The 67,786-nt window shown below is 53.2% G+C and overlaps 4 protein-coding genes across 7 annotated transcripts; 1 reads left to right on the top strand and 3 right to left on the bottom strand.

Annotated features, from left to right (window-relative positions):
• Nucleotides 1-3,604: 3,604 nt before the first annotated feature.
• Nucleotides 3,605-9,023, bottom strand: LOC128854000 (tektin-3-like). Its single transcript, XM_054083478.1, has 7 exons — nt 8,445-9,023; nt 7,807-7,890; nt 7,321-7,391; nt 6,937-7,080; nt 5,954-6,176; nt 4,695-4,849; nt 3,605-3,915 (listed from the first exon to the last, which is right to left on the bottom strand). Exons 1-7 carry the CDS (start codon nt 9,021-9,023, stop codon nt 3,699-3,701), a joined length of 1,473 nt encoding a protein of 490 aa, XP_053939453.1. The 3' UTR covers nt 3,605-3,698.
• Nucleotides 9,024-16,433: 7,410 nt separating this feature from the next.
• LOC128853998 (tektin-3-like) lies at nt 16,434-21,833 on the bottom strand. The gene is made up of 7 exons (XM_054083477.1): nt 21,255-21,833; nt 20,619-20,702; nt 20,131-20,201; nt 19,741-19,884; nt 18,736-18,958; nt 17,488-17,642; nt 16,434-16,708 (listed from the first exon to the last, which is right to left on the bottom strand). Exons 1-7 carry the CDS (start codon nt 21,831-21,833, stop codon nt 16,492-16,494), a joined length of 1,473 nt encoding a protein of 490 aa, XP_053939452.1. The 3' UTR covers nt 16,434-16,491.
• A 3,990-nt stretch (nt 21,834-25,823) lies between these two features.
• On the top strand, nt 25,824-48,792 carry LOC104064745 (bMERB domain-containing protein 1). Of its 4 annotated transcripts, none has more exons than XM_054083695.1 (7): nt 25,824-25,956; nt 32,821-32,941; nt 38,590-38,663; nt 44,689-44,803; nt 44,937-45,010; nt 45,649-45,804; nt 46,416-48,792. In XM_054083695.1, the coding sequence occupies exons 1-6, from the start codon at nt 25,887-25,889 to the stop codon at nt 45,765-45,767; spliced, it is 573 nt and encodes a 190-aa protein (XP_053939670.1). In that variant the 5' UTR covers nt 25,824-25,886; the 3' UTR covers nt 45,768-45,804; nt 46,416-48,792. The 4 variants fall into 4 exon arrangements, with proteins under 4 accessions (XP_053939670.1, XP_053939671.1, XP_053939669.1 ...); XM_054083696.1 differs by having other exon boundaries at nt 45,649-45,809; nt 46,416-46,535; XM_054083694.1 differs by lacking the exon at nt 45,649-45,804.
• Nucleotides 48,793-49,060: 268 nt separating this feature from the next.
• Nucleotides 49,061-55,779, bottom strand: LOC128854038 (coiled-coil domain-containing protein 42-like). The gene is made up of 3 exons (XM_054083698.1): nt 55,452-55,779; nt 51,686-51,844; nt 49,061-51,202 (listed from the first exon to the last, which is right to left on the bottom strand). Exons 1-3 carry the CDS (start codon nt 55,533-55,535, stop codon nt 51,053-51,055), a joined length of 393 nt encoding a protein of 130 aa, XP_053939673.1. The 5' UTR covers nt 55,536-55,779; the 3' UTR covers nt 49,061-51,052.
• Between the last annotated feature and the right edge of the window lie 12,007 nt (nt 55,780-67,786).

Genomic DNA, 67,786 nt, shown 5'->3' with positions numbered 1-67,786 from the left:
ATAGGAATGAAGGCCGATAGCTGCCACAGCCCCTCTGCAGCCGCCTGGTGTCCCCTGGGTGGGGAGGAGGGACGGCCGCGGGCACAGCCAACTCCCTGCGCCATGGGGGAGGAGCGGATCCAGCAGGGCTGGGGGCAGCTGAGAGGGGAGGGAGATCCAGGGAAGGAGGAGCGAGGGGAGTGGGATCGAGCTCTGTATTGATACACCGGAGGGCCTCACCTGTAGACCATCTTTCAGACACTGGAGTTCCACTTCCAGGCTCACTCCTGACTAGCCTGGTGGTGTCCCTCTCCCCCCTCACACCCAGTTTAAAGCTTTATTTAGGAGCCCTGCTGGATTTCTGATGAGGATTTTTGTACCCCTACGAGACATCCGTGCCCCATCCTGGGTTAGGAAGCCTGGAGATGCACGGGCCAGTCCACCATCAAAAAGCCCAAAGTTTTGCTCCTCACAGCAGGTTTGGAGCCAGGCATTAATCAACTGATTCTTCTTGATCTCTCCCTCTTTGTTCCTTATTGTTGGAATGGAGGTAAACACTCCTTGTGCCCCAGAGCCCTTCACCATTTACCCAGAGCCCTGAAGTCCCTCTAAATTGCCCTCAGCTTCCTCCTCTCTATGTCACTGTGGCCTCTTTGAAACACTGGCAGAGGGTAATAACCTGTGGGTTTCCCCAGGGAAGGCAGTTTTCTAGGGCTGTCTTTCCCCGAGGCCCCCGGCAGGCAGCAGCCCTCCCTGGGCAGCGGGTGCGCTCTGCAGACAGGGCCCTCTGCTCCCTCAGGAAGGGATCCCCCAAGACAATCCCTCTCCCCTTCTTTTTCTCAGAGGTTGTTTTGATGTTCTTCTGAGGATGGTGCAGCGTAGGGAATGCTTCTAGGCCGTGGGAGCCATCCTCTTGGTCTGCGGGGATTGGTTCCGCTTGCAGTGCTTCGTATTTATTCTGCGAGGGAACCTGGGGGTTTGCTGTGTGAATGGGGCCAACAGGCTTTCTGCTGCGGGCAGGAACTTGCTGCCATTCCCCATCTCTTTTCTCCTCAGGGTTGCAGTTGCTGGATGGGCAGGTCACAGCTGTGCTTGCTCTGGCAGCTGCTCAGCCTGTGAGAGCGCTGCTCCACTGCTCTCTTTCCCTCTCACGCTCCCTGACAGGCCTCAGTGCGGTTCCTTCCTCCCTCAGCTCTGCCACCAAGCAGAGGAGTTCCCCCACACCAGCACAGCTCCCACAAGTGAAGTCGGTGCCGGTGGTGGGATTCCGTGTGGGAGGGGGCGCTCCCTGCAGCCCAGTGTCTGGGTGGCTGCATGTGCCACCAAGGCTCCATCCATCCTGGCTGGTGCGGCACCTGGAGCAGCTTTAATTGTATGCCAGGTGGCCACCATGGTCCTCAGTCCCTTCCGGACGGCCTCCAGCCACTCTCTTCGCCCTCCCTGCTCAAAGTGCCGCTCAAACTGCCCCGTTTTTCCAACACGCTCTGCACCTGTTCATCCTGCCTGGGTTTTCCTGGGCTTTCCCTGCCTCTGGGAAGAGCCCCACGGCTACAAGTTGTCACCCCGCCGCAGTGCTCACCATCCTGCTGCTGGATGTCATCGAAAGAGCGACATTATAATAAATATATTAATATACTGTTCACACGGGTCTTGGCAGGCTTTGATTTCACCCAAATTCGTATCAGACACCTCCAGGACGTTCTGTTGGAACAAGTCCAGAGGAGGCCATGGTGATGATCTGGGGGCTGGAGATATGGGTGAGGGTGGGGAGGCCCTGGCCCAGGCTGCCCAGAGCAGTGGTGGCTGCCCCATCCCTGGAGGGGTTCAAGTCAGGTTCGATGGGGCTTAGAGCAACCTGATCCAGTGGGAGGTGTTCCTGCCCGCAGCAGTGGGTGGAACTGGATGGGCTTTAAGGTCCCTTCCAACAAGAACCATTCCATCATTGAACAGATTTTTCTTTTCTTAGGCAACAAAACTGCCCAAGCTCCTTTCTGAAGAGCTTCTTGATAGACTGGCCCTGTCTGTTGGACTGGATCCTGGGCTGATCGAAAGCTGGGCTTGCATCAAGTAACACTGCCGTGGGTTTATGAATTTATTGTCCTTCCTCCAGCCAGTAAACAATTAGTTTTCAAACCCGGCTCTGCAGGGTTTATCGGAATGATGCAGGAGAGTGGAAAGATGGCTGAGGGTTGCAAAGGAATGTCCACAAGGTAACTGTCTCAGCAGATTGGCTGAGACGGCCAGCACTAAACCAGCAATAGAAGCAGGCACGGTCATTCTCCAGAGTGATGGCATTTAAAGAAACTAAACAACCCGTCAGCACAGAAAGGCGGCTGAGGCAGAGGGGGATGAGAAGAGTGAGCAATGACAGCAAAGCATTTGATGATGGGAAAGAAAAGGCATCTCTCACACAGAAGCAGGAAAGCAGGACGATTGTTTAGTACACCTGGCATACATCAAAGCCAGAGGATGCTCAGGAACTGCTCTGGAACAACCGTGCAGTGACTGAATGGAGCAGCTTGACTCCCCAGCAGCTCAGTCATGGGAGGCACATCCATCACGGTGCAGCAGACCCTGCCAGAAGCCACGCGTCTATTGGAATGTCATGCAAAATCCTCTCCCTAGAGACCCGTTTAAACCTGAGTGTTGTGGCTGGGCCGGCTCACATCGTGAGTGCCCACAGGAAATACTGGAAGAAGGGAGTTAAGAAAGGCTCAAAGCGGAGCACACGTGGGATTAGACAATCCAAGGGCTTGGGAGGGATTTTAGAGTACCAGCTACCAGAAGTAGTAACATCACTATTGCCAACACATGGAAAGCTGGTGTGGAGAGAACAAACACCCCAGGGGACCTGGGCATTCACTGATGTCTGGGAAATCTGCTGGAGGAAAGCGGAAAGTACTTGTGAACGAAATGATAGAAACTACAACTGAAATGGAGTGAAGCATTATCCCTCCGAAAATTCAAATGCTCCTTAAGATGGTTCTGATTTACAGTAAGAGAGCAGGCACCGTGGCAGTCAGGGTGGCTGATTCATTCCTTTGTCTTCAAAGGGCTTTGGTGCTCCCACCAACAGATGACACCCAAGAGGTAAAATTAGGAAGCAACCCATACTCATCAAAACTAAAACCACAGCATTTTCTTCAATTAGGTGGTCTGAAGCGCTTCCTCATTTGGAGACCCCAGCACTGACAGTTTAGGTGACATTTCCAGTCTTTCAAAAGCAAGAAAAAGATCATCAGAAATGAGCTTGAATTGCAAGTTTTTCTACTTAGGGCCAGAACACACTGGAATGTTTTACAGAGTAGTTGGTGTTGCTCCTGCTGCACCACTAAGAATACATTATGAATGTCAACAGTTAATTACTCTGACACCTAACTTTACTTCCCCTTGTGCTTTTTCCACATCAGACAGACTCCAAAGGAGGAAAACGCAGCAGTTTTTCTCCCAAAATCACAGACCAAAAGGGTAGGAATGAATCCACGTGGATGGATTTACTCCTAGTTCCATATGGGATATTTTCAGCTACTTTCTGGCACACAGTGCAAGGGAAGAACCAAAGGCAAATGAAAATCTCAGTAGGCCATGTAACACACAAAGTAGTTGATTAGTTTTTATTGCAGGTTTTAATAAGAGAGTCTAACAGTAGAATTTGAAGAATCTTAGCGAAACTAGGAACGCCTCCCACAACAGATACTGGGAGCTCAGCTAAGCCCAGTCTAAACGTAACCAATCTTGCGGACAGTTTGGGGAAAGGTTTTGCGCATCCCCATGCACTTCTCCTGGTCAATGAAGAGTGTGTTGGCTTTGGCAGCCAAGTCGTGCTCCAGGGTCGACTTGAGATGAGCCAGCTTCTGCAGCGTGTCCTCAGCATCTCTCAGCCGATGCTGAAGGGTATGGACCGTCTCATCGATTTCATAGACTTCCTTGACAAGGCTGGAAAACAACAAGGAACCTTCGTTAATGATGCCAGCACAGAGGTGGTTTCTAGCTTGGCCCCTCAGGCACAGGATTCCCTTTCAGCAACCTCAGACTATCTCAAACCCTTCATTTTTAGCAGAAGAATGGGAAAGCTGGGGGCACAGCTCCTCTGGACCTCAGCACGCTGGCATGGCTAAGCCTGCTCTAAGTTTTTGGCAAGGCTCAGCCACATCTCCCAGAGCAGCTTGTGCCACCAAGAAGAGGGATGGGCAGCTGTGGTTTCCTGTTCCCATGTGTTTTTGTGGATTCGTCGGTTCCCCCTCCTGGATTTCCCTGTGTAGGGGTCTGCCCCACAGCCACGGATGCCCACACAGCAAGGCAGGACAGCTGGGAGAGGCTGGAAGGGAATGTGAAACAAGTGGAGAAAGGGAATGACCAATGACATGTGAGATGCTCAACTGACTCAGGGCTGCGTTTAAATTGCTTTTAAAAGGCTCCGCAGGGAGTCAAAGCCAGAGGGTCCCCAGGAGGAATTGTGAGGCTCAAGGTGCTGCCGGGCACTCAGGGCAGCCTGCTCCTGCAGAACCCCTTGGGGTGCAATCCCAACCATCTCACTGTGTCCCTGCAAGGATTTCCAGTGTCCCAGGGGAGGAGAGGACAGCTCTTCTTGCTCCTCCCTATGGTGCACCCTATCTTGCAGTTACCCAGCAGAATGGAGCTAAGCTCTCTCAGTGTGAGCCTGATGGAGAGCAAAGGGCTTATCCTCTGCTGCTGACCCCGCACTCCTTCCTTACCGCAGCTGGGCGTTGTCCCGGCACAGCTCTACGTTTGGTCTCCACGTGCGCTCATCCAGACGGGTCTGAGCCACTTTAAAGGGAGCCATTTTGTCTCTAATACATTTTCGAATGGCTTCGATGTACATCTTCATCTGAAATATTTCCTGCAGTGTCTGGCGTGAAAAGAAACACATGCATAAATTAAAAAATATGTTCTCAAATGACTACATCGTTTCCCTTTTCTCCCGACCGTCTGCAGAATAAAACAGGTTCATGAAGCAGACCCTGGGCTCACAGCACCGTCACCCTGCCACAGATCAGTGCAGTAGAGATTTCTCTTCTGGGAAAAGCCTCTCTTTGCTGTTGCTGTCACATCAGAGGAGGTTTGGGAGCAGTGATGGTTTTATCGAATTACCACTTCCAAAAATTACTGCTTGCAGGAACTGATCACCCGTCAACAGCAACTAGCAGAGGGAAGATTTTTAGTGGATCCTCATCCAAGCACATGGCAGCAGCCCCCGGTGCTGCCAGCCCAGCCTCCTCTGTGCTAATCAATACGATGTTTCCCAATGCCATGCCCGGTTCAGGAAGCTTTCCCTGAGACCCACCAGTCCAGGCCAGGTGCCCATCCCTCATCTCCACTTCCTCTGCTTGGCAGAGCAGTGCAGAAACACACAGTAACCCAAACACAGGGTGCTGAGACTGAAAGCGCATCTTTGGAGGAGCAGCGAGCCTGCAAACCACTCAGCAGGGACCCCAGCAGGGGCCCAGCCAAGACTTCCAGCAGGGAAGCCAGCACTTCTGCAGTACCAGGAGACACAAGCAGCATTGGCATTTTCTGCTACAAATCCTTGTGCTGCTCTTCTCCCAGAGGCTGGTGGAGCACTGGGACAGCTCCCGGGGAAGCAATCACGCCGCCAGGACTGACAATATCCCAGCAGCATTTGGCCAATGCCCTCAGCCCCACAGTGTGAACGTTCAGGTGTCCTGTGCGGGGACAGGACTTGGACTCGATGACATTGGTGGGTCCCTTCCAACCCAGGACATTCTATGAGTCCACGTTTCTATGAAAATACAGTATCCCTTGAGATGAAATTACAGTGCCAACTCATCCAGCTCTAAGAGAGTCCCTACTGAGGACTTTGAATTTCTAACAGAAAAGGATGCTATAACCAGCTTCTTGCGGCGACTGTTCCTCTGCCTGGGCCAAGTCCACGTGGAGGATGGTGTCGCCAGGAAATGACAGTGTCACACCGAAAGGGAGGAGTCCAAGCTACCTTGGTCAGATGGGTCTGAATCCTGTCCTTGGCATCGGCTGTCTCAGCGATGCGGTTGCTGAAGGCGACGTTCACCTCATTGAACTGGCACATCATCTCGTTGGCCGTCACCGCCAGTAGACCTCTGATGTTATCCCGCATCTTGGCAGAGGCTGCCCGTTCCTTCTGGGAGCGGAGGATGTTGCCATCCGTGAACTTGGCCCATGACTCTGGCAAGGAGATCCTGTGGGTGGAAGGAGAGGCTCCTGGTTAGCCCGTGCTGCTATTGCTGGCCATGGACCCAACCAGGGAGCAGCGTGGATTAAGTGTTGATTAATCTATGCTCCTAATTGGACCACCTGTGAGTGAAATATCTGAACATCATTGGTTCAATAACGCTTATCAAACGATGCCATGTTGATGAAGACAACTGTGATACTTATGAAAGCTAAAATGAAAGACTCCCACAGAAAAATAGAGGTTTGAATCCAACTCGCATTTAGATGCTGAAGGCGTTTAAGTGCCCAGAGATTCAGACCTGCCACAAAGTGCCTGCGCCTGTGTGAGCAGCAGCTTTCTCCTCACAGCCCTTTGCCACTCAAGGCGTATCTCTGCAAGTGCTGATTTGGGTCACCATTCATTTACCACAAAGCCAAAGCTCAATTCCTGACACCCAAAAGCAGCTGAACTCTATCAGCTGAACAGGACCATGTTCTCTTGTTCTTTATCTTCTATGTCGCTTTGGCTCCCTGCCAGGCCCTCTCTGTGAGGGTGGGGAGGCCCTGGCCCAGGTTGCCCAGGGAAGTGGTGGCTGCCCTATCCCTAGAGGTATTGAAGGCCAGGATGGATGGGCTTGGAGCAACCTGATGCTGCGGGAGGTGTCCCTGCCCATGGCAGGGTGTGCAACTGCACAGACTAGAATGTCCCCTCCAACCCAACCTATTCCAGGACTGTATCACCCTGGGGACAGCCTGCTTCTCGCAAACTGCTTGGTGTGCACTTACGTGGCATCAATTCGCTCCACCCCTCGGTAGAAGTTGATGCCTTCAGAGGTGTTCCTCAGCTGATGGCACCTTTCATCGATGCGGTGGGCCACCTGCTTGTCAGCCAGGTCCTTCTCCAGCTCATGCTGGGCCATCCTGTTAGACCTTCAACATGGAAACAACGGCCGTCAGTGAGGATGGAGGGGTGGAACAGCTCCCTCCCCATTCCACTCCCCCACAGCTCCTGCAGCAATATCCTCCCATGAGCATCATCACCACCTTCCCGGGGAGTCTGCATGGGTTTTACACCTGCACAATGTGGGTAGAGGTCAGGCCCTGCTGGGGGGTCACACCACAACTGCAAATGCTTATCGGCCCTATGGCATGAGGTAAGGAGCTCCTTACCTGAGCTGGTCATTTGCCATATCCAGGCACTGCCGCATCCTCTCTTGGCATGACCTGATGACATGGACTTCCTGGGCAAAGGAAACATGACCCTGTCAGTGTCCATACACTATCATCCTGGTCACACCCATCCCCTCAGACCTCTCCAACCTTGCACGTAGCAAGAACTTGCCCGGTTGTCTTTCTGCCCAAAGCAAACAGGCAAGGAGTGGGGAAAGTACCTCCCAAAACTCAGCCTACGCAGCTGAGTTGTGTGCGGTGACTGGGAGGGACAGAAGGGCGCTGTGGCCACTGCCGTGACCTTTGCATTCACTTTCAGGGTAGGGTGATAAATATGGTTTCATCTTGACATCCGTGTCAAGTAGTGATTAGTTCTATTGCACTAAGGGGGACTGAGGAGCCAGTTGGAGAAAAAGGCTGCAAACCCCTTTGAAGGCGGTTTAGGCAAAAATAGCTTTGAAACGTGATCTGAGTTGCCAATCTTACCGTGAGAAGCTGTTTCTCCACGTCATCATGGACTAGGTCGATGCCCAGCCTCTTGTCACGGTGAAGCAAGCACTGCTCCGCAACCTGTTGGGGACAAGCCGTCAGTGCTGGCTGTAGGGGCAGGGTTCCCCACAGGGACAATCCCCACCTCAAGTGATGGAAGCAAAGAAATGATAGGAGGACACAGAGGTGACAGCAGGGGAAAGAACTGCCCCTGGCAGCTGCTTTAGCTGGCAACAAGCAGCCAAGCTGCAGCGTCGGCATTGGATCAACATGAGGGAGTGCACGTGTCCCCCATGCAACCACAGCTGAATGCAGGGACCTGTGTCAGCCTCGATGCCGACCTTGCCAGAGCCTCGTAGCAAGACATGGGCTTTTGTCTCCCAAATCAGGACTTTGGATATACCGCTCATAAACATATTTTATCCAACAAATACTGTTCTGATGTGCTCGGTGTGTGCAGGGGGGAGATGCAGCAGATGACAAGGGGTTTCTTTATGGCTAACTTAACTAATGGTCTCTTAATAAAAGCTTTCTAGAAGTTACAAAGCTGCAAGGAAACTTCGTTTAACCTTTGAACGGCTGCAGCTATTTCAGCAGTAGGGTACAGCCTGCAGCTCACCGCACAGGGTGCTTACCTGTAAAGGGGCCTCTGTCTTGGCCAAGGCTCTCTCCAGTTCTCTTATCTCACCCGTGAGAGCATTGGTCTCCTTGACCATCTCATCCAGCTCACGGTAGAGCTCTGTTTTCCAAAATTTCATGTCATTGATGCGCACTTGAAGGGTTTTGGAGCTTTCTTCCTGTGTTTTCTTTGTCTGCCAGTTTTTATCCTGAATGAGGCGGGAGGTATCAAGCCTCAGAAGCTCGGCTGACTGCCGGCAAGCCTTTGACTCTTTGTAGTTGGTCTGATTGGACTTGTGCCAGTCGTCAGTGGTGTAGCGGGGGAAGAGGGTTGTTCTGCTGGAAATCAATGGAACCCCCTTGCTGCTGGTTGACTCCTGGGGAGTCTTGGAATAGGGAGCCAAAGTGGGCTCGATAGTGGCTGGTTTGTAGTAGGCACTGGGTACCCGAGGGAGCTTGCAGCTCTGAGACAATGGGTACGAAGGCAAATGGTTCTTATTGCCTGAACCCACGGTGCTGATGGCAGGAAGAAAGCCATTAGATGTTGATCTTGCATGGGTGCGTGTTGCGCCTAAGGGAGAGCCGATAAATTCCATTCTTGAACTCTGCTATGCAGATCTGTGTCCTGCACAGGGGAGAAGATGGAAAAAGACAACCACACTCAGTAAGCTCCTGCGCTTGCGTTCCTTCTTACAGCAACTCATGCAACTCCTGCCTAGAGGTTCAATTGCTCCTCCTGGACTACCCTGATCTCTTTGCACGTGTAGGCAAGTTGAGAGGTCGGCTTCTTCTAAAAATCATAGAACCGGGGCAGACCTTCTAGCAGCTTGCAGCACTGAGAGGGGCTCCAGGAACGCTGGGGACGGACTTTTTCCAAGGATATGGAGCCATGGGACAAGGGGGAATGGCTTTAAATTGGAAGGGGGCAGATTTAGATTAGATATCAGGAAGAAATTCTTCATGGTGAGGACGGGGAGGCCCTGGCCCAGGTTGCCCAAAGAAGCTGTGTCCGCCCCATCCCTCGAGGTGTTTGAGGCCAGGTTGGATGGGGCTTTGAGCAAAATCATTCAGTGAGAGGTGTCCCTGCCCTTGGGAGAGGGGTGGAAACTGGATGGGCTTTGAGGCCCCTTCCAACCCAAACTATTCCATGATTCTACAATTCTATGAAAAAGGAGGAAAACCCTTGGCTATGGACCAGAGTAACATTTCCCTGCCTTCCAGCTGAAATAAATGCCCCTGCGTGCCCCTCAGGATAAGTCACTCCAGGGTAACAGCTTCTGCCACTTGGACCACCAACATATAACAGGAGCCCCTGCCCACCTTTTAGGGTACGCCTGGCTGAAATAAGAGATGACGGGGAGATTGGCAGAAATCCCTGCTTTTTGGGTCCCTCCCCCTCAGCTAAAGCTCATGCTCACCGTTAGCTGCCTGGGTGTGGGCTACACTCCGGCGGTTTGAGGGTGCCCGGGTGCTGCTGCTCACTGCTGCGCTACCGGACTGAGTGGCAGCACCGCTCGGCACTGTAATATCCCCTCTGCCCTTTGTGACACGCGCGACCAGGGGAGCGGTGCCCTCTGTGACACGCAACCAGGGCAGGGTTGCCATGGGCGCAGGGCACTGGGTTCTGGCGGGGGGACTCCCTGCAGCTCCCATGGCAACCTGATGCAGCCACTGGGCAACCCAGTGCTCTGGAAGGTCAACCCGGTGACACCTCTGGGCAAGAAAAGACCCTCACGTGTCTTCCTAGTTCCTGTCCTGGACAACCTCCTGCCCTTGCTGGACAACTTGGTGTCCTTGGTGGGCAACCCAGGACCACCTCTGGGCAACTCAGGGGCAATTTAGTGCTATGATTCATGGTTTGACACGCATTTTATGGAGGAGACAAGGCTCCGTGGAGACCTTAGAGCAGCTTCCAGTGCTGAAAGGGGCTGCAGAAAAGCTGGGGAGGGACTTTTTCCAAGGGTTGGAGTGATGGGATGAGGGGGAATGGCTTTAAATTGGAAGGGAGAAGACCTGGATCAGCCATCAGGAAGAAATTCTTCATGGTGAGGACGGGGAGACCCTGGCCCATGTTGCCCAGAGCGGTGGTGGCTGCCCCATCCCTGGAGTTGTTCCAGGCCAGGTTCGATGGGGCTTTGAGCCCCGTGATGCTGGAGAGATGCCGCTGCCCGTGGCAGGGGATTGGAACTGGGTGGGCTTGGAAGTCTCTTCCAACCCAAACCGTTCCATGATTCTATGAAAACATCCTTAAGCCACCGTGTTGCCCAAGCTATTGGGTTTTCCATGTTTGGCTTCAGCAGTCCCAGCCGTGACCCCTTTTTCAGTCTCCTCCAGAGTTCCAAGAGTGGCCGCTGATGCTCTTAGCGTGATGCTGCTCCATCCCCTGCAGCTCCCTGCTGAGGGACACAGCAGATGCTGCAAGTCTGCACGGACTCGAAGAACAACTGGAACAAGATCATGTGAAAGAAATATCACAGGGTGTTTGCCTCGGTCTGGGGATTTTATCTAAGCATTTCCTGCTGGCTCTCCCAGAGGCTGAATCTGGGGCTCGCTGGGCTTTGGTTGGAGCCAGGGCACCTATTCCTCTGCTCCTACCCTGACCAAATCTTCCTTAGTATTTTGCCAAAGTTTTTTCCCTCCCTTTTTGTTTTCCTCCTAGTAGCAACAAGTTTGCATTTTTTTTTTCCGTGCATCCTGATGCTGTTTTGGGAATTCTCTCTCCCTGGGGCATAATGAGCTGCATTAGCAATGCATTCTACTAAATACTTCCAGGCTCACTCCTCACTAGCCTGGTGGTGTCCCTCTCCCCCCCCTTACACCCAGTTTAAAGCTTTATTTAGGAGCCCTGCTGGATTTTTGATGAGGATTTTTGTACCCCTACGAGACACGCGTGCCCCATCCTGGGTTAGGAAGCCTGGAGATGCACGGGCCAGTCCACCATCAAAAAGCCCAAAGTTTTGCTCCTCACAGCAGGTTTGGAGCCAGGCATTAATCAACTGATTCTTCTTGATCTCTCCCTCTTTGTTCCTTATTGTTGGAATGGAGGTAAACACTCCTTGTGCCCCAGAGCCCTTCACCATTTACCCAGAGCCCTGAAGTCCCTCTAAATTGCCCTCAGCTTCCTCCTCTCTATGTCACTGTGGCCTCTTTGAAACACTGGCAGAGGGTAATAACCTGTGGGTTTCCCCAGGGAAGGCAGTTTTCTAGGGCTGTCTTTCCCCGAGGCCCCCGGCAGGCAGCAGCCCTCCCTGGGCAGCGGGTGCGCTCTGCAGACAGGGCCCTCAGTTCCCTCAGGAAGGGATCCCCCAAGACAATCCCTCTCCCCTTCTTTTTCTCAGAGATTGTTTTGATGTTCTTCTGAGGATGGCGCAGCATAGGGAATGCTTCTAGGCCGTGGGAGCCATGCTCTTGGTCTGCGGGGATTGGTTCCGCTTGCAGTGCTTCGTATTTATTCTGCGAGGGAACCTGGGGGTTTGTTGTGTGAATGGGGACAACAGGCTTTCTGCTCCGGGCAGGAACTTGCCTCCTGCAGAACCCCTTGGGATGCAATCTCAACCATCTCACTGTGTCCCTGCAAGGATTTCCAGTGTCCCAGGGGAGGAGAGGACAGCTCTTCTTGCTCCTCCCTATGGTGCACCCTTTCTTGCAGTTACCCAGCAGAATGGAGCTAAGCTCTCTCAATGTGGGACTGTTGGAGAGCAAAGGGCTTATCCTCTGCTGCTGACCCCGCACTCCTTCCTTACCACAGCTGGGCATTGTCCCGGCACAGCTCTACATTTGGCCTCCACGTGCGCTCATCCAGACGAGTCTGAGCCACTTTAAAGGGAGCCATTTTGTCCCTAATCGCTGATTTGTTTCTGAATTCAGCGATTTACGAGCCTATTTTTCGTTGCATCCTGCCCAGCAGAGATGTTGCCACAGCTGCTGGAGACCACCAGCCCCTGGAAAACTGTTCCCTGACAGAGCTGTGTAGTGCAAGAGCTCAGCAGCCAGCCCTTCCCGAGTTTCGCAGGGCTGAGAGCTGAGGAGCAGAGCAGAGGTGTTTCCTCCGAGGGGAGTAGAGAGCTGGGGGGGCAGGGGACATGGCTGCAGCCCTGGGGCAGCTGCCCTAAAGCAGCTTAAACTGTCAGGGGGTGACAATGGCTGCCGAACCCTCTAGAAAAGCTGAAAGCCAGGAGTGCCAGGGAGGGTCAGCCGTGCTTGCCCCGGCTCTGAGGGGTTTTACAGCCCTGCCACGCTGCCATATTCAGCCCAGGTCTCTGTCTGAGAGGCGCTGAAGCTGTGTGCGGTGAGCTGTGCCTGCTCTCTGCCCGACCTTGGGCTGAGAGGGGGCGTCAGGGGCCTCCTGTGGAACTCCATTCCGGCTATAGGAATGAAGGCCGATAGCTGCCACAGCCCCTCTGCAGCCGCCTGGTGTCCCCTGGGTGGGGAGGAGGGACGGCCGCGGGCACAGCCAACTCCCTGCGCCATGGGGGAGGAGCGGATCCAGCAGGGCTGGGGGCAGCTGAGAGGGGAGGGAGATCCAGGGAAGGAGGAGCGAGGGGAGTGGGATCGAGCTCTGTATTGATACACCGGAGGGCCTCACCTGTAGACCATCTTTCAGACACTGGAGTTCCACTTCCAGGCTCACTCCTGACTAGCCTGGTGGTGTCCCTCTCCCCCCTCACACCCAGTTTAAAGCTTTATTTAGGAGCCCTGCTGGATTTCTGATGAGGATTTTTGTACCCCTACGAGACACGCGTGCCCCATCCTGGGTTAGGAAGCCTGGAGATGCACGGGCCAGTCCACCATCAAAAAGCCCAAAGTTTTGCTCCTCACAGCAGGTTTGGAGCCAGGCATTAATCAACTGATTCTTCTTGATCTCTCCCTCTTTGTTCCTTATTGTTGGAATGGAGGTAAACACTCCTTGTGCCCCAGAGCCCTTCACCATTTACCCAGAGCCCTGAAGTCCCTCTAAATTGCCCTCAGCTTCCTCCTCTCTATGTCACTGTGGCCTCTTTGAAACACTGGCAGAGGGTAATAACCTGTGGGTTTCCCCAGGGAAGGCAGTTTTCTAGGGCTGTCTTTCCCCGAGGCCCCCGGCAGGCAGCAGCCCTCCCTGGGCAGCGGGTGCGCTCTGCAGACAGGGCCCTCTGCTCCCTCAGGAAGGGATCCCCCAAGACAATCCCTCTCCCCTTCTTTTTCTCAGAGGTTGTTTTGATGTTCTTCTGAGGATGGTGCAGCGTAGGGAATGCTTCTAGGCCGTGGGAGCCATCCTCTTGGTCTGCGGGGATTGGTTCCGCTTGCAGTGCTTCGTATTTATTCTGCGAGGGAACCTGGGGGTTTGCTGTGTGAATGGGGCCAACAGGCTTTCTGCTGCGGGCAGGAACTTGCTGCCATTCCCCATCTCTTTTCTCCTCAGGGTTGCAGTTGCTGGATGGGCAGGTCACAGCTGTGCTTGCTCTGGCAGCTGCTCAGCCTGTGAGAGCGCTGCTCCACTGCTCTCTTTCCCTCTCACGCTCCCTGACAGGCCTCAGTGCGGTTCCTTCCTCCCTCAGCTCTGCCACCAAGCAGAGGAGTTCCCCCACACCAGCACAGCTCCCACAAGTGAAGTCGGTGCCGGTGGTGGGATTCCGTGTGGGAGGGGGCGCTCCCTGCAGCCCAGTGTCTAGGTGGCTGCATGTGCCACCGAGGCTCCATCCATCCTGGCTGGTGCGGCACCTGGAGCAGCTTTAATTGTATGCCAGGTGGCCACCATGGTCCTCAGTCCCTTCCGGACGGCCTCCAGCCACTCTCTTCGCCCTCCCTGCTCAAAGTGCCGCTCAAACTGCCCCGTTTTTCCAACACGCTCTGCACCTGTTCATCCTGCCTGGGTTTTCCTGGGCTTTCCCTGCCTCTGGGAAGAGCCCCACGGCTACAAGTTGTCACCCCGCCGCAGTGCTCACTGTCCTGCTGCTGGATGTCATCGAAACAGCGACATTATAATAAATATATTAATATACTGTTAACACGGGTCTTGGCAGGCTTTGATTTCACCCAAATTCGTATCAGACACCTCCAGGACGTTCTGTTGGAACAAGTCCAGAGGAGGCCATGGTGATGATCTGGGGGCTGGAGATATGGGTGAGGGTGGGGAGGCCCTGGCCCAGGCTGCCCAGAGCAGTGGTGGCTGCCCCATCCCTGGAGGGGTTCAAGTCAGGTTCGATGGGGCTTAGAGCAACCTGATCCGGTGGGAGGTGTTCCTGCCCGCAGCAGTGGGTGGAACTGGATGGGCTTTAAGGTCCCTTCCAACAAGAACCATTCCATCATTCAACTAATTTTTCTTTTCTTAGGCAACAAAACTGCCCAAGCTCCTTTCTGAAGAGCTTCTTGATAGACTGGCCCTGTCTGTTTGACTGGATCCTGGGCTGATCGAAAGCTGGGCTTGCATCAAGTAACACTGCCGTGGGTTTATGAATTTATTGTCCTTCCTCCAGCCAGTAAACAATTAGTTTTCAAACCCGGCTCTGCAGGGTTTATCGGAATGATGCAGGAGAGTGGAAAGATGGCTGAGGGTTGCAAAGGAATGTCCACAAGGTAACTGTCTCAGCAGATTGGCTGAGACGGCCAGCACTAAACCAGCAATAGAAGCAGGCACGGTCATTCTCCAGAGTGATGGCATTTAAAGAAACTAAACAACCCGTCAGCACAGAAAGGCGGCTGAGGCAGAGGGGGATGAGAAGAGTGAGCAATGACAGCAAAGCATTTGATGATGGGAAAGAAAAGGCATCTCTCACACAGAAGCAGGAAAGCAGGACGATTGTTTAGTACACCTGGCATACATCAAAGCCAGAGGATGCTCAGGAACTGCTCTGGAACAACCGTGCAGTGACTGAATGGAGCAGCTTGACTCCCCAGCAGCTCAGTCATGGGAGGCACATCCATCACGGTGCAGCAGACCCTGCCAGAAGCCACGCGTCTATTGGAATGTCATGCAAAATCCTCTCCCTAGAGACCCGTTTAAACCTGAGTGTTGTGGCTGGGCCGGCTCACATCGTGAGTGCCCACAGGAAATACTGGAAGAAGGGAGTTAAGAAAGGCTCAAAGCGGAGCACACGTGGGATTAGACAATCCAAGGGCTTGGGAGGGATTTTAGAGTACCAGCTACCAGAAGTAGTAACATCACTATTGCCAACACATGGAAAGCTGGTGTGGAGAGAACAAACACCCCAGGGGACCTGGGCATTCACTGATGTCTGGGAAATCTGCTGGAGGAAAGCGGAAAGTACTTGTGAACGAAATGATAGAAACTACAACTGAAATGGAGTGAAGCATTATCCCTCCAAAAATTCAAATGCTCCTTAAGATGGTTCTGATTTACAGTAAGAGAGCAGGCACCGTGGCAGTCAGGGTGGCTGATTCATTCCTTTGTCTTCAAAGGGCTTTGGTGCTCCCACCAACAGATGACACCCAAGAGGTAAAATTAGGAAGCAACCCATACTCATCAAAACTAAAACCACAGCATTTTCTTCAATTAGGTGGTCTGAAGCGCTTCCTTATTTGGAGACCCCAGCACTGACAGTTTAGGTGACATTTCCAGTCTTTCAAAAGCAAGAAAAAGATCATCAGAAATGAGCTTGAATTGCAAGTTTTTCTACTTAGGGCCAGAACACACTGGAATGTTTTACAGAGTAGTTGGTGTTGCTCCTGCTGCACCACTAAGAATACATTATGAATGTCAACAGGTAATTACTCTGACATCGAACTTTACTTCCCCTTGTGCTTTTTCCACATCAGACAGACTCCAAAGGAGGAAAACGCAGCAGTTTTTCTCCTAAAATCACAGACCAAAAGGGTAGGAATGAATCCGCGTGGATGGATTTACTCCTAGTTCCATATGGGATATTTTCAGCTACTTTCTGGCACACAGTGCAAGGGAAGAACCAAAGGCAAATGAAAATCTCAGTAGGCCATGTAACACACAAAGTAGTTGATTAGTTTTTATTGCAGGTTTTAATAAGAGAGTCTAACAGTAGAATTTGAAGAATCTTAGCGAAACTAGGAACGCCTCCCACAACAGATACTGGGAGCTCAGCTAAGCCCAGTCTAAACGTAACCAATCTTGCGGACAGTTTGGGGAAAGGTTTTGCGCATCCCCATGCACTTCTCCTGGTCAATGAAGAGTGTGTTGGCTTTGGCAGCCAAGTCGTGCTCCAGGGTCGACTTGAGATGAGCCAGCTTCTGCAGCGTGTCCTCAGCATCTCTCAGCCGATGCTGAAGGGTATGGACCGTCTCATCGATTTCATAGACTTCCTTGACAAGGCTGGAAAACAACAAGGAACCTTCGTTAATGATGCCAGCACAGAGGTGGTTTCTAGCTTGGCCCCTCAGGCACAGGATTCCCTTTCAGCAACCTCAGACTATCTCAAACCCTTCATTTTTAGCAGAAGAATGGGAAAGCTGGGGGCACAGCTCCTCTGGACCTCAGCACGCTGGCATGGCTAAGCCTGCTCTAAGTTTTTGGCAAGGCTCAGCCACATCTCCCAGAGCAGCTTGTGCCACCAAGAAGAGGGATGGGCAGCTGTGGTTTCCTGTTCCCATGTGTTTTTGTGGATTCGTTGATTCCCCATCCTGGATTTCCCTGTGTAGGGGTCTGCCCCACAGCCACAGATGCCCACGCAGCAAGGCGGGACAGCTGGGAGAGGCTGGAAGGGAATGTGAAACAAGTGGAGAAAGGGAATGACCAATGGCATGTGAGATGCTCAACTGACTCAGGGCTGGGTTTAAATTGCTTTTAAAAGGCTCCGCAGGGAGTCAAAGCCAGAGGGTCCCCAGGAGGAAGTGTGAGGCTCAAGGTGCTGCCGGGCACTCAGGGCAGCCTGCTCCTGCAGAACCCCTTGGGGTGCAATCCCAACCATCTCACTGTGTCCCTGCAAGGATTTCCAGTGTCCCAGGGGAGGAGAAGACAGCTCTTCTTGCTCCTCCCTATGGTGCACCCTTTCTTGCAGTTACCCAGCGGAATGGAGCTAAGCTCTCTCAGTGTGGGACTGTTGGAGAGCAAAGGGCTTATCCTCTGCTGCTGACCCCGCACTCCTTCCTTACCGCAGCTGGGCATTGTCCCGGCACAGCTCTACGTTTGGTCTCCACGTGCGCTCATCCAGACGGGTCTGAGCCACTTTAAAGGGAGCCATTTTGTCTCTAATACATTTTCGAATGGCTTCGATGTACATCTTCATCTGGAATATTTCCTGCAGTGTCTGGCGTGAAAAGAAACACATGCATAAATTAAAAAATATGTTCTCAAATGACTACATCGCTTCCCTTTTCTCCCGACCGTCTGCAGAATAGAACAGGTTCATGAAGCAGACCCTGGGCTCACAGCACCGTCACCCTGCCACAGATCAGTGCAGTAGAGATTTCTCTTCTGGGAAAAGCCTCTCTTTGCTGTTGCTGTCACATCAGAGGAGGTTTGGGAGCAGTGATGGATTTATCGAATTACCACTTCCAAAAATTACTGCTGCAGGAACTGATCACCCGTCAACAGCAACTAATAGAGGGAAGGTTTTTAGTGGATCCTCATCCAAGCACATGGCAGCAACCCCCGGTGCTGCCAGCCCAGCCTCCTCTGTGCTAATCAATACGATGTTTCCCAATGCCATGCCGGGTTCAGGAAGCTTTCCCTGAGACCCACCAGTCCAGGCCAGGTGCCCATCACTCATCTCCACTTCCTCTGCTTGGCAGAGCGGTGCAGAAACACACAGGAACCCAAACACAGGGTGCTGAGACTGAAAGCGCATCTTTGGAGGAGCAGCGAGCCTGCAAACCACTCAGCAGGGACCCCAGCAGGGGCCCAGCCAAGACTTCCAGCAGGGAAGCCAGCACTTCTGCAGTACCAGGAGACGCAAGCAGCATTGGCATTTTCTGCTACAAATCCTTGTGCTGCTCTTCTCCCAGAGGCTGGTGGAGCACTGGGACAGCTCCCGGGGAAGCAATCACGCCGCCAGGACTGACAATATCCCAGCAGCATTTGGCCAATGCCCTCAGCCCCACAGTGTGAACGTTCAGGTGTCCTGTGCGGGGACAGGACTTGGACTCGATGACATTGGTGGGTCCCTTCCAACCCAGGACATTCTATGAGTCCACGTTTCTATGAAAATACAGTATCCCTTGAGATGAAATTACAGTGCCAACTCATCCAGCTCTAAGAGAGTCCCTACTGAGGACTTTGAATTTCTAACAGAAAAGGATGCTATAACCAGCGACTGTTCCTCTTCCTGGGCCAAGTCCGCATGGAGGATGGTGTCGCCAGGAAATGACAGTGTCACACCGAAAGGGAGGAGTCCAAGCTACCTTGGTCAGGTGAGTCTGAATCCTGTCCGTGGCATCGGCTGTCTCAGCGATGCGGTTGCTGAAGGCGACGTTCACCTCATTGAACTGGCACATCATCTCGTTGGCCGTCACCGCCAGCAGACCTCTGATGTTATCCCGCATCTTGGCAGAGGCTGCCCGTTCCTTCTGGGAGCGGAGGATGTTGCCATCCGTGAACTTGGCCCATGACTCTGGCAAGGAGATCCTGTGGGTGGAAGGAGAGGCTCCTGGTTAGCCCGTGCTGCTAAAGCTGTCCATGGACGCAACCAGGGAGCAGCGTGGATTAAGTGTTGATTAATCTATGCTCCTAATTGGACCACCTGTGAGTGAAATATCTGAACATCATTGGTTCAATAACGCTTATCAAACGATGCCATGTTGATGAAGACAACTGTGATACTTATGAAAGTTAGAATGAAAGACTCCCACAGAAAAATAGAGGTTTGAATCCATCTCGCATTTAGATGCTGAAGGCGTTTAAGTGCCCAGAGATTCAGACCTGCCACAAAGTGCCTGCGCCTGTGTGAGCAGCAGCTTTCTCCTCACAGCCCTTTGCCACTCAAGGCGTATCTCTGCAAGTGCTGATTTGGGTCACCATTCATTTACCACAAAGCCAAAGCTCAATTCCTGACACCCAAAAGCAGCTGAACTCTATCAGCTGAACAGGACCATGTTCTCTTGTTCTTTATCTTCTATGTCGCTTTGGCTCCCTGCCAGGCCCTCTCTGTGAGGGTGGGGAGGCCCTGACCCAGGTTGCCCAGGGAAGCGGTGGCTGCCCCATCCCTGGAGGTGTTGAAGGCCAGGATGGATGGGCTTGGAGCAACCTGATCCTGTGGGAGGTGTCCCTGCCCATGGCGGGAGGTGTCCCTGCCCATGGCAGGGTGTGCAACTGCACAGACTAGAATGTCCCCTCCAACCCAACCTATTCCAGGACTGTATCATCCTGGGGACAGTCTGCTTCTCGCAAACTGCTTGGTGTGCACTTACGTGGCATCAATTCGCTCCACCCCTCGGTAGAAGTTGATGCCTTCAGAGGTGTTCTTCAGCTGGTGGCACCTTTCATCGATGCGGTGGGCCACCTGCTTGTCAGCCAGGTCCTTCTCCAGCTCATGCTGGGCCATCCTGTTAGACCTTCAACATGGAAACAACGGCCGTCAGTGAGGATGGAGGGGTGGAACAGCTCCCTCCCCATTCCACTCCCCCACAGCTCCTGCTTGGGCAGCAATATCCTCCCTCGAGCATCATCACCACCTTCCCATGGAGGCTGCATGGGTTTTACACCTGCACGATGTGGGTAGAGGTCAGGCCCTGCTGGGGGGGTCACACCACAACTGCAAATGCTTATCGCCCTATGGCATGAGGTAAGGAGCTCCTTACCTGAGCTGGTCATTTGCCATATCCAGGCGCTGCCGCATCCTCTCTTGGCATGACCTGATGACATGGACTTCCTGGGCAAAGGAAACATGACCCCGTCAGTGTCCATACACCATCATCCTGGTCACACCCATCCCCTCAGACCTCTCCAACCTTGCACGTAGCAAGAACTTGCCCGGTTGTCTTTCTGCCCAAAGCAAACAGGCAAGGAGTGGAGAAAGTACCTCCCAAAACTCAGCCTACGCAGCTGAGCCTGTGTGCGGTGACTGGGAGGGGACAGAAGGGCGCTGTGGCCACTGCCGTGACCTTTGCATTCACTTTCAGGGTAGGGTGATAAATATGGTTTCATCTTGACATCCGTGTCAAGTAGTGGTTAGTTCTATTGCACTAAGGGGGACTGAGGAGCCAGTTGGAGAAAAAGGCTGCAAACCCCTTTGAAGGTGGTTTAGGCAAAAATAGCTTTGAAACGTGATCTGAGTTGCCAATCTTACCGTGAGAAGCTGTTTCTCCACGTCATCATGGACTAGGTCGATGCCCAGCCTCTTGTCACGGTGAAGCAAGCACTGCTCCGCAACCTGTTGGGGACAAGCCGTCAGTGCTGGCTGTAGGGGCAGGGTTCCCCACAGGGACAACCCCACCTCAAGTGATGGAAGCAAAGAAATGATAGGTGGACACAGAGGTGACAGCAGGGGAAAGAACTGCCCCTGGCAGCTGCTTTAGCTGGCAACAAGCAGCCAAGCTGCAGCGTCGGCATTGGATCAACATGAGGGAGTGCACGTGTCCCCCATGCAACCACAGCTGAATGCAGGGACCTGTGTCAGCCTCGATGCCGACCTTGCCAGAGCCTCGTAGCAAGACATGGGCTTTTGTCTCCCAAATCAGGACTTTGGATATACCGCTCATAAATATATTTGGTCCAACAAATACTGTTCTGATGTGCTCGGTATGTGCAGGGGGGGATGCAGCAGATGACAAGGGGTTTCTTTATGGCTAACTTAACTAATGGTCTCTTAATAAAAGCTTTCTAGATGTTACAAAGCTGCAAGGAAACTTCATTTAACCTTTGAACGGCTGCAGCTATTTCAGCAGTAGGGTACGGCCTGCAGCCCACGGCACAGGGTGCTTACCTGTAGAGGGGCCTCTGTCTTGGCCAAGGCTCTCTCCAGTTCTCTTATCTCACCCGTGAGCGCGTTGGTCTCCTTGACCATCTCATCCAGCTCACGGTAGAGCTCTGTTTTCCAAAATTTCATGTCATTGATGCGCACTTGAAGGGTTTTAGAGCTTTCTTCCTGTGTTTTCTTTGTCTGCCGGTTTTTATCCTGAATGAGGCGGGAGGTATCAAGCCTCAGAAGCTCGGCTGACTGCCGGCAAGCCTTTGACTCTTTGTAGTTGGTCTGGTTGGACTTGTGCCAGTCGTCAGTGGTGTAGCGGGGGAAGAGGGTTGTTCTGCTGGAAATCAATGGAACCCCCTTGCTGCTGGTTGACTCCTGGGGAGTCTTGGAATAGGGAGCCAAAGTGGGCTCGATAGTGGCTGGTTTGTAGTAGGCACTGGGTACCCGAGGGAGCTTGCAGCTCTGAGACAATGGGTACGAAGGCAAATGGTTCTTATTGCCTGAACCCACGGTGCTGATGGCAGGAAGAAAGCCATTAGATGTTGATCTTGGATGGGCGGGTGTTGCGCCTAAGGGAGAGCCGTTAAATTCCATTCTTGAACTCTGCTATGCAGATCTGTGTCCTGCACAGGGGAGAAGATGGAAAAAGACAACCACACTCAGTCAGCTCCTGCACTTGCGTTCCTTCTTACAGCAACTCATGCAACTCCTGCCTAGAGGTTCCATTGCTCCTCCTGGATACCCTGATCTCTTTGCACGTGTAGGCAAGTTGAGAGGTCGGCTTCTTCTAAAAATCATAGAACCGAGGCAGACCTTCTAGCAGCTTGCAGCACTGAGAGGGGCTCCAGGAACGCTGGGGACGGACTTTTTCCAAGGATATGGAGCCATGGGACAAGGGGGAATGGCTTTAAATTGGAAGGGGGCAGATTTAGATTAGATATCAGGAAGAAATTCTTCATGGTGAGGCCGGGGAGGCCCTGGCCCAGGTTGCCCAAAGAAGCTGTGTCCGCCCCATCCCTCGAGGTGTTTGAGGCCAGGTTGGATGGGGCTTTGAGCAAAATCATTCAGTGAGAGGTGTCCCTGCCCTTGGGAGAGGGGTGGAAACTGGATGGGCTTTGAGGCCCCTTCCAACCCAAACTATTCCATGATTCTACAATTCTATGAAAAAGGAGGAAAACCCTTGGCTATGGACCAGAGTAACATTTCCCTGCCTTCCAGCTGAAATAAATGCCCCTGCGTGCCCCTCAGGATAAGTCACTCCAGGGTAACAGCTTCTGCCACTTGGACCACCAACACATAACAGGAGCCCCTGCCCACCTTTTAGGGTACGCCTGGCTGAAATAAGAGATGACGGGGAGATTGGCAGAAATCCCTGCTTTTTGGGTCCCTCCCCCTCAGCTAAAGCTCATGCTCACCGTTAGCTGCCTGGGTGTGGGGTACACTCCAGCAGTTTGAGGGCGCCCGGGTGCTGCTGCTCACTGCTGCGCTACCGGACTGAGTGGCAGCACCGCTCGGCACTGTAATATCCCCTCTGCCCTTTGTGACACGCGCGACCAGGGGAGCGGTGCCCTCTGTGACACGCAACCAGGGCAGCGTTGCCATGGGCGCAGGGCACTGGGTTCTGGCGGGGGGACTCCCTGCAGCTCCCATGGCAACCTGATGCAGCCACTGGGCAACCCAGTGCTCTGGAAGGTCAACCCGGTGACACCTCTGGGCAAGAAAAGACCCTCACGTGTCTTCCTAATTCCTGTCCTGGACAACCTACTGCCCTTGCTGGACAACTTGGTGTCCTTGGTGGGCAACCCAGGGCCATCTCTGGGCAACTCAGTGCACCCTAGGGGCAATTTAGTGCTATGATTCATGGTTTGACACGCATTTTGTGGAGGAGATCTAGTGCGCCTCTAAACAACACCCATGCATGTGTATCTGTAAATCATAGAATCATGGAATGGTTTGGGTCAGAAGGGATCTAAATCCTCATCTAGTTCCACCCCCTGTGTCATGGGCGGGGACACCTCCTAGTGGATCTGGTCGCCACGAGCCCCATCCAAGCTGGCCTTGAAGACCTCCACAGATGGGGCAGCCACCACTGCTCTGGGCAACCTGGGCCAGGGCCTCCCCATCCTCACAGCAAAACATTTCTTCCTGAGATCTCATCTCAATCTCCCTGATCATGAGCCCCTCCCCAGCGTTCCTAGAGCCCGTTTCCCTACTGGAGGCTGCTCTAAGTTCTCCCTGGAGCCTTCTCTTCTCCAGGCTGAACAACCTCAACTCTCTCAGCCTGTCGTTGTACAGGAGATGCTCCAGCCATTGGATCATCTCCATGGCCTCCTCTGGACGTGCTCCAACAGCTCCATGTCCTTCCTGTGCTGAGGACCCCAGAACTGGATGCAGGGCTGCAGGTGGGTTCTCAGCAGAGCAGAGCGGAGGGGAAAAATCCAACCCCCCAGACATTCACAGAGAGAAATAATTATCTGAATAAGTATTTCCAGCTGAAGAGCTGCGGAACATTCTCCACCTTGTGCGCATGTCCCCAGCTGGCAGTGAGGAGGGTTCAGGGAGCTGCCGAGATGTGGCCCTTTCCCCAGCACGTGGTGGGATATGCATCATTTAAGAGAAATTCCTGCTTTTTGGGTCCCTCCCCCTCAGCTAAAGCTCATGCTCACCGTTAGCTGCCTGGGTGTGGGGTACACTCCGGCGGTTTGAGGGTGCCCGGGTGCTGCTGCTCACTGCTGCGCTACCGGACTGAGTGGCAGCACCGCTCGGCACTGTAATATCCCCTCTGCCCTTTGTGACACGCGCGACCAGGGGAGCGGTGCCCTCTGTGACACGCAACCAGGGCAGCGTTGCCATGGGCACAGGGCACTGGGTTCTGGCGGGGGGACTCCCTGCAGCTCCCATGGCAACCTGATGCAGCCACTGGGCAACCCAGTGCTCTGGAAGGTCAACCCGGTGACACCTCTGGGCAAGAAAAGACCCTCACGTGTCTTCCTAATTCCTGTCCTGGACAACCTACTGCCCTTGCTGGACAACTTGGTGTCCTTGGTGGGCAACCCAGGGCCATCTCTGGGCAACTCAGTGCACCCTAGGGGCAATTTAGTGCTATGATTCATGGTTTGACACGCATTTTGTGGAGAAGACAAGGCTCCATGGAGACCTTAGAGCAGCTTCCAGTGCTGAAAGGGGCAGAGATGCAAACTTCCCCCATTCCCTTTTTTAAAATGCACAGTCTCTTAGGTTTTGTCTCCTCATTTTGTTTATATTCCACAGTTATCCTCAATTAATGAAGCATCGTCTCCATTGCATGTGTTCTGGTTTAAAATGCTGGACCAGATTAAAAGTCAGCAGCTCCTCTCTGGTTTTTAGAGATGGGAATTCCAAGATTTTGTTCAGTTTTATGCCAGTAATTATTAGCCTGGCAGCCTGTGTCACTGGGGAGAGGGGGAGCGAGAGTGGATGCTGCTGCACGGTACTAACAGATACCACAGTCTGGTATTTCCATGCAAGAAGTGATGCTCCGAACACATCCTTACTGCTGCCGTGCCTCTGTTTGGCTCATCTCATTGCATTGACTATCAACTCCTACCACCGTTCCTGCCAGCCCGGTGGGAGGATGGCTGGGAGGGAGGATGAGAGGGCAGAGCCCAAGAGTGGCTGCCCAGGCCTGGCCCTTTGCTCCCTGCTGCTGTCACCCCTGCTGCTCTCCGGCCTAGTGACTCTGTGGCACCGAAGTGTTTCCTGAGCCCCTTGTGAAGATGGGATGTCCCTGGGCCTGGCCTTGGACCTGTGCTCGTGCACACAGCCAGTGTGGAGACATCAGTGTCACCATCAGGCATGTCCAAGCACAGAAACTGTGTCCCAGCAGAGAAGTGTGTCCCCTCTGGCGGAGGGGGGACACAGGGGGTCCAGGAACCGCGGGGGCTTCAGAGGGCTCAGGGGACAGCGGGGGACCCAGGGGCAGTGAGGGGCAGGGGGGGAACCCTGGGTCCTCCCCCGGGCTATGGGAGGACTCAGGGCTCAGGGGATGCGGTGGGTGCACGCAGGGGCTCCGGGGGCACAGGGGGACCCGGGGTGGGCTCGAGGTTAAAGGGGGGCAAGGGTGAGACCCAAGGGCTTGGAGGGACCCAGGGGCTCCAGGAGTGCAGGGGGACCTGGGGGCTCGGGGTCACGGGGTGGGGGGTGGGGGGATGGGACCCGAGGATGTGGGATTGTGAGGGAAGCAGGGGCTCCGTGGGACCCAGAGGCTCGGGGTACTCTTGGGGGTAGCGAGGGGTCCCAGGGGGCTCCAGGGGCGCAGGGGGACCAGGGGGTCCCAGGGGCTTCGAAGGGGGCACGGGGGCACTCAGGAGTTCAGGATTGCGGGGGGTCCCAGAGGTTGGGGGGGACTCGGAGGGACTCAGTGGCTCCAGGAGCTCCGGGAGCACAGGGGGACCCGGGGGTCCCAGGGGCTGCGGAGAGGGCGTGGGGGCACCCGGGGGCTCGGGGGGGGGGGGGGGGGGGGCAGGGACCGCGGGGGGGCTCGGGGGACGGCGGCCGGCAGGGGGCGCGGAGCGGAGCCGCTGGAGCCCCCCCGCCCCGGCAGAGCCGAGCGGAGAGAGGCGCGGAACGGAGGGGAGAGGCGCGGAACGGAAGAGAGAGGCGCGGAGCATGCAGGGCGGGCGGAGCCCGGCGCGGCACGGGTCGCTGCAGCCCGCCCGCCGGCCGGCCGCGGGGCCAGGTGAGCGGGGCAGGGGCGCATCCCAACCGCGGCCCCGCCTCCATCCCGGAGCGGCCGCGGGGAACCGGCGGGTTCGGGCTCCGAACTGCTCGGTACCGGCCCCGGGAGTGGGGCAGGAGGGGTGGGGGGACGGGGGAGAGGGGAGAGGAGGGAGGGAGGGAAGGGCTGGATGGGGGAGAGGAGGGAATGGAGTGTGGGAGGGTGTGGATGGTGGGTGGAGGAGGGGAAGGACCGAGAGAAGGGGCTGCGTGGGGGGACAGAGGGGAGAGGGGATGGAGGAGAGGGTGGAGGGAGGGAAGGGCTGGGTGAGAAAGAGGAGTGAATGGAGAGAGGGAAGGTGTGGATGGAGGAGAGGAAGGAAGGAGATACGGGGCTGCGTGGGAGGAGGGGTGGCTGGAGGGGAGAAAGGATGGAGGGAAGGTGTGGGTGGCTGGAAGGAAAGAACCGCTGGAAGGAGGGATGGAGCCTGCCATCGGGCTCGTGCTGCTCGGTGAGACACGGAGCCACTGTGCTATCCTGTCTGGTTGTGGGCATGGCTGTGACTGGGAGACCGGGGTGCCCACCCTGTCCTCCACTGCCTTTTTCCCTTTCTGACCAGTTCCTCTAGTATGAAACTGGGCAGAGTGGGCAAGAGTCCCCAGCCTTGGGGTAGGAGGAGGGGGCTCAGTGCTGGACTCAGTGCAACGTCCCGGGGAGGGGAGGCTTCTGCAGCCCCTTTTCTCATCTCCCCTTCCTCATTCCTTTCTGCTCCCCCTTAGATCCCTGCACGTGGTGGGATAGGGATGGCTGGAAAGGCATGGAAAGAGGGATAGAGCAAACTCCAGCATGCTGCTTGGTACTACTGTGTGTGGGTGTTGCCTGTGAAGCTGCTCAGCTCCCTGCTGAGCTGCCCAAAGTTTTAGTCTCTCTCCTTTGTGCCTTCCAGCACAGCAATGTGTATCCTATATCCTGCCTCACCTCTCCTACCCGGGAAGAGTGTCTATGTGGACGTTCTGCCCTGGGTGGGATCTGAGGACTTCCATCACCTAGATCCCGTGCTCCCAGCAGTTGGCCGGCATCAGGATGGTCCAGAGAACGGACAAACATTTGCTGGGCTCGGGGCGCTGGGTACAACCCAGGCATTCTCCTTGAGTGCGTGCGAGCAGGGTTGTGGTGGCTGTAATGTTGGTTGGGTCAATGCAGCGCCATAAACTCCCAGCTCATGGGGGACCCTCAGGCTGGGCAACAGTGTGACAGTGGTCAGTGTCTGGGTTTTGATTACTGCTCTGCTGTTTGCCACCAGCACCCCAGGAAATCTCAGGCCAACCCTGTAAAGCGCTGAGTGCACACAGCCTCTTGCCCTGCTCGTGCTCAGGAGGTGACCAGGGGAGCGTGGTCACAGCAGTGGGTGTTGCAGAGGGGCTGCACCCCTGGGGATACCCCCAAAGTCATCTCAAGGTACCTCACCCCTGAACTGTGGTCTCTTTTGTGGCTGTCTAACGTGGTCCCACAAGTGCTGGCTGTGCCAGAGGCTTCACAAACACAGACAGAAGGATCCCTCCTGGCTGCAGTGAGGCAGGGCTGCACGTTCCTCCCTGGTTTAGAAGAGAGGCAGCTGGAGCATGGGCAAGGAGACAGTGCTGTGGTTTCCAGGCTGCTGGTAGCCGTGATCTCTCCATCAGGGTATAATGCTGTCCTCTGGGACCAGCAGGCTCATGTCCAGGCTCATATCCTGCCAGGCAGTGTGGGTGGCAGGGGCTGCACTATCTCTGACCAGGCTGCCCTAGAGCTGGGCAGGGCTTTACCATCGCTCTCCTTAACGAGCTCAACTTGTGGAGCAGGGAAGCTCATTTTGATGGGCTGGATGCCCCTTGCCCATGCTGTTTTCCGAGGCAGATAAAAGCACACCGCTGAGTTAAAGGCCTCTTGGGATGGAGTCCAAGTGAAGAGCTCTGACCCCCTCTCCAAGGGGCTGCCAATCAATTGGCCAACTTTAATCATGAAGTAAATTGCTTGAAACTCAAGCCTGCACTGGTTGCTGCTGTGACTCATCTCAGATTTGCTGCTGGCTGTCTAAATGTTTGCACCAAAGCCATATGGAGTGGAAGTCTCCGGCTATTACACTCCTCATTAACCATACTTGCTTCCCCTGGGCCATGTGTGACGATTAGAGCATCTCAAAGTTTAAATTGAAGCTTTCTCCCCCTCCTTGCTTTGCTGGGTTGAAATGGTACCGGTCGGGAGTCCCGACTGGTGTTGGGCAGCGTGGAGTTGATTTCTGTGTCCAGCTCCACTGTCGCCTGTGCAGCTGTGGGAGCAAAGGGACCCCTGGGCAGCGTGGCTGCACATGGGCATAATTCCTCTCCATCCCTGAAGGGAGATTCAGGACTGCAAGCTTGACCGCAGCTTTAATGGACATCCGTCATTTAGGTACTCGCTGGTGCCAGGCACTTAGACAGGATGTATAAAATCCCATTCTCAGCTTTGGCAGAACAGTCTCCAGTGAGATCTTCTGCCCTGCCCAGCTGTCTGTTTGCAGGATGTGCTGGGTTTTAATCCCTCATGAGCTCCAAGTGTCTGTTCTTCCCAAGCATGCCTGCTGTGTGGTGTCACTGCCATTACACAGGTTCATGAGTGCACAGTGCCCTATGGTCTCACCACCGTTTCAAGAAAGCTGGGATCTGGCCCATGCTGCTATCTGCTGGGGTTTAGGAACTCAGCATCACCCCACATCTGCCTGGACAAAGTATCTCTTGAGCTAGCAGGAAATACCCACGCGTATCCCAACTGGTTGTCACAGACTGGTCTCACTACATGAAATCACAGAGAAATTTGGATTAGGAGGGACCTTTGGAGATAGGAAGTTCAACCCCTTGCTCAAAGCAGGCTTAGATCAGGTTCCTCACAGCCTTGTCCAGGAGGTCCTGGGCCAAAGGTGGAGACCCCACCTTTCTGATACCTGTTAGGGTGTCTGAACTGCCCTTCAGCCTGCTTTTCTCAGCCTCTCCTCATCCATCCTGTGCTCCAGCCCATGCCCTCACTCAGATGTTCAGGTCCTGGCATGGTGACCTGTGGTCCCGGGCAGATGCTGGCAAGTGGAAGGAATATCCTTCAGCAAGTTCATCTTCTCATGCTCTCAGCTTCCTAAGAGTCACCTCTGTGTATTCACTGATCTCTTGTGAGGTTTAGCAGATGGGTCTGGTGCAGAGGTGCATCTCCATGTCCCTTTATCCAGGTGCTCCGTCCCAGGGCTCCATTTTGCAGGATAATTCTCCTGGGGCTGCTCTTCCTCTGCTTCTTCTCTGTATCTCAGGAGATCTCAGGCCAATCCTGCAAAGTGCTGAGCGCACACAGCCTCTTGCACTGCTTGTGCTCGGGAAGTGACCAGGGGAGCATGCTCACAGCAGTGGGTGGTGCAGAGGGGATGCATCTCTGGGAATACTCCCTGTAAGTCATCCCAGGTCACCTTACCCTTGAACTCCGGTCTCTTTTGTGGCTGTCTAACAGGTTTCTGGAGGTGCTGGAAGTGCCAGGAGCTGCACACACACACAGCCAGAGGGATCCCTTGTGGCTGCTGCAGAGCAGGGCTGCTGACAGCTCCAGGCACATGACAACTCTTACAACTTCTTGTCCAGGACTTATTGCTTTGGTGAGACATTCCGTGGCATGCCTGAGGACACATCTTGCCTGAGGGATGCAGGGTGCCATGACCCTGACCATGCTGCTCGAAGCCTCAAGGGATTGAAGACCTTCCAGCTTAAGTCCTGCAGCCATTGCTGTGCTGCGTGATGTAGACCTGTACACTGTCTCCATTTTATAGGATACTCCTGACCTGCAGAAGGAGGCTGCTGGGAAGTGTCCTATAGAAAGATGACTTTGGGGGTGTGCATGAGGGCAGCTCCTCTTGGGCAGGTTGGTCCCAGCCACACCATATTCCCTGTCTCTGATGGGAACCCAATCAGAGCTGAGCCAGGAGCTTTCTCACTCTTGTGAGCAGCTGCCCGTGCCTCTTCCCACATGGGGCCAAGAGCAACCCAGCTCTGCCACTTCCTCCTTTCATGTACACTGGCAAAGATTCACCTCTCCTTCTGGGGTGGCTTCTGCTAATGAGGTACTGGGATGAGGAGGGAGAAGAAATGTTGCTGACGCCTGTTTCAATCGCTTGTGCTCACCCACTGGGAAACAGCTGGCTGATAACCTCCACCAAATACTTCTGCCACCAGTGATCAAAGGTATTCTGGGTTATTCACCCACCCACTCGGGCCAGGAGTGACAGTGCCATCCCCTAGACGTACCCCTGTGCTCCTAGGAGTGGTTACATTTGTCCGTGGCTAATGAAGGTGGCAGTAAGCTCGTATCTTTGTTTATTGTGAAATAATCAGCCTTGTCATTTTAACCTGGTCACAGTTGGAGCAATGCAGCTTTTCCCTGACAGGTTTAGAGCTGTGCTGAAGTACAGCCGAACCCCAGGGAGCGGCTGCCTACAGGCACACAGCAGCCATACCGCCTGCACTTTTGCACATGTCATTACCTGCGTGCCTGCTGTCGTCTGCAGGGAGATCCTGCCTGTCCCTGTGCATGGACGTCCTGCTTATCCCCATGCATGGATCCAGCTGCTCGTGACACTGGGTGCAGGTGCAGCAAAATATCCCAGGCAAGAGGAGCTCTGTGGGAGCAGAGCAGCAGGATGTCTGGGACGAGGGACCTCAGCATCCCAGTCCCCCAGCAACCACAGTGTGGTCCCCTAGCAACCACATCCTAGTCCTGTAGCAACCACAGTCCGGTACCCTAGCAACCTCCTTCCGGCCCATAGAAACAGGCTAAGGGAGGGTTTCTGTGCTAATTTGCAGCAGAGGCATTGAGCAAAAGCTGGTGGAAGGCAGCACATCCAACCTCACACATTGGCCAACCCTTGTATTTGTTGTTCTGTCCTGAGCAGGCGCGCGTTCCTGAGAGCATCCCGACAGCTTAGAATGTGGAATGGTCAAGGATTCAGCAGTCCGGTGTTGGCTAAATGTGGCCTGTGTGGCTAGAGGAAGTGGGAGATAATCTCCAAATAGTCCTCGTGAGTTTCTAAGTCAGAAACAGTGGAAAACTATTCTTCAAACCAGTCATGCCCAGTCACTGGTATTTCTGCTATTAAACCTTCTCTGCCAGCACCCTCAGAAACATACCTTGCTCTGAGAATGATTTCTAAAGCAGCTTTGGATGATGGGCAGAGGCTCAGTGAGCACAGAGTGTTTTGACTTGTGCCTTAATGCCTTCCTGACCTGTCACACTCAGCACTGCCTGCGTCCTGTTTGGAACCCCCAAGCTATATGTTCCATTTCTGACAACTCCAGTTCCCAGACCTAGGCTGCCTGAAAAATCCTGTTCCCAGAGCTGGTACTCCTTGGCTGTGCTTTCCCCTCTCCCTGCATGGGGAAGTCTGAGGGCTGCAAGAAGGCAAAGTCTCAGAGGGGAGATGTCTTCTGTGGAGATTGAAAGGAAGCAGAATTTGCCCCTGGTGTCTGTGGTTTTTAATGTTTCTCATAGCCTGGCTTTGCTGTAGCTGCTGAGCCTCCTCCCCCTCTTCACCAGCCTGAGCTGTGTGCTCATCACAGAAGAGCCAGATTAACTGGCGTGTGATAAATGTGCTGCTGCGTGTCACTGATAACAAGAGCAGTGATGTGTCTCTGAGAGCCAGACCAGGCTGGGGAGGTGGGAGCTGGCCTGGGAGCAAAAACTCAGCTGTCCCCATCAAATGGACTGGGAGCTGCTGTGGGATGTGCAGGATTGCAGGCACTGTGTGAATCAGCACAGAGTCCTCGTGTAAATCAGCGTGAGGGTCTTGTGTAAATGAGTGGGACATCAGAGGGACATCTGTGTGTAAATTGGGGCAGAGAAATGGGTTAAGGTTGCCGGGATCTTGTCCTGTCCATCCCTGGGATTGTCACTTGCTTCTTGTCCTGAGCAAATGACCTCCTCTTTCTCTGTCTCAGTTTCTCCAACTGGGTTATGGAGGTGTTACTCGGCAGTACAGAAGGTGAGGAAGCCAAACTGCCTTACTGGGTACCAATGGGGCCATTTTTCCCCTGAGAAGGATGGGGGTATTTTCATCCAGCCTGTGATGGAAAGAGGCCAGCTGTGAGAGCTTCACCTCCATAACTCCTTAGGAGTCCTCTGTGCTATAAGGGCCCAGTGTTTGGTCCTGGCACTGCGGGACAGGATCGTGTCTCAGGGTGTCTGTTCGTGTGCTGGAGATGCGTGAAGCTTGTGTGGTTCTGGAAAAAGAGAGATTCCTGCCCTCTCCAGCAGTCTTTCTTTCCCTTGGCCTCCTGCTGTTCAGCAGAGGGGAAGAACCCCTGGAAACCTGGGGCTTTCTCAGCAGTACGCAACACTGGTGTGAGCAGCGTGTGCTGCAAAACCAGCACAAGCAGGCAAAATGATGCTCGTTTCTAATGCTCAGAGAGCTGCAAGCTCAGATGAGGTGGGCTACTGGCCTCCGAGGTCTTCTTTCATGCAGACACCTCATGAATATTGCATGTGTGTTTGGAGCTGGGCTCAGCAAGCTGGACTGGCTGTGCTGCTAACGCAGCAATGAGATGGCTCGTTCCAGTGCCCAGCCTCACACCAAGCAGAAACAAAGGCAAAACACAGTCGCCAGCAGCTTAATGCCCTTGAATGTCAGTGACTTTCCATGTGCTCTTTGGGTGGTCTCCTCTTGCAGCAGCCAGGTGCAAGAGGGTAGCAAGAGGCCTGAAAACAAGTTTAAAAATACAGGTGCTTGGTGGTTATGTCGGTCTGGGGTTTGCAGGGGGGAGCCCCGTGACAGTCCCGTGGTCCCTGTTGTCCTCAGCACGTTTCACATCTGCTTGTTAATACTGCTTTTTTTTTTGTTCTCAGAGGACGAGATCGTTTCCATGGCTGACTCCACCACCACCATTGATGACATTGAAGGGGAGCTCTTCAAAATTGAGAGGATCAGGGAGATCCTGGTGCGGAGGGAGTCGGAGCTGCGGTACATGTGAGTACTTGCCTCCTCCTGCACTGTCCTCCCTTCCCATGGTCACCTTCGTGTTTTCTGCCAGCCCAGTCAACCATGGATCTTCCCTAGGGATGAGCTGAGCACTTCCCACCTTGTTTCCCACCTGGAAGCACAGCATCTCCCACTGCTCTGGCCTTGTTCTTGAAAGAAACTTGAAGAGGTCCCTGTTACAAAAATGCTACTGATGGTTTGAGCTGTGCAAACAGTTTATGGCATGGGTTTAACTGCAATGAGCTGTGCCCATATTCAACCACCCTGTCTTCCCAAAAGGTCCACACTCTTTGCTCTCCCTCAAGCTCTTAGGCTGGGCTTGGCCAGGGACCTGACGTTTGGTGGCAAATTGCTGCTCTCTGGAGATACTGCTTTGCTCCAGCACGCAGACCTGCAGCTGTTGAGCAGCCCTATCCTCACAGTTTACACTCTCCATGTTGCACTGTTACATCTCCTCCCAACTCCTTCTTTCCTCCCCCATCCTGTGGCTGGGAGAGTTAGGGTTGTTCAGCCTGGAGAAGAGAAGGCTCCAGGGAGACCTTACAGCAGCTTCCAGTGCTGAAAGGGGCTCCAGGAAAGCTGAGGAGGGGCTTTTGATTAGGGAGTGCAGGGACAAGATGAGGGGGTCGGTTTTAAGTTGAAAGAGGGAAAATTGAGATGAGCTCTTAGGAAGAAATGTTTTGCTGTGGGGGTGGGGAGGCCCTGGCCCAGGTTGCCCAGAGCGGTGGTGGCTGCCCCATCCCTGGAGGTGTTCCAGGCCAGGTGGGATGGGGCTTGGAGCCCCTGATCCAGTGGCAGTTGTCCCTGCCCATGGCAGGGGATGGAACCGGATGATCATTAAGGTCCCTTTCAAGCCAAACCGTTCCACAATTCTATGATTCTATGACTGACCTTGGGACTGGACCAGCATTGGTGCCTGATGTGCATCTCCACACCACATCCCACTCTTCTTTCCCAGCACAACCTGTGCAGGCAGGTGAGGAGGGAAGGATTTTTCCCAGCGTGCATTTCAATAATCCAAGCAGCTTTTGAGTCAAAATCTGCAGGCCTTTCACACAGAGGGCAATCAAACTGCCAGTGTGTTGTGGTGGTACTAACCACCACTTAAGGTGATAAAGAACATTTTCCTTGGATTTATTTGGAGTTTTTGTGGTCTGGAAAGAAAAGGATTGGCTAGCATTCATAGTCTGGGTTGCTCAAGCCTTTAATAACGCTGAATTGCTCTTGTCAGCCCTGTCCTGATTTCCCATGCTGTCAACGCAAAGCCTGGGATTTTTCACTGGTGATGACAAAACTCACATTTACTGGGCCGCAGCGCTTGATACGCTGCTTTTTTAATGTGTCTGGGTCCCTACTAGGACCTGCACTACAGGGATCACCAAAGCCTGGAAGTGCCTGTGTAAATTGCTGTCTGCAGAAGCGTGAGCTGGACTGGGATTTAGAGGCTCAGCTTTGGACTGATGACCTCTTTGAGGCACAATTCCCTCTGGATATGTTGTTGAAAAGGTTTTTTTAAATCATAAAAAGAGTAGTTCTTCCGTGCTTTCCATAGCAACGGGTACCTGAATCTCCCAGGTGCTGTCAAAGCTCGCATCTCTCACTTTTTCTTATCCTATATTTGTCTATTTCCTTGACTTATCCTTGGAAAACAAAAGGAAATCACCGACAGAAACTATATACCAGGGTGGCTATGGGTGCAAAAGTGTTCTCTTGGAAGTTTGGAAATGCCAGGGTTCCATGTCTGAGAGGTTTGGAGGTGCTGTGGGGAATTCAGGCATCTGCTTTGGGGAGCCCAGCAGTGGCGAGAGGCACGGCTCTGCAAGGCAGGGAAAGCTCAGGGCTTCCCTGAGCATCACTGCTGGAGAAGAGGGATCCCAGACCTGGATTCTGCAGGACAGAGTTGAAACGGATGGGGACTTGGGAATGCAAGGGGCTTTTTTTTCCAATCATGGGATGGTTTGGACTAGGAGGGACCTCAAAGCCAATCTAGTTCCAACCCCCCTGCCATGGGCAGGGACAACTGCCACTGGGTCAGGGGCTCCAAGCCCCATCCAGCCTGGCCTGGAACCCCTCCAGGGATGGGGCAGCCACCACTGCCCTGGGCACCCTGGGCCAGGGCCTCCCCACCCTCACAGGAAAACATTTCTTCCTAAGATCTCATCTCACTCTCCCCTCTTTCAGCTGAAAACCGTTTCCCCTCATCCTATCCCTGCACTCCCTGATCAAGAAGCCCTCCCCAGCTTTCTTGGAGCCCCCTTTAAAGGGAAAACAATGTGATATCAGGATTGGCTGCACTGTGATGCTCAGGGAGTTGTACAAACTCCCTGGCAAACAGAGTGACCTGTATGTCAGTCGATAGTGATCAGTGCTTTCTTCTCGTCGGAAATGTCACCATTCCAACATGTCTGAAACATCTGGGTTGTGGGAAACAGTGAAGCTCCCAATATTTCTCCTTTTACAGAGCAAAAAGAAAGTTTTGCAGTTCCTGTGGGAGATGCAGCTCTGCCCCTCACTCTCCCACTGCTCTGATCTGTGCCCCGTGGCCAGAAATGGGCAGCATGGCTACTATGGCTGGTGCTGCAGTCAGTTTTATCACCAGTGGTAGAAGTAATCTCGACTCCGAGGGCCTTCTGGGTGCTTGTCTTTGCGATCTCTCCCAAGTTCCATTGAAATGAGGACTTTTATTATTGCCCATTTATTATTCTCTTTATCAGTTTTTACGGAATTAATTTCCAATTTAATTTTAATAATATTTCAGTGATTGTTTGACTGTTTAATTTTAATAAATGTATTCCTGCCAATCAGCCTGTTGCCCACATGTCCTGTGCCAACCTCTCCGCTACTGCTCATTGTAAGAGCTAAGGGCTCAGCCACCACAGGGCTATGAGCAGGCTCTGAAAGGACAAAGAGACCTCCCTGTCCTTCATGTGCGGTTCTCAGACATTGGCATCGCTGGATCTGCTTAGTGTGGAATCCAAACACATGAAGACTCTGTCAGATGGAGCAAAAATCTGACAGAGCTAAAAGAAAGTCTTCTTCCTCACCTGGGATGTTCATGGAGCTGTTGGAGCGAGTCCAGAGGAAGGCAGGGAGATAATCTGAGGGCAGGCTGAGAGAGTTGGGGTTGTTCAGCCCAGAGAAGAGAAGGTCTGGGGAGACCTTAGAGCGGATTCCAGTAATGAAAGGGGCTCCAGGGGATCTGGGAAGGGGCTCTGGATCAGGCAGTGCAGGGATAGGATGAGGGGAATAGTCTGAAGTTGAAAGGGGGGAGATTGAGATGAGATTTTAGGAAGAAGAGCAGTGGTGGCTGCCCCATCCCTGGAGGGGTTCAAGACCAAGTTGTATGGGGCTGATCCAGTGGGAGGTGTCCCTGCCCATGGTAGAGGAGTGGAACTGGATGGGCTTTAAATTCCCTTCCAACCCAAACCGTTCCATGATTCTATGTTTCTCTTACTGCAATGTCTTGCAGGATCCCTCTTCATCATTCTCTTTACTCTCTCTTCCCTAATGAATATTCCTGGTATCCTCAGCCCAGCTGACAAAGCTGCATCTTCGCATAGCTCCAGCAAATATGACTCATCCCAGAAGGGGTGGACGGTGTGACTCAGTGGAAGGGCCAGCAGGATTATTGAAGATACAAACAGGGCTTTTAGTAGCACACACGTCAATGAGAACGAGAGGCACATCTGTTCAAGGTGACACCAGCTCATGAGTCAAACATATTATCTGTTCAGATCTTGTATTAAGGTTTCTGTCGCTCATAGCCATGGAGCTTGCTGTATCTCAGTTGTGCTCTTCCAGGTTGGATGATTTCCCATGTGCCCTGCAAAGCATCCAAGGAATCTTTCTGTATGGAAGGCTTGGACGACCTTGGGAAGCTTGTGCTAAGACGCTGGGAGCCTTGGTAGGGCTTAGGAGAATGTACAGTGCTTCTGTCTGTGTGTAAAATGGGTTGTAGTCAATATTTGGATATGCTGCCCCTCTTGGAGGCTCAATCCAGAGAGGCTGACCACTCTGCCCTCGGGTGTTGGTGCTTACCAGTTTCTTCATGAAACTTGGCTCTGAACATGGTGTTGAATGGGAGCAAATCCATCCCATCCCACCCCATGTAGACCTGGCACTGTGCACAGGGCAGCACAGGGCCAAATCCACTATTGACAGGAGAGGTTTGTGCCACCAGGTATTTTCCCAGCACATGGATCAGTGCCCACATCTGTTATCAGAAACATCCAGGACTGCAGGAATGCATCAACGGAGCCCTTAGACAGAGGTGTTCCTGGGACATCAGCAGATTAGTTGCACTATCGTAAGGAAATGCTTCTGGTCAAAGTGTCAACATCTACCCCAGGGTGATGACTGGAACCCCCTCTTCTGCTGGTGGAGCTGCTTAGCACCGTTTGAATCTGCTGCCTGAGCGCAGACCCTCTGCCATGGGGCTTTCTGGTACCATTGGTGGCTCTGGGCTCCTGGAAGATGTGTACTGAGAGCATGAGAACTGGTGTGTCAATGAAAGAGTTGTTTCATGGATGCACCAATGGAGCTATTTCTGGTCCTGGAGGCATGGCAGCATGTTACACCTGGAAAATCAGGGTATTTTTCGATGGGGACACCTTCTTTTAGCTTCAGGCCAGGTAACAAGAGCTGTGGAGATGCCAGATATAGTCTAACCAGAGTCGCTCTGTCACACCAAGTTAAGCCTGGAGAAGGAAGAGAAGCGTCTTAAATCCTAGCTCAACAGTCCAGCCATGACCCGGAGATTGAATTCCTTGTCACAAGAGATGGGGACATTAAAAAACTCTTTTCAAAAGAGTCAACAGCCAAAATCCCTGATCAAGAACTTAATTTCCTGGGTACCTTAATGCCAAGGAAATGGTTCTTCACTGGCTGCTTGTTAACTGGACTGTGTCGAGGCTCAGGATGCCACATCAGAGCAGCAGTGGCTTTTGCTAATCTTCCCAGTGAGGGAATATGTAAGGAGCCCAGGGAGGTCTTAAAGCAGGAGCAGAAGTGTCAGATGGGTTGGTCTCATCATGCTTTGGTTGGAGATGTGGCTGGCCAAGGCTGGTCCTAGGCTGATGCAATGGAAACTGCTGAAAAGGCAGGTGGGGCTGGGCAGCCCGGAGGCAGCTCTCTCGGGGTTGCCGGAGTTGAGACTTTCCTCCTGGTGAAATGATCTTCTTTCTCAGAGGACACCTGCAAAGTTTGCACATTTCCCCCCATGTCCCCATGTTGTGTTTTATTTTTCTAACTTAATTCTGCAGAAAGGCAGCATAAAGGCGTCTTTTCATGCGGTAGTAGCTTCCATTTGGGTTTGGATTTTGCTGTTTGGGGATTATTTCTGGGAGAAGACGAAGCACAGGTGCTATTGCATGGCAGATGTGCCAGGTTTTAATGAGGCTTCATTGTCGTGAGCACAATGAAACTTTTCCTTTCTCAACAACCAGTGACAAAACCTCCAGCAAAAGCTCTAAGATTAAGGAGGCTGCTGTTTCCCATGGGAAAGCAGGTAAATCCATGCTCCCTACCACAGGCACTGAGTGCATCCGCCTTCCAGTGTTGGCTGGGTGTTGCTCAGGAGGTTTTAAACCTTTCCTCTCGCAGTCTTTCCCTCAGCGGTTTCATTTGTGTCTTTGCAGGATGGATGACATTCAGCTTTGCAAAGAAATCAGCCGTCTGAAAAAGGAGCTTCAAGAACTCATAGCCCTTCCAGGTAAGGCTTTGTAAAGCTTCAGAAAGCTACGTGCTGCTGCTGCAATCAGCAGAAAGGTTTCCATGGAATACAAGCAGCTCTTGAGCAGCTCCCACCCCAGGGATTCTCTCGCTGCTGCTGTAGGCAGTGTGTGAGCTTCAAGAAGCGTGGCTCCTTGGGTCTTACCTCAGATCTTTTCTGGGAGCTTCGCTGCTTGTAGTGCTGCCAGGACTGAAGGGCACAGGAAAAAAGAAAAAGAGAAGAAATAGGAGTGCTTTGAGGAAGAACATTGGTCTGGTGTGAGGGGACCACAGGAGCTGAGTTAGGTGGCGGTGAACGCTGGTTCACTGTTACATACCCCGAGAAGGATCCTCAGATGAGTTGAGAAGCGAACCAGGGAACATTGTCAGACCACACCACAAAGGGGCCCCTTTGGAGGCAGCAGGAGGGGACATGCCTTCAAAGGTCCCAGCTACATGAAAAGCAGTGAATTCTTGCTGTGGCCACATCAGAAATGTGTGTCAGCAACGGGGCAGATGGCACCTGCTAGGGCAGGATTCCTGGTTGCAGCCAGGGCAGAATGGGTGCTCAGCAGATGTCAGGTCAGTGATGTCCTCGATTTAGGTGATTTCACCATTCAGGATGTTGAAAAGAGGCAAAGAGTCCAGGGCAACATATGTGAAAAGTTCAGGTGGGATGAAGTCCTGCTTTTGTCCCCTCTCTTACTATGACCAGTGATGCTCCATGTCCCTGTCACAGCCAGAGCCACACTTGTCCCTTCGTAGTTCAGGAAAGGCCAAACATTGTTTCTCTAAAGGATCTCCCTCAGAAAATATTGAAATGAAGGCAGCACACGCCAAGCAGCTCAGGATTTGAATGAGTCTCAGCAAGAAAGTCTTCCCCACAAGCTGTGTCCACCAAGCCTTTGACACAGTTTCTCACAGCATTCTGCTGCAGAAACTGTCAGCCTCTGGCCTGGACAGGCGCACACTCTCCTGGGTTGAAAACTGGTTGGATGGCCGGGCCCAGAGAGTGGTGGTCAATGGAGTTAACTCCAGCTGGAGGCCAGTCACAAGTGGAGTTCCTCAGGGCTCAGTACTGGGTCCAGCTCTGTTCAATATCTTTATCAATGACCTGGATGAAGGCATTGAGTGCACCCTCAGCAAGTTTGCAGATGACACTAAGCTGGGAGGAAGTGTCGACCTGCTGGAGGGTAGGGAGGCTCTGCAAAGGGATCTGAACAGGCTGGACTGCTGGGCCGAGGCCAATGGGATGAGGTTTAACAAGACCAAATGCCGGGTCCTGCACTTGGGGCACAACAACCCTATGCAGCGCTACAGACTGGGGGAAGAATGGCTGGAGAGCTGCACAGAAGAGAAGGACCTGGGGGTGCTGGTTGACAGCCGACTGAACATGAGCCAGCAGTGTGCCCAGGTGGCCAAGAAGGCCAATGGCATCTTGGCTTGTATCAGAAATGGGGTCACCAGCAGGTCCAGGGAGGTTATTCTCCCTCTGTACTCGGCACTGGTGAGACCGCACCTCGAATACTGTGTTCAGTTCTGGGCCCCTCACCACAAGAAGGATGTTGAGGCTCTGGAGCGCGTCCAGAGAAGAGCAACAAAGCTGGTGAGGGGGCTGGAGAACAAGTCTTATGAGGAGCGGCTGAGAGAGCTGGGGTTGTTTAGCCTGGAGAAGAGGAGGCTGAGGGGAGACCTTATTACTCTCTACAACTACCTGAAAGGAGGTTGTGGAGAGGAGGGAGCTGGCCTCTTCTCCCAAGTGACAGGGGACAGGACTAGAGGGAATGGCCTGAAGCTCCGTCAGGGGAGGTTCAGGTTGGATATCAGAAAAAAATTCTTCACAGTAAGAGTCATTGGGTACTGGAACAGGCTGCCCAGGGAGGTGGTCGAGTCGCCTTCCCTGGAGGTGTTTAAGGAACGGGTGGATGAAGTGCTGAGGGACATGGTTTAGGGAGTGTTAGGAACGGTTGGACTCGATGATCCAATGGGTCCTTTCCAACCTTGTGATTCTGTGATTCTGTGATTCTGTGATTGTTCTTAAGGCTATGTCTCCTCCTAGGGTGTCTCCATTTGGCCTCTAGTAAGGACTTTTGTGTGGTTTTGGGAGTCAGACAGGAGGTTTATCCCTGCACCTGGGTCAGGGCAATCCCAATCACAAATACAGGGTGGGCAGAGGATGGATTAGGAGCAGCCCTGGGGAGAAGGACATGGGGTGCTGGTGGGAGGGGCTCTGGATCAGGCAGTGCAGGGGTGGGATGAGGGGAATAGTCTGAGGTTGAAAGGGGGGAGATTGAGATGAGATATTAGGAAGAAATGTTTTGCTGTGAGGGTGGGGAGGCCCTGGCCCAGGTTGCCCAGAGCAGTGGTGGCTGCCCCATCCCTGGAGGGGTTCATGGCGAGGCTGGTTGGGGCTTGGAGCAATCTGATCCAGTGGGAGGTGTCCCTGCCCATGGCAGGGGTTGGGACTGGGTGGGTTTTAAGATCTTTTCCAACCCAACCCATTCTATGATTCCATGACTATCTAAACCCATCCAAGCATTAAGATTTGGATCTCAGTTATTTCCACCAGAAGTGTCTCTGAAGATGCTGCACTCACTAAGACTAATGAGTGTCTAGCAGCGGGTGATGCCAGGATGCAGATGGGACACCAGCTGTGCACATCTGTTCTGCACCCAAGGTTGTCTCAAAGCCAAGAGTGGCAAGAAGCCTCGACCCCCTCGCTGTGCTATGTGTGAGCTGGTGAATCTTCAGCATGCAGTTAGAGCCCAACTGCCGCTTAATATGCAGGTCTTGATCAGTTTAATACAACGTGGCTGCAGCCAGAGGGAAGTTCAGACAGGAGAGGGGAGGATTCTGCCATAAAAATGGGAGCTGCTTGCCAAATGTAGCCCTGAATCTCCTATGGGCTTTTAAATTCAAACACTTTCTTGCTCATAAAAAGAGATTTGACCTAAATGATGACTCAGGACCAGAGATAAACTTGGCCTTTTCTGAAGCTGGAGAGATGAGGCTGGCTTTTCTTGATCCGCTTTGGTCTTTCATTTCTAGCCCTGAGAGGAGAAATGCTGCTTCCACCAGGGATGCTCTTTTTGCCTCCTTCATATCTTGGCTCAAATCAGACTGCGCTGGAAAAATCCTGCAAATCGCTGGTGTTGTGAGGCTGTGACAGCAGAGCAATCATAACAATGGGCATTGAACTTTGGTTTGGGTAAAGATTCAGACACGTCAGTGCTTACTCACAGCTCAGCCAGACCTGTGGCTTGAAATCCCACCAGACTAATCGTGGTCGTGATGGTCTCTGACATCAGCATGTTGGGAAAAGAAGTGCCGTGTTTATACAGTGGGTATGTTAACTGACTGACATTAAGGAATGCAGATGGTTAATGAACTCCAAACAGCTGGTGTGGTTGGGCACTGCCTGACGGTTCTGACTTGTAAGGTATCCAAATGACTCTGTAAAGTGTTCCTGTTCCCACCAGGCAGGTGAGAGCTGCTGCACAGAGACAGCACCCACAGCCAAGTGACTTTGCTTTAAGTCTTCATGGTAGGAGACCAATGGCTGTGGCTCAGACCTCAGTCCAGATCAGCTTTCTCTGCCAGGAACCTCACTCCCTGCCCAACACCAAAATTACAGGAGAAAGCTTTGTTTGCTGGGGATGTTTCTAACAACATAGAGTGGTTTCAGTTAGAAGAGATCTCAAAGCCCATCCAGTTGCAACCCCTGCCATGGGCAGGGACACCTCCCACTGGATCAGGTTGCTCCAAGCCCCATCCAACCTGCCCTTGAACACCTCCAGGGATGGGGCAGCCACCATTTCTCTGGGCAACCTGGGCCAGTGCTAATGTGATGATAATGAGAAGTTCCTCCTACCCAGACCTATGCATCACCTCCTCTGATCAATTAGATAGCCAACTTTAAACTACAAATCAATACATAGTTTAGGCGACTGCTGAGACCCAGCCTACGGGGTTTGCTCCATAATGTGAATTTTGCTGCATTTTTATTTAGCTGAAAGAGGACTGGAGATTGATCCATTCTCTGCTGGCTTGATTTTGGTGCTGGGTGTTGAATTCAGAAAAGGGATTAAACAGCTGCAGCACAGACAAATGTAGCTTCCACCTAAGATAGCTCTCCAGTTATATTTAACACCCCTTAGCCCAATCTCTATCATCTTCACAAATCCCACTGACCATTATGTACCAATTTATGTAAGACAGGACTTCATAGTGATGTGAGAGCTTCCCAGGCCTTTAATATCTCACTGCTCAAAGGTAAGTGGCACAAGTGGGTCCTGCTGTGCTAACAGTGACTTAGTCTGGGGTTTCAGCTGACAGCCCTCCAGTACTGACAGGGGCTTCAAGAAAGCTGTGGAGGGGCTCTTGATCAGGGAGAGCAGGGATAGAACAAGGGGAGTGGTCTTCAGCTGAAAGAGGGGAGATTGACATGAAAGGAGATCTTAGGAAGAAATGTTTTCTTGTGAGGATGGGGGTGCCCTGGCCCAGGTTGCACAGAGAAGTTGTGGCTGCCCCATCCCTGGAGGTGTTCAAGGCTAGGTTAGATGGGGCTTGGAGCTACCTGATCCAGTGGGAGGTGTCCCTGTGCATGGCGGGGGGGATTGAACTGGATGGGCTTTGAGGTCCATTCCAATCCAAACCATTTCACGGTTCTATGATTCTAACCAAGACTAATGCATTCAAATAGCCTGTCAGACACTTCTGGTCATCCTTGTCTTGGTGTGGGAATGGCACCTCTCTGCAACCTCCTTTCGTGCAGTTGTAGAGAGCAATAAGGTCTCCCCTCAGCCTTGTCTTTTCCAGGCTAAACAACTCCAGCTCCCTCAGCTGCTCCTCTTAAGGCTGGTTCTCCAGCACCTTCAACAGCTTCATTGCTCTTCTCTTGTTGCACTCCAGGACCTTAGTGTCCTTTTTGTAGTGAGAGGCCCCAAATTGAACACAGGATTCGAGATGCAGCCTCACTAGTGCTGAGAATAGGGGTAGAATCACTTCCCTGGTCAATTATTTCCCACCATCAGAGCTGTGGGTGAGAGAAAGCCCCATGGCTCCTTGTCAGTTCTTCTCTCAGGCCTGTCCCTGCCCCACCAGCACATGTCGGGGTCTCACCTGTGTGTGCAGCAGCTCCTTCGGGAGGGTCCAGCCCGGGCGCCCCAGAGGGAGGAGGGGGTCAGCACCCGCCCCTGCATCTCTCCCCCATTGCGTCAGGACCAGGAGCCCGGCCAGGGGTGGAGGGGTCCCACTGAACCTGGACCGCAGACCAGGACCTCAGGTGACATCCCGAGATCCATCCTTGGGGACGCCTGGTGCTGCACCACAAAACAAGGGCACAAATGGGCAGCCCTCAGACACAAATGTTTAAGGCAAAGGAAGAAGCAAACTTTACAGGGACATCTTGGAATATTTGGTTATTTTTAATAGAATAAAAGGTGTCAGCAACTGTGCAGGACAGAAGAGCCAGAAAGGCGCGAGGCTTCCCTGGTGTAACCTGCGGTGGGGTCTGCGATCTCTGCGGTGCCCCCTGTCCTCCTCTCTCACTTCCCACCCTGCTGAGCCTCTGCGGGCAGAGCAGGTCCTGCTGGGCTGGAAGGATGGCATCTGAGTCTGACATTTCTGAGCTCACGTGGAGATGCTACCCAGCCTATTCAGCATTAAAGGCCCTGGGGGGATCATGGTGGTTTCTCACCAGAGAGTTCACCCTGTTGAGAAACCCATTGTCTGCTCTGCAAAGCTGGCAGTTTCATCTTGCAGTGCTCATCCCCATGAAGTTTTGGGGTGAAGCTAAAAATTCAAAGTTTGGTGACACCAGACCTGTCTCCTCCCAGCCAAGGTGGTTTGCGATGAGATTGCTGCTTGTTTACCAGCCTGTATCTGCATCCAAGTGCTTACTTTGGATTGGCTTTTACCCCCAGTCTTACATCTGCCCCTGAGTGGAGCAGGAGCAGGGCAATCTTGGCCTCGGCATGGGTGGGATGGTTTCAGTTGGTGTTTTAAATGTGTTCCCTATGTTGCAGAGAATGAGAAGTCCAACGAGGAGAAGCAGAGGGAAGAGGAGCTTGTACAGCAGATACACAAGCTTGTGGAAACACGGGATTTCCTGGTGGACGATGTGGAGTTTGAGAGGCTCAGGTAGCTGGGTGCAATTTATACCTTGCACTGAGGACAGATTAGCCTGTTCTCTGGTCCGTGTCATGCCTTGTCAGATGCTTCTGGGTGCCTTGCTGCTCCTTTCCTGAGTGATAACCAATCTCTTTTTTCACAGGGAAAGGGAAGAAGACAAGGAAATGGCAGAGTTTCTGCAAAGCAAGCTCTCCAAAAGCTACCTCCAGAAAGCAAGTAGGTGGTTGATGAGTTTTATTCCTTGCATTGAACTTCTCTGGTAGTTTCTGCCCTTTCCTAAGCACTCTGTCTTCAAGATTTCATTGCTCTGCATGGGGCAATGAAATCTTACCTGGAGACCACCTGAACGTATCAGGAAACAGCAGGCAGGGGCTGATGGTGCTTGAGATCCCATTGTGGAATCCTGAATTCTGCTTCCATTTCCCTCCTGACATTTCCCAGCTACCATGTCCTATGAGAATGGGGATGGGTAGGTGTCCTTTTACAGCTGATGTACTTCATCTGACCCTTTCCAATCAGCTCCTTATGTTTCATCCCACCACTGCCTAAGGTCACAATTTGTGGTATCCATCCAGTCCTCCTCTCTTCATGGCCTCTGATGACGGGCCACCCTCTTCCATGTGCCTTCATCATTGCTGAAGGAACACCTCCTCAGCATGGTGGGAGACATTTCCAGCCCAGGGTCCCTGTGCTGTGTCCTCCTTGTGGACACCCATGACGCACACATGGTGATGTGTCTCCTGGATGCAGGGGCTCATGCCCAGCAGTGGGTCTTAGCTCTGAAAGGAGGTCTAAGAAGCAGCAATGGACCTATGCCCTTATCACCAGACAGACACCAATTCCTCTTTCCATAGCTCCTATCAAAGAGAAGAAAATGACTTCCAGAGGGCAGCAAACCTCCGCACCGTACATGACCAAAACGGGGCTCACCCTGCTCAAGGAGTGCTGTGGCTTCACCTGCTCCATCATGTAGGCCAGCCCTCAGCCCCTCTGCACAGGACATGACCATGGTAGCGTATGTGTCCTGGGAAGCCGCGCTGGGCAAGAGGGGCTTCCTTGGGATGCTGAAATGGCCACATGCCTATACAGGGTGGGTGAGCACTGATGTCTCGGACGCGTGCTGCAGGCATGCGGCATGAGGGACCACAAGGCTGCAGCCCTGCTCTGAGGGGATGCCACTGGGCAGAAGTGCTGGAGCCCCACCAAGTCCTCAGGGCTGAGCTGGAAGGGAAGCATCAGTGGTCATGGCAAGAAGCTGAAAACACCTGCCCTCTGAGCTCCCAAGTTCCTTCCTGCCCGAGCTTCACGCAGTAGGTGATGAGCAAGGCCAAAGCTGAGTGCTATGTCCCAACTGAAAGCATGTGTGACAAGCACTATGTAAGAGGAAGATGATGGTAATGGAGGTTCAGTGGATTGTAGTCCCTGGAGGAGGATATATCTCATCCTTAATATTGCTGGAGAGTTCCATTGTGGCAGGTGACCCGACACCCAAGAGGTAGTCTCATTAGCATTAGGCACTCTATAAAGCAGGATTGGCTCTCTAGCCATTGGAGAAGGGAGGCACCAAGAGGATCCCATGGTTGCAACCTACGGTTTACTATCTCTTGCCTTCCCTCTCCAGGTCTCCAGCCAGAGTCCACAATCTGCTCTCCTCTGAGACTTTCAGCCTCCCGCCATTGTTCGTGCTTCCCACTGCAGTGCCACCACCGAAGACATTTCTCAAGCAGGCTGCTGCAAGCTTGAATGATGGCATGTGTCCTTGGTGCCACATCAGTGGTCATCTCCTCCATGGCATTAACAAACACTGAATCCCACCTGAGTTCAGCTTGGAAGAGTTGTGTGCAGCAGTGGCAAGCGAGTCCGTGACAAAGGGGACAGATTAATAAAAGAAGCACTGGGACCTGTCTGGAGAACATTGTGCTCCACCATCCAAGGCATGCCATGGCCACGGATGATGTCTCATCCTCAGCCTTGTGCCACCTTGTGAGTCTCTCTGAGATGATTCCTGAGGACACTTGCTGGAGAATGTCTTTGGTCTGGGTTTCGTTTTGTTTGTGCTGTTTTTATAGCAAGGTGCCCCATGGCTCTGGGTAGAGCTGAGCAAAACTCTGGGCAGTCCTCAGAGTCGCCTGAATGAAGGGCTACTTCTTGTGAAGTTATCTTGTGAAGTTAGCACAGACCTGGTGTGTTGTACTCTGGGCAGATGAGTTACTTTCTTCACCTCACTATTACTGGGTTCCGTTTTCAGCTCCAAGAAAATTGGGAAAATTAGAGCAAAAGAGAAAAGGAGAAAAATTCATAAGAACAGGGCAACATACAGAGGAAAATTAAACCAAACAGAAGACCGGACAAGTAGCAGAAGATGGAGACTGCAGGTGAGAGACATTCTCGTTGCCAAGAGGGCATTCAGTCCTGCCCTCTAGTGCCCCAGCAACATCTTTGGGTTCGGCACCAAGAGCTGGACGTAAAATCCTGTGCGAAAGACTGATGGCCCCCTGAGGTCACCCAGTGTCTGAGTTCCTGTTGTCCTTTCTGAGCATCCACTCACATCGAGGTGGCACAGCCAGAGCTGGTAATGTGCATTGTGGCAGGATGGAGGCTCTCTTTCTTGCTGGGTGTGAAGGACTCTTGCATCCACCTTGCCTGTACTTATGTCCTGTAGGATGTTATGGTTTCACTGAGCTTCCTGGAGTGGGCTTTCATTTGGGTAGTTGCCCAAGAGCTCTGGTTGCTTTCTGGCCAAAATGCTGATTCTTCAGTCCTGCTGCGTCTTGCTGAAAGGTCTTGAGATGGTGTTCCTCCCTGGGTCACTATTGGGTATGTCCGTGCAAGTGAGATGGTCACAACCCATCTGTCTCTTTCCATGGCACCTGGTAGCACATACGTCTTTATAAAGCACAATGCAGGTGGGATCCTTCCCTGTGCAGTGCCATAAGCAGGTCCTAGATCCTCCTGTATTTCTTTATCAGCACTGCCAGAAAACCCAGTGTGTAGGAACCTCTCATCTCTCCTTTGCAAGGGGGGTTTCCACTCACTTGTCCTTCCTGAGCAATCTCCTCCTGTGGTTCTTACCAGCAGCCAGAAAAGTCTACAAACTAAACCAGTCTCTCTGCACAGTCACAGACCAGGGTGCAAGGCACGAATGGGCTGACGTGGCACTTGGTTGTGTCTAGTAAATTGACCCTGCTTTGGTTTGTCTCATCTCTGAGTTGACTTCGGTGGTCTCAGTCTGACTCTTGCTTCCTTTGTGATGCTTGTTGTTAATGTCCTACAGCGTCCTACAGCCACAACCTGCCAGTTCCTGGTGCTCTCCTTGCTTGAGGAAGGCTTAGCTGCGGGTTAGAGGGAGCACCCTGTCAATCACAGAGGCAAATTAAGTCATGGAGAGCTCCTCTCTTCTTCGCCAACCCTTTGTAATGGAGTAAGGTGTTCTACGCATCAGTGTCTGGTCAGCCACAAAGGGTGACAGGCCATCAGCGGTAACATCCATCCTAAAGTTGATGGGACAGCTTGGGCCACTCTCACTCCCTGCTTTTCCAGAACCTGTTCAGTGGCTGCTTTTCTTGGTCACTCTGCAGTCACACACCTGGTGCAATAAAGGTGTCCGCTTTGATCCACACAGACCAAGGGCTCAAGACGTAGAAGACCCTCTTCACCATCCTTGCCTTTCCCAGGGTCTTCTTGGGAAGGCTGAATAAATGAGCAGTTTGGTTGGTCTGAGAGGGAGCCAAAGGCAAGGAAGGGCCCTTGTTTTAAAACTTGCTCCCCAGATGCATCCCTACCTCCTCCCCACGGGGCTCTAGGACCCAGACTCCACCTGCTGGGCAGGCTGGGAGGATGGCTGGGGGAGATGGGCAAGGTCCTGTACTGGTTGGTTTGGTGTTTGCTGGCAGTGTTGGTGTGGCTGGTCCTGGAGAAGGAGGCAGGCTGCTGTCCTGGTCACAGGATACTGTTTGGTCTATATTTGAACTGATGGCAAAGGTGCACAGCACACGGGAGCGACGCTGTTTCATGTGCATTGATTTCCATCCAAACAAATAAATGTCTGTTGGAAGGTTGCTTCGTAGCTATTCTTCCCTGCCTTGGACCTTTGCAGACAGGTATCTGAGGCTGTGTCACGGCAGCGTGGTTTAAGTGGAATAGAAATGAAATCCTGAACAATCAGGCTGGATTTTGGAGTTCCTGCTACTGCCGGAGCAGAGAGCTGCTGCTGCAGTGACATGTCCCACCCTGCCCTTTCTGGCTGTTGGCCTTGTATTTCAATTTTTGGCCAGGCTGAACAATCTTTGGAAGGGCAAGAAACTGCCTCCTCGGGTTAATAACCTCTAATGCTCAGAGCCCTGAGTTGTTTTGATGTATTTGTTCCCTGACACCAGCCTTCTGTCCTCCCCGAGCTTCACAGGTACTGATTATAGAGAGGCTGTGGCACATCAAAGGTCTTCTACGTGCGGCACTGTGTAACAGAGCACTGAAGGAGGTCTGGCTGCACCATCTCTTCTCTTGGCACCCCAGCTCTTCCCCCTCCTGCATCCCACCTCCAGGAGGAAGAGCAGGGCATGCAGACCAGCAAACAGGAGGGTCTCGTGGTTTGTGGTGTTATCTATCATTGGGATGGGTGATTAGAGAGCTTGCCAGGAGCGCGTCGTGGTGCACAAGATGGGGAACACAAGGAGAAGGGAGATGGGCTGGGTAGGAGCAGAGAGGCAGGGCAGACTATGCTTCGCTGGCTCTCAGCAGCTGTGTAGGACCAGGGAAGTTCACAGTCACTCACAGACGTGATGTGCTTTTATGCCAGTGCCTACTGAGAGTGGGCCAGGCAGCTCAGGCACCCACGTCCTTTCTTCAGTCAGGTGCCTGGAAACTGCACGTGCAAAAAGAGTGTTCTGGTTCAGGTTTAATGGCTTTCACGGCTTTGCCATGGCATTCAATAGCTCTTGGCATGCCAAGTTTTATATAAATGCTAATCGTGGGGTTCATAAGCCAGCAATGTCTTCCAAAGTCACTGCTGAAGGCAGTGGTCAGTGCTAGCACAGGGCTGGACTCGTGCCTCCTGGCAGAGTGCCTCAGAGGGGAGGTAGCAGGTCTCCAGGTGAGAGCATCCCAAGGGATCTGATGCTGACAGTGCCCTTTCTGTACAGCCAGGCTCCGTGTCGGAGCATGCCCCTGTCGCTTGGACTGCACGGTGGGTGCTCAGCATCTGGCCGCTCTCAGGCACCAGCCCCTCCAGTGCAAAACCCACCATCGGTGCTGGGACAGAGCTGCCGTGTGGGGCAGAGAGCAGAGCAGTGAGTATGAATATGTCACATCCTGGATCCATGAGCCCCACCCTCGTGTCTGGGCCTCTTTTGACCTGCACAGTCGAAACACGGAGGGGTAGGGGGTTCGTTTATCTGTGCAGCGATCCAGAGGGCAACAAGGTCACTCTCAGGGTGAAACTCAAAAGTAATATTTATTCTTGGTCTGGCAAAAATAAGCAGACCAAAAGACTTGGGTGCACAGCCGAGATACGGGGATGCAACACCTCAAAGTTGCAGGAAACAGATTCCAATCTGTTCAGATCCCAATCCGATCTGTGAACACAGTAAAGGTCACTCGGATCTGCTCCAACACACACAGCTACACCAGATGAGGAACAGTAAGGTAATGGGGGAGAAAGAGAGAGAGAGAAGAGGAAAAGAAAGAATCCCCCCATCAATGGCAGCAGCACTTCCTCTAGAACACATGGCCATGGCAGCAGCTTCTTCCAGGCTGCACGGTCCAGGCTGGTCCCATGAAGTGGGAGTTCTTCTCTCAGGCCTGTCCCTGCCCCACCAGCACATGTCGGGGTCTCGCCTGTGTGTGCAGCAGCTCCTTCGGGAGGGTCCAGCGCGGGCGCCCCAGAGGGAGGAGGGGGGTCAGCACCCGCCCCTGCATCTCTCCCCCATTGCGTCAGGACCAGGAGCCCGGCCAGGGGTGGAGGGGTTCCACTGAACCTGGACCGCAGACCAGGACCTCAGGTGACATCCTGAGATCCATCCTTGGGGAGGCCTGGTGCTGCGCCACAAAACAAGGGCACAAATGGGCAGCCCTCAGACACAAATGTTTAAGGCAAAGGAAGAAGCAAACTTTAGAGGGACATCTTGGAATATTTGGTTATTTTTAATAGAATAAAAGGTGTCAGCAGCTGTGCAGGACAGAAGAGCCAGAAAGGCGCGAGGCTTCCCTGGTGTAACCTGCGGTGGGGTCTGCGATCTCTGCGGTGCCCCCTGTCCTCCTCTCTCACTTCCCACCCTGCTGAGCCTCTGCGGGCAGAGCAGGTCCTGCTGGGGTGTCCCTTGTTGCTCCGCAGGTGCCTTCCTGGCTGTTCCTCCTGTCCTTCTGTTTCTCCTCCAGACAGAGGTCTGCAAAGTCTTGGATAAAGTGCTGGATCTGGGGTGGGGAGGAGAGAAGGCAAAGCTCAGAGCAAGGATGGGGACAGGAGGCAGAGGGGAGCTTGCGGGCCCTTGAGGAGGGCAAATGTCACCCACCAAACTGAATAGGAGGAGAAGGCATTTGCCTCGCTGGCTCTGTGCTACCAGAATGGGCGTTTGGGGATGAGCTGGAGTTGAGGGCAAAGGTCAATGGAACCAAACCTTGGCTATGGGTTGATCTGCACCCCCTGCCCCAGCCAGCCTGGCTCCCACTCCTTCCGTCCCCCAAGGGACACCCCCATACCCTGCTCTGCCTCCTCAGATGAGACAGCTTTGCCCGGGGTCCTCTGCCCATTCCCCGTGCCCAAGAGGGAGCCCAGGGGAAAAGGAAGGGGTCTGTTGGGCACATGGACTTGTCTGGGCTCTCCTTGCCCTTTGGGCAGCCCAGGGTCATTCCTACTCCTCTTTAGGGGCAGGGAGAAGGGTTCTGGCTGGGATCTACCATGTCCAGCTGTCTGAGGCTGTCATCCTGTGACACCTTCAGGTGCGCTTTCCGATACGCGCTCAGGCTCCGGAAGAGCTTGAGGATGGTCAGCTTGATGGTCCCCAGCTCCAGGACTTTCTTGGTAGCTGTGTCCTGGATGTCGGCCAAGACAGTCTCCTGAGAGGAGAAGAGAGGAGAGGAGATATGCAGGTTGAGGACATCCCCCAGCAAAGATGCAGCTTGAGCACTGGAGACCCTGACTTGGAGGTCCTAACTTTCATGCTCATCTGTTTTGCTAGGAAGAAGCTGTCCTTATCCAGCGCTGGAGGTTGTCCAGCTTGGTGCATGAAAGCAGAGCCAGGAGCCACCACAGCCGCTCCTTGCCCCAGGAACCTCCCCCTCTCCCTGCCAGCTCCTGCAGTCCTGGAGCTGGGCAGGTGCTGGACAAAGGATGAACACAAAGAATTTTTAATAAACCATCAAAACCAGCTTCAGTCTGAGCCCCGAGGCATCAACAGGGAAGACCACGAGCCGTGCCCCACGCAAGTGCCATGGCAGGGGGGATGCTGCATGGAGCAGTGAATAGAAATCAGTGTGAGCAGGCTGGACAGACCCAGCGGGCGTGTAGTGGAGGAGTAGGTCCTATGCCAAGGAAGACCTCCCCAAAGGCTGGTGACCTGGTCTCTTTTGACTCTTGAGTTCAAGCAAGAAGTGAAAGATCATGGTGGCTTTATGAGGGCTTTGTGTTAAGCCCTCATGTCACCTGCTCTGTCAGTCTTCATTCTACAAGCCCTTGGAAGGACACCATTAGGCATCTCCTCCAATCACAAAGGCCACTGCTGCACCTTGCCATCATGCCATGGCTTAGGGATGAGCCATCGGCTGGTCTTGACACAGCCAGGCCTTGGAGATCTACCCCTGCCCACACCCCGTTTCCTCACCCATTGCTGGACATCTTTTTGAGTCTGGTCAAAACATAGCAGGAGCTGCTTCAGCTCATTTTGGTGCTGCTGGATCTCAGCTTCTTTCTCTGCCATGTGCTGGTCGAGGAGCACCTGGGCTTGCTCAGACATTTCCTTGTGCACCTTTTGTGACCGCAGCTGGTCCTTGCACATCCTCATCAGTGTCTTGTTGTGCTCAATGAGTTCCTGGATGTCCTTAAACTGCAGTAGAAGGCTCCTGGTGTTAGTCCCCTCTTGCCCTCCCCTCATCACGACTGCAAGTCTTGTGCTGTTTGGCACCTGGCCATGGACAACCGCTTCCCCAGGCGAGAGATCTCCCCTTCTTGACAAACTCTTGCCCCATTGGTTTGTGAGCATCACCACGTTCCTGTGATGACACCCCAGTGTGGCAGGCCCAGAGCTGTCAGTGCCACCAGCAAAGGGAGATGCCTTCCCCAGGTGGGCAGGGCTCCATAAAACACAAAGCACAACTGAAGCTGCCAGCACTTCACTGTGGCATGAGGGCAGCTGGGACCATAGGAGAGTGAGGGATGCATGGGGTGGTGCCCGGGCATCCTCAAGAGAGGGCGCAGCTTCTCTGAGCCCTGCCTGTGTTCCCATACTGGGACAGCTTTTCTGTCCTCCCAAACCATCAGTGTGACACAAAACAGTGACACAAAGGGGTCCCTGTTCTCCACAGCCTGGTGCTTTTCCTCCTTCTAGCAGTTTTTCTTTGGTTCTCTCAAACCTTCACCTCCCCTTCTGCCTCTCCTCCCCTAACTCTGATCCCATTGGCTCACCTTGGTTGCAGGGAACCTCTTCCCAGCCCATCCAAGGTCTCTGACCGCGTGTCAGGATTTCCCTGAACTTGCCTTATCTCCTCTAGGTTTACCACCCACGGGGGCCCTCCTTCAAGCCATGATCTCTCTCTGTCTCATGTCCAGATTCACCTCTGAGACCTTCACCACTTCCTCCAGGTAGTCCTTGAAGATGGAGAACTTCTGCACTTTTTGCTGAGTTTATGGTGCTGATTTTTCAGGGCTTCCAGTGTCTCCTCAGCTCTCACAAGCTCACTCTCCATTTGCATCTTCTTCTCTCTCTCTTTTCTGGATTTCTTCAGAATGTGAATTCACGATCCAACTCTTTTCTGGTGGTGTTTCCCCCACCAAAACACACACACACACAAAGGCACGCATGCACACAAAGAAGAAGGCAAGAGAACATGGAGCTGCGTCACTCAGCAGCACTTGAACGAGATGTCTTCACAGGGGAGAGACCAGGATTGGAGCATCTCTGGGGACATTTTCATTCTCTGAGACACCACCCCTCTTGCACTGACCCTTCAGTCTTAGAGACAGACTTTGGGAGGGTGTTCTGATTTTCTGACCTACTGAGATCTGTCCCTGGAAGACACCTGGGGGTCCACAGTGGGGACAGGCTGAGCCCATTCTGCGGGATGCTCAGGAGATCACCCTCGTACAGGACAAGCACTCTCCCACCAAAGCCCTACCAGGGCTTTCCAGATGGGTGGTACAAAACTTCATGCCCTGCCAGTCCTGTTCCTCACACCTTCAGGCTCCAGGAAGACTTGGAGAGATTTTGGGTCTCCAGGTGAGAGCATCCCAAGGGATCTGATGCTGACAGTGCCCTCTCTGTACAGCCAGGCTCCTGTCGGTGTCGGGCAGGATCTGTCTGGCTTCAAGAAAACCCCCAGCACAGATCAGCTGATAAAAGCAGACGTGCTGGAACTTGTCGGCCCCAGGCCCTGGGAGGGAGGGAGATAAGAACTTGAACAAAGATTGCTGGCTTGATCGCGGGTACTTGTTGAATGGCAGGAAACTGTCGTTAAGTGAGGCAGATGTTTAGAGAGAAGACCCTTTTGTATTAGCCAGTAACGAGCTTGCTTTTTGCAATATGTATGAGCCTTAATTAGCTGTAACGGTATAATCTATGTTAGCTGCGCAATAAAGACGACATTTTGCCTGCATCGAGCTGCGTCCCGGCTCTCAATGGCGGCAAATCGGTGACCCCGTGTGAGGAGGTTTATAACCACCTCTCTGTGTGGCATGTCGCGAGGCTGTCGCGAGTCCCTCGGAACGTTGAATGGGCTGCTGAAAGGAAGCAGGATCCTGGCCAGGAACGATCCCTCTGAAGAATTGAGGTGAGCCGTGGGAAAGATGGGGAATCAGATATTTTCCCCCGAAAGAGACCTTAATGAACTGATGAAAGCCCTCCTTCGAAAACATGGGAGGAATCTTTCTGGGCGTGATCTGAAGATCACACTTAAACGGCTACAGGCAAAGACACCCACTGTGACTGAGTCTGCTATCTTTACGCGGGAACTCTGGGATGATGTGGGGGTTAAACTGTGGGGGTTAAACTGTGGGATGCAGCAAGCAGAGGGAATGCCGAAGCACAGCGTATGCTCCCGTGGTGGAGGAGTATTTTTGAGACCTCAAAAGTACAAGAAAAGAGCCCCCGAGACGAGGTGAAAGGGGCGGAGGACTCTCCAATTATCCCTCCGTTACCACCAGTAAAGGAGGGGCCCTCCGCGCTACCAGAACTGTGCGCCGCTGGCTGTGCTCCTGAGGAGGATCCCTTTGATCCAGGAGCGGCGAACCCTGAAAAGGAGCCTGCTTATGACTCCTATGGAGTGGTGCACGTCTTCCTTTCTCGACAAAGAACAAGGGCCTCTGACCCTCCCTCACAACAATGGCGCCCGAACAGAGGGATCAGAGGAGGAAAGAAGATGGCGTGGCAGAGGAAACACCAGATCTTCGGTGGAAATCAGTTATGAAGCGATAAAAGAAACTCGAAAAGCTGTAAAAAGAGAAAATACTGACTGTTTCGTCACCGAGCTGCCCCCACCCCAGCGCTCGAAACAGCCACCGGCTCCATCGTGTGCGTGAATAATTCACAGCCGCCATAGGATGGTCCTCTGCCACGAAAATGCTCTGTCAACCAAAGACTATGACCTGTTCAACAACGGATACAAACCTTATTTTGTGATATATGTGCACATTTTAAGTGTTGTGTGTGTTCGGTGCCGTGTGTAGTTTAAATATTCCTACCCTCGTGCTGTTCTTACTGACCGGTCCTAAACAATACTGTATGGGTATATTAATGCATCTCTCAAAAGAGTGGTTCTGTGTGTGTGTGTCCGTGTGTGTGTTTAAAGCGCTTTAAACGTTTGTAAGACTTGCAAATTGGGTTTTGGTTATATTGAGCCTTTGTTTTGATTAATCTTAAAAATGCAACTCTGAAACCTTTCAGTCTCAAATGTCCACTAAGCCGGCAAAGAGGGAGATTTACCGGGGACCTTTGAAGTGAAAGGCTGCAGAGGACACGATTTTAAAATACATAGGAAAGAAAAAAAAAAGGAGAGAGAGAAAATAAAACAAACAAACAAAAAAAGAAAAAACAGGAAATACAGAAAGAGGGGGAAAAAATGAAAAAAAAAAACAAACAAAAACCAAACCACCCAGCCCTGTGGCTGTGTGTGAGTTGAATGCCACAATTGAACCCCAGCAAGCCAAATTGCAAATAGTAGTTAAAACAATTTACAAAAGCTCCTAGAAACAATCAATCGAGTTAAACCTTATTTGGGTATAACTAATGCAGAACTAAGTCCATTATTTGATCTTCTTAAGGGAGGACATGGCTTTAACAGCATCTCCTACTTTTAACGAGTGATGCACAACAAACTTTGGGCAAAATTGAAAAAGCCATTACTGAGAGAAAAGCTCATAGAGGACTTGATGGTCAGGCATTTGGTCTAATAGCACAATTAGTACCTTTTAAAAGTAAAAAAAAAAAAGGGGGAGAGCTGTTACCTCCTAGTGAAAGAATTGCAAAGGCGACTTATGTTTTGAAGTTTTGGACTTTTTACATTTAACTGGAAATAGAACATGTCGGAGCATGCCCCTGTCGCTTGGACTGCACGGTGGGTGCTCAGCATCTGGCCGCTCTCAGGCACCAGCCCCTCCAGTGCAAAACCCACCATCGGTGCTGGGGCAGAGCTGCCGTGTGGGGCAGAGAGCAGAGCAGTGAGTATCGGCTTGGCTGGCTCGTGCCCACACTGATAGGAGCACAAGCTGCTCTAGGGGAAAGGTTGGAGTCCAGATTAAACCAACAACATTTCAATGTGCTAAGGATATTCCATCAACAAGAGGCAAAACAGTCTGTAGAGTCAGCCAGTACTTTAATCATCTCTTCTCTGTGCCAAGAGAAAGAAATCTTACAAAAAAACCCACCCAAACCCCAAAACTCAATAAAAACAAACCCAGACCTTGCAGTTCCCCAAGGAGAAGGCAGGCTGTTAAAACAAAAAGCTTATTTATCATACGCAGCATCACAGAACCGAAACCCTGGTATCTGGTGAGGTAATTTTAGTTTTCACTTCGATATCCCATGACATCATGAGTCACATTGGTTTTGCTTCACCTGGGCCGAGAGAGCAAATTCGTCTGTTAGGAACTGTATCTTTGTGATGCCCAGCACACTGTCCTTGGGCAGTGGGTCCTGCCATCTCCTCTGCTGGTGCTGAGGTGCCTGTGCCAGCAAGCTGGCTCCTGCAGGCAAGAGGAGGGGAGCATGGTGGATGGATGGGGCAGGAAAGCCTGGCATCCCTGATGGTCCCCTCTCTGGGCAAAACCTCAGAACCAGCGCAGCTCCAGCATAGCATCTTTTGGCATCTTACAAGTGAGGAGAGCAGAGCTTGTCTTTCTGCCAGACTGGGGACGCCTTGGCTGGCTTTACCTTAGCTTAGATGAGGAGGCTTCCTTGCTTTCCAGCTCCCCAGGGAAGAAACAAAGGAAGGGTGATGGGCATTTCATAGGCTGGAAAAGCCAGTGCCTGTCTCAGTTTTCACTGGCCTGCAGTGCCGTGCATCTCCTGCCTCTCAAGGCCACCTCCACAGCCCCAGCCATGGGGAGCACAGCCGGGATGTGAAGGTGTCTCCTTGCTGAGGAAGGAGGCCGGTGCATGGCAAGGGGCAGGGTTTGCCCCCACTGTGGGATTTGTGGGGAGTCCTTCTCATGGAAGGGATCACTGTGGACCCCCAGTCCTCGTGCAGGTTTTTGACCAAAGAAAAGGAAAAGCCTCCCACTTATCCTTACTTCATCTCTTTCAGTCCTTCTGATGTACCTGATCATCCCCCCAGTTCTCAGCTCCTGTCCCTAAACCCTGCTCTGCTCTGTTGTTGAAGCAACCAAATGCCCCCTCCTTCCAGATGGCCAGTGGGTAAGAAACCAACCTCTTTTCAGCTCTGCCATTCGCCCCCTGGGCAATCCTGGGTTCCTCTACGCTGCTTCCACTGCTTCCGCTCCCAGTCTCTTTCTTCCTTGCACCCTGCACTCCTTGGAGCAAAGTCTGTATAGGTGCATACCAAGCAGAGACCAGGGCATGGCTCTGGCTTCCTGGTGACTTCAACAGGACATTGATTTGGACTCCTGTGATTTGGCTCTTTGCAAAGGTCAGCCCCATGGGGCTCCCAGCCTGCTGCAAGAAGGTGTTAATATGTCAGATCCTGGATCCATGAGCCCCACCCTCGTGTCTGGGCCTCTTTTGACCTGCACAGTCGAAACACGGAGGGGTAGGGGGTTCGTTTATCTGTGCAGCGATCCAGAGGGCAACAAGGTCACTCTCAGGGTGAAACTCAAAAGTAATATTTATTCTTGGTCTGGCAAAAATAAGCAGACCAAAAGACTTGGGTGCACAGCTGAGATACGGGGATGCAACACCTCAAAGTTGCAGGAAACGGATTCCAATCTGTTCACATCCCAATCTGATCCCTGAACACAGCAAAGGTCACTCGGATGTGCTCCAACACACACACCTACACCAGATGAGGAACAGTAAGGTAATGGGGGAGAAAGAGAGGGAGAGAAGAGGAAAAGAAAGAATCCCCCCATGAATGGCAGCAGCACTTCCTCTAGAACACATGGCCATGGCAGCAGCTTCTTCCAGGCTGCACGGTCCAGGCTGGTCCCATGAAGTGGGAGTTCTTCTCTCAGGCCTGTCCCTGCCCCACCAGCACATGTCGGGGTCTCGCCTGTGTGTGCAGCAGCTCCTTTGGGAGGGTCCAGCGCGGGCGCCCCAGAGGGAGGAGGGGGGTCAGCACCCGCCCCTGCATCTCTCCCCCATTGCGTCAGGACCAGGAGCCCGGCCAGGGGTGGAGGGGTCCCACTGAACCTGGACCGCAGACCAGGACCTCAGGTGACATCCTGAGATCCATCCTTGGGGAGGCCTGGTGCTGCGCCACAAAACAAGGGCACAAATGGGCAGCCCTCAGACACAAATGTTTAAGGCAAAGGGAGAAGCAAACTTTACAGGGACATCTTGGAATATTTGGTTATTTTTAATAGAATAAAAGGTGTCAGCAGCTGTGCAGGACAGAAGAGCCAGAAAGGCGCGAGGCTTCCCTGGTGTAACCTGCGGTGGGGTCTGCAATCTCTGCGGTGCCCCCTGTCCTCCTCTCTCACTTCCCACCCTGCTGAGCCTCTGCGGGCAGAGCAGGTCCTGCTGGGGTGTCCCTCGTTGCTCCGCAGGTGCCTTCCTGGCTGTTCCTCCTGTCCTTCTGTTTCTCCTCCAGACAGAGGTCTGCAAAGTCTTGGATAAAGTGCTGGATCTGGGGTGGGGAGGAGAGAAGGCAAAGCTCAGAGCAAGGATGGGGACAGGAGGCAGAGGGGAGCTTGCGGGGCCTTGAGGAGGGCAAATGTCACCCACCAAACGGAATAGGAGGAGAAGGCATTTGCCTCGCTGGCTCTGTGCTACCAGAATGGGCGTTTGGGGATGAGCTGAAGTTGAGGGCAAAGGTCAATGGAACCAAACCTTGGCTATGGGTTGATCTGCACCCCCTGCCCCAGCCAGCCTGGCTCCCACTCCTTCCGTCCCCCAAGGGACACCCCCATACCCTGCTCTGCCTCCTCAGATGAGACAGCTTTGCCCGGGGTCCTCTGCCCATTCCCCGTGCCCAAGAGGGAGCCCAGGGGAAAAGGAAGGGGTCTGTTGGGCACATGGACTTGTCTGGGCTCTCCTTGCCCTTTGGGCAGCCAAGAGTCATTCCTACTCCTCTTTAGGGGCAGGGAGAAGGGCTCTGGCTGGGCTCTACCATGTCCAGCTGTCTGAGGCTGTCATCCTGTGACACCTTCAGGTGCGCTTTCCGATACGCGCTCAGGCTCCGGAAGAGCTTGAGGATGGTCAGCTTGATGGTCCCCAGCTCCAGGTCTTTCTTGGTAGCTGTGTCCTGGATGTCGGCCAAGACAGTCTCCTGAGAGGAGAAGAGAGGAGGTATGCAGGTTGAGGACATCCCCCAGCAAAGATGCAGCAGTGCCACCAGCAAAGGGAGATGCCTTCCCCAGGTGGGCAGGGCTCCATAAAACACAAAGCACAACTGAAGCTGCCAGCACTTCACTGTGGCATGAGGGCAGCTGGGACCATAGGAGAGTGAGGGATGCATGGGGTGGTGCCCGGGCATCCTCAAGAGAGGTGGCAGCTTCTCTGACCCCTGCCTGTGTTCCCATACCGGGACAGCTTTTCGGTCCTCCCAAACCATCAGTGTGACACAAAACAGTGACACAAAGGGGTCCCTGTTCTCCACAGCCTGGTGCTTTTCCTCCTTCTAGCAGTTTTTCTTTGGTTCTCTCAAGCCTTCACCTCCCCTTCTGCCTCTCCCTGAGCCCCTCGCTGGGGCAGGGGATGCCGCGCTGCCAGGTGGGATCTGGGATGGTGTTGGGTCACTCTGTCCCATCTCCCCACACAGGACACCCCACTGTGGGGTTGCCAGGGCAAAGCAACCCTGTGCCCGCCAAGGTGTGGACCCAGACGTCACCTCGGGAAAAACTCCACTGGCAGAAAACTCCACCTGGAAGAGGAGGACTCCCTGCCCTCACATATTAGGCTCCAGAAGACAAAGAAAGAAACTCAACAGATGGAAGTTGCTCTGGCAGAGGCGAGAGAGTTGAGAAAGATGAGAGGGGGGTATGGCTGGGAGGGCTTGTAGTTTTTTGGAGGACAACAGCGGTCAGGGAACTGGCTGAACATGTGGGCAGACAGCTCATGATCCCTCTGGTGCTGCCAGGACTTCATGGAGAGGATGGGAGTCATAGCCGAACGGTGGAGGGACCTCCATGCCAGGGAGGCTCAGCTGAAAGCCCACGTTGAAACATCTGAGGAGACTTTGAAGGTACACCCTCCCTTGATCAGCTTGACTGCCAGGACTCTGAGCCACACCACCACCTTCTCCCCTGGGGACATGCTGTGGGGCCACCAAATCTCTCCAAGTCTTCCTGGAGCCTGAAGGTGTGAGGAACAGGACTGGCAGGGCATGGAGTTTTGTACCACCCATCTGGAAAGCCCTGGTAGGGCTTTGGTGGGAGAGTGCTTGTCCTGTATGGGGGTAATCTCCTGAGCATCCCGCAGAATGGGCTCAGCCTGTCCCCACTGTGGACCCCCAGGTGTCTTCCAGGGACAGATCTCAGTAGGTCAGAAAATCAGAACACCCTCCCAATGTCTGTGGGTGAGCGCTGATGTCTTGGACGTGCGCGGCTCCTGGTGCTGCAGGCATGTGGCATGAGGGACCACAAGGCTGCAGCCCTGCTCTGAGGGGCTGCCACTGGGCAGAAGTGCTGGAGCCCCACCAAGTCCTCAGGGCTGGGCTGGAAGGGAAGCATCAGTGGTCATGGCAAGAAGGTGAAAACACCTGCCCTCTGAGCTCCCAAGTTCCTTCCTGCCCGAGCTTCACGCAGTAGGTGATGAGCAAGGCCAAAGCTGAGTGCTATGTCCCAACTGAAAGCATGTGTGACAAGCACTATGTAAGAGGAAGATGATGGTAACGGAGGTTCAGTGGGTTGTAGTCCCTGGAGGAGGATATATCTCATCCTTAATATTGCTGGAGACTTCCATTGTGGCAGGTGACCCGACACCCAAGAGGTAGTCTCATTAGCATTAGGCACTCTATAAAGCAGGATTGGCTCTCTAGCCATTGGAGAAGGGAGGCACCAAGAGGATCCCATGGTTGCAACCTACGGTTTACTATCTCTTGCCTTCCTTCTCCAGCTGGACGTAAAATCCTGTGCGAAAGACTGATGGCCCCCTGAGGTCACCCAGTGTCTGAGTTCCTGTTGTCCTTTCTGAGCATCCACTCACATTGAGGTGGCACAGCCAGAGCTGGTAATGTGCATTGTGGCAGGATGGAGGCTCTCCTTCTTGCTGGGTGTGAAGGACTCTTGCATCCACCTTGCCTGTACTTATGTCCTGTAGGATGTTATGGTTTCACTGAGCTTCCTGGAGTGGGCTTTCATTTGGGTAGTTGCCCAAGAGCTCTGGTTGCTTTCTGGCCAAAATGCTGATTCTTCAGTCCTGCTGCGTCTTGCTGAAAGGTCTTGAGATGGTGTTCCTCCCTGGGTCACTATTGGGTATGTCCGTGCAAGTGAGATGGTCACAACCCATCTGTCTCTTTCCATGGCACCTGGTAGCACATACGTCTTTATAAAGCACAATGCAGGTGGGATCCTTCCCTGTGCAGTGCCATAAGCAGGTCCTAGATCCTCCTGTATTTCTTTATCAGCACTGCCAGAAAACCCAGTGTGTAGGAACCTCTCATCTCTCCTTTGCAAGGGGGGTTTCCACTCACTTGTCCTTCCTGAGCAATCTCCTCCTGTGGTTCTTACCAGCAGCCAGAAAAGTCTACAAACTAAACCAGTCTCTCTGCACAGTCACAGACCAGGGTGCAAGGCACGAATGGGCTGACGTGGCACTTGGTTGTGTCTAGTAAATTGACCCTGCTTTGGTTTGTCTCATCTCTGAGTTGACTTCGGTGGTCTCAGTCTGACTCTTGCTTCCTTTGTGATGCTTGTTGTTAATGTCCTACAGCGTCCTACAGCCACAACCTGCCAGTTCCTGGTGCTCTCCTTGCTTGAGGAAGGCTTAGCTGCGGGTTAGAGGGAGCACCCTGTCAATCACAGAGGCAAATTAAGTCATGGAGAGCTCCTCTCTTCTTCGCCAACCCTTTGTAATGGAGTAAGGTGTTCTACGCATCGGTGTCTGGTCAGCCACAAAAGGTGACAGGCCATCAGCGGTAACATCCATCCTAAAGTTGATGGGACAGCTTGGGCCACTCTCACTCCCTGCTTTTCCAGAACCTGTTCAGTGGCTGCTTTTCTTGGTCACTCTGCAGTCACACACCTGGTGCAATAAAGGTGTCCGCTTTGATCCACACAGACCAAGGGCTCAAGACCAAGAAGACCCTCTTCACCATCCTTGCCTTTCCCAGGGTCTTCTTGGGAAGGCTGAATAAATGAGCAGTTTGGTTGGTCTGAGAGGGAGCCAAAGGCAAGGAAGGGCCCTTGTTTTAAAACTTGCTCCCCAGATGCATCCCTACCTCCTCCCCACGGGGCTCAAGGACCCAGACTCCACCTGCTGGGCAGGCTGGGAGGATGGCTGGGGGAGATGGGCAAGGTCCTGTACTGGTTGGTTTGGTGTTTGCTGGCAGTGTTGGTGTGGCTGGTCCTGGACAAGGAGGCAGGCTGCTGTCCTGGTCACAGGATACTGTTTGGTCTATATTTGAACTGATGGCAAACTGATGGCTCCAGCACACAGGAGCGACGCTGTTTCATGTGCATTGATTTCCATCCAAACAAATAAATGTCTGTTGGAAGGTTGCTTCGTAGCTATTCTTCCCTGCCTTGGACCTTTGCAGACAGGTATCTGAGGCTGTGTCACGGCAGCGTGGTTTAAGTGGACTAGAAATGAAATCCTGTACAATCAGGCTGGATTTTGGAGTTGCCTGCTACTGCCGGAGCAGAGAGCTGCTGCTTCAGTGACATGTCCCACCCTGCCCTTTCTGGCTGTTGGCCTTGTATTTCAATTTTTGGCCAGGCTGAACAATCTTTGGAAGGGCAAGAAACTGCCTCCTCGGGTTAATAACCTCTAATGCTCAGAGCCCTGAGTTGTTTTGATGTATTTGTTCCCTGACACCAGCCTTCTGTCCTCCCCGAGCTTCACAGGTACTGATTATAGTGAGGCTGTGGCACATCAAAGGTCTTCTACGTGCGGCACTGTGTAACAGAGCACTGAAGGAGGTCTGGCTGCACCATCTCTTCTCTTGGCACCCCAGCTCTTCCCCCTCCTGCATCCCACCTCCAGGAGGAAGAGCAGGGCATGCAGACCAGCAAACAGGAGGGTCTCGTGGTTTGTGGTGTTATCTATCATTGGGATGGGTGATTAGAGAGCTTGCCAGGAGCGCGTCGTGGTGGACAAGATGGGGAACACAAGGAGAAGGGAGATGGGCTGGGTAGGAGCAGAGAGGCAGGGCAGACTATGCTTTGCTGGCTCTCAGCAGCTGTGTAGGACCAGGGAAGTTCACAGTCACTCACAGACGTGATGTGCTTTTATGCCAGTGCCTACTGAGAGTGGGCCAGGCAGCTCAGGCACCCACGTCCTTTCTTCAGTCAGGTGCCTGGAAACTGCACGTGCAAAAAGAGTGTTCTGGTTCAGGTTTAATGGCTTTCACGGCTTTGCCATGGCATTCAATAGCTCTTGGCATGCCAAGTTTTATATAAATGCTAATCGTGGGGTTCATAAGCCAGCAATGTCTTCCAAAGTCACTGCTGAAGGCAGTGGTCAGTGCTAGCACAGGGCTGGACTCGTGCCTCCTGGCAGAGTGCCTCAGAGGGGAGGTAGCAGGTCTCCAGGTGAGAGCATCCCAAGGGATCTGATGCTGGCAGTGCCCTTTCTGTACAGCCAGGCTCCGTGTCGGAGCATGCCCCTGTCGCTTGGACTGCACGGTGGGTGCTCAGCATCTGGCTGCTCTCAGGCACCAGCCCCTCCAGTGCAAAACCCACCATCGGTGCTGGGACAGAGCTGCTGTGTGGGGCAGAGAGCAGAGCAGTGAGTATGAATATGTCACATCCTGGATCCATGAGCCCCACCCTCGTGTCTGGGCCTCTTTTGACCTGCACAGTCGAAACACGGAGGGGTAGGGGGTTCGTTTATCTGTGCAGTGATCCAGAGGGCAACAAGGTCACTCTCAGGGTGAAACTCAAAAGTAATATTTATTCTTGGTCTGGCAAAAATAAGCAGACCAAAAGACTTGGGTGCACAGCCGAGATACGGGGATGCAACACCTCAAAGTTGCAGGAAACAGATTCCGATCTGTTCAGATCCCAATCCGATCCCTGAACACAGCAAAGGTCACTCGGACGTGCTCCAACACACACACCTACACCAGATGAGGAACAGTAAGGTAATGGGGGAGAAAGAGAGAGAGAGAAGAGGAAAAGAAAGAATCCCCCCATCAATGGCAGCAGCACTTCCTCTAGAACACATGGCCATGGCAGCAGCTTCTTCCAGGCTGCACGGTCCAGGCTGGTCCCATGAAGTGGGAGTTCTTCTCTCAGGCCTGTCCCTGCCCCACCAGCACATGTCGGGGTCTCGCCTGTGTGTGCAGCAGCTCCTTCGGGAGGGTCCAGCGCGGGCGCCCCAGAGGGAGGAGGGGGGTCAGCACCCGCCCCTGCATCTCTCCCCCATTGCGTCAGGACCAGGAGCCCGGCCAGGGGTGGAGGGGTCCCACTGAACCTGGACCGCAGACCAGGACCTCAGGTGACATCCCGAGATCCATCCTTGGGGAGGCCTGGTGCTGCGCCACAAAACAAGGGCACAAATGGGCAGCCCTCAGACACAAATGTTTAAGGCAAAGGAAGAAGCAAACTTTAGAGGGACATCTTGGAATATTTGGTTATTTTTAATAGAATAAAAGGTGTCAGCAGCTGTGCAGGACAGAAGAGCCAGAAAGGCGCGAGGCTTCCCTGGTGTAACCTGCGGTGGGGTCTGCGATCTCTGCGGTGCCCCCTGTCCTCCTCTCTCACTTCCCACCCTGCTGAGCCTCTGCGGGCAGAGCAGGTCCTGCTGGGGTGTCCCTCGTTGCTCCGCAGGTGCCTTCCTGGCTGTTCCTCCTGTCCTTCTGTTTCTCCTCCAGACAGAGGTCTGCAAAGTCTTGGATAAAGTGCTGGATCTGGGGTGGGGAGGAGAGAAGGCAAAGCTCAGAGCAAGGATGGGGACAGGAGGCAGAGGGGAGCTTGCAGGCCCTTGAGGAGGGCAAATGTCACCCACCAAACGGAATAGGAGGAGAAGGCATTTGCCTCGCTGGTTCTGCACTACCAGAATGGGTGTTTGGGGATGAGCTGGAGTTGAGGGCAAAGGTCAATGGAACCAAACCTTGGCTATGGGTTGATCTGTACCCCCTGCCCCAGCCAGCCTGGCTCCCACTCCTTCCGTCCCCCAAGGGACACCCCCATACCCTGCTCTACCTCCTCAGATGAGACAGCTTTGCCCGGGGTCCTCTGCCCATTCCTCGTGCCCAAGAGGGAGCCCAGGGGAAAAGGAAGGGGTCTGTTGGGCACATGGACTTGTCTGGGCTCTCCTTGCCCTTTGGGCAGCCAAGGGTCATTCCTACTCCTCTTTAGGGGCAGGGAGAAGGGCTCTGGCTGGGCTCTCCATGTCCAGCTGTCTGAGGCTGTCATCCTGTGACACCTTCAGGTGCGCTTTCCGATACGCGCTCAGGCTCCAGAAGAGCTTGAGGATGGTCAGCTTGATGGTCCCCAGCTCCAGGTCTTTCTTGGTAGCTGTGTCCTGGATGTTGGCCAAGACAGTCTCCTGAGAGGAGAAGAGAGGAGAGGAGATATGCAGGTTGAGGACATCCCCCAGCAAAGATGCAGCTTGAGCACTGGAGACCCTGACTTGGAGGTCCTAACTTCCACGCTCATCTGTTTTGCTAGGAAGAAGCTGTCCTTATCCAGTGCTGGAGGTGGTCCAGCTTGGTGCATGAAAGCAGAGCCAGGAGCCACCACAGCTGCTCCTTGCCCCAGGAACCTCCCCCTGTCCCTGCCAGCTCCTGCAGTCCTGGCTCTGGTGGGTCTTCCCTGCTGGGCAGGTGCTGGACAAAGGATGAACACAAAAAATAAAAAACCCAACAAAACCAGCTTCAGTCTGAGCCCCGAGGCATCAACAGGGAAGACCACGAGCCGTGCCCCACGCAAGTGCCATGGCAGGGGGGATGCTGCAAGGAGCAGTGAATAGAAATCAGTGTGAGCAGGCTGGACAGACCCAGCGGGCGTGTAGTGGAGGAGTAGGTCCTATGCCAAGGAAGACCTCCCCAAAGGCTGGTGACCTGGTCTCTTTTGACTCTGAGTTCAAGCAAGAACTGAAAGATCATGGTGGCTTTATGAGGGCTTTGTGTTAAGCCCTCATGTCACCTGCTCTGTCAGTCTTCATTCTACAAGCCCTTGGAAGGACACCATTAGGCATCTCCTCCAATCACAAAGGCCACTGCTGCACCTTGCCATCATGCCATGGCTTAGGGATGAGCCATCGGCTGGTCTTGACACAGCCAGGCCTTGGAGATCTACCCCTGCCCACACCCCGTTTCCTCACCCATTGCTGGACATCTTTTTGAGTCTGGTCAAAACATAGCAGGAGCTGCTTCAGCTCATTTTGGTGCTGCTGGATCTCAGCTTCTTTCTCTGCCATGTGCTGGTCGAGGAGCACCTGGGCTTGCTCAGACATTTCCTTGTGCACCTGTTGTGACCGCAGCTGGTCCTTGCACATCCTCATCAGTGTCTTGTTGTGCTCAATGAGTTCCTGGATGTCCTTAAACTGCAGTAGAAGGCTCCTGGTGTTAGTCCCCTCTTGCCCTCCCCTCATCACGACTGCAAGTCTTGTGCTGTTTGGTACCCCGCCCTGGCCATGGACAAAGCTCCCCCAGGCGAGAGATCTCCCCTTCTTGACAAACTCTTGCCCCATTGGTTTGTGAGCATCACCACGTTCCCGTGATGACACCCCAGTGTGGCAGGCCCAGAGCTGTCAGTGCCACCAGCAAAGGGAGATGCCTTCCCCAGGTGGGCAGGGCTCCATAAAACACAAAGCACAACTGAAGCTGCCAGCACTTCACTGTGGCATGAGGGCAGCTGGGACCATAGGAGAGTGAGGGATGCATGGGGTGGTGCCCGGGCATCCTCAAGAGAGGGCGCAGCTTCTCTGACCCCTGCCTGTGTTCCCATACCGGGACAGCTTTTCGATCCTCCCAAACCATCAGTGTGACACAAAACAGTGACACAAAGGGGTCCCTGTTCTCCATAGCCTGGTGCTTTTCCTCCTTCTAGCAGTTTTTCTTTGGTTCTCT

The sequence above is a fragment of the Cuculus canorus genome, chromosome 18 (assembly GCF_017976375.1).
Source record: "Cuculus canorus isolate bCucCan1 chromosome 18, bCucCan1.pri, whole genome shotgun sequence".
Taxonomy (NCBI): Eukaryota; Metazoa; Chordata; class Aves; order Cuculiformes; family Cuculidae; genus Cuculus; species Cuculus canorus.
This window is presented reverse-complemented; position numbering and strand designations above follow the sequence as displayed.

Excerpts from the sequence above, each read along its gene's own strand:
- LOC104064745 (XM_054083694.1), top strand. The coding sequence starts at position 25,887 with ATGCAGGGCGGGCGGAGCCCGGCGCGGCACGGGTCGCTGCAGCCCGCC. Across the intron at positions 25,957-32,820 it reads CCGGCCGGCCGCGGGGCCAG|AGGACGAGATCGTTTCCATG; the intron begins GTGAGCGGGGCA and ends TTTTGTTCTCAG. Across the intron at positions 32,942-38,589 it reads GAGTCGGAGCTGCGGTACAT|GATGGATGACATTCAGCTTT; the intron begins GTGAGTACTTGC and ends GTGTCTTTGCAG.
- LOC128853998 (XM_054083477.1), bottom strand. The coding sequence starts at position 21,833 with ATGGAATTTAACGGCTCTCCCTTAGGCGCAACACCCGCCCATCCAAGA. Across the intron at positions 20,202-20,618 it reads TGGAGAAACAGCTTCTCACG|GAAGTCCATGTCATCAGGTC; the intron begins GTAAGATTGGCA and ends TCCTTTGCCCAG. Across the intron at positions 16,709-17,487 it reads CGGGACAATGCCCAGCTGCG|CCTTGTCAAGGAAGTCTATG; the intron begins GTAAGGAAGGAG and ends GTTGTTTTCCAG.
- LOC128854038 (XM_054083698.1), bottom strand. The coding sequence starts at position 55,535 with ATGGCGGCTGTGAATTATTCACGCACACGATGGAGCCGGTGGCTGTTT. Across the intron at positions 51,845-55,451 it reads GGCAGCTCGGTGACGAAACA|GAGACTGTCTTGGCCGACAT; the intron begins GTCAGTATTTTC and ends TTCTCCTCTCAG. Across the intron at positions 51,203-51,685 it reads GCCTCAGACAGCTGGACATG|ATCCAGCACTTTATCCAAGA; the intron begins GTAGATCCCAGC and ends TCCCCACCCCAG.
- LOC128854000 (XM_054083478.1), bottom strand. The coding sequence starts at position 9,023 with ATGGAATTTATCGGCTCTCCCTTAGGCGCAACACGCACCCATGCAAGA. Across the intron at positions 7,392-7,806 it reads TGGAGAAACAGCTTCTCACG|GAAGTCCATGTCATCAGGTC; the intron begins GTAAGATTGGCA and ends TCCTTTGCCCAG. Across the intron at positions 3,916-4,694 it reads CGGGACAACGCCCAGCTGCG|CCTTGTCAAGGAAGTCTATG; the intron begins GTAAGGAAGGAG and ends GTTGTTTTCCAG.